This window comes from Nelumbo nucifera, chromosome 6, assembly GCF_055504915.1.
Source record: "Nelumbo nucifera cultivar China Antique chromosome 6, China Antique-T2T, whole genome shotgun sequence".
NCBI lineage: Eukaryota > Viridiplantae > Streptophyta > Magnoliopsida > Proteales > Nelumbonaceae > Nelumbo > Nelumbo nucifera.
Window position 1 is genome coordinate 34,833,719 of NC_142654.1, and position 72,089 is coordinate 34,905,807.

Below are 72,089 nucleotides of genomic sequence, written 5' to 3' on the forward strand. Positions count from 1 at the left end.
TTCAAAATAAAATAAAAAATAGTAAATGAGTTTTAAGCAATTTAATGGAGTTATTAAGAGGAGAGAGAATTAGTGGAATGAGTTATTAGAGGAAAGAGAGTTAATGCTATGATTAATGAAGAGAGATAATCAAAAGAAGTTAATGAGAAAAAGAAGAGAATTAATAATAAAAGAGGAAAACTTAAAGATGATGTGGAATTATGTAGAATTTAAAAAAAATCAAAAATCAAGAAAAGGAGAAAAAAGATAGATGCCACATCGGACAATTCCATTTTTCAAAGTCTCTTGAGGTGAACTAGGAAAAAAAAGGCCTCACCTCAATATCCACAGGCCTCACCAACAAACGCTTACACCTTGAGTTATTTGAGCCAAAGGCCTCAAAATGTGTAAGCCTTGGACTTCATCCATTTGGCATGTTAACCTTGAATTCAAGGTTTACCATCTATTAGTAGGAAAAGTAAAGCAAAATGAAAACAGGGAAGGCATTACGTGATCTGAAAGTATCGACAATGAGGATTATAATGATGGATTGAAGCAATGAGGTTTGGAAAATGTTAGGAATGAAAGGATCTTGGTCTCAAGTGATTGATGATGGGTGGTCCATAGAATATGGCTACTTTGAAGTGTGTAACCGTAGGCCTTGTTTGCTTTTCGGCAAGTTACTTACCTAGGTAAATGCATTTACCTGGGTAAGTTTTTCATGGGAAACATTTACTCGAGTAAGTGCATTTATCCCTGTTCTTTTATTTCTCATATAAATAAGGCAATGACCAATTTAGCCATAAAAACTCATTATTAAAATAGGCATTTTTGTCCCATTCAAGTATTGGCAACTTTTCCATTAGGTGAGAAAGTTATTTACCCACCTAGGAGATGGGTATCACTTATCCCATTAAGTGATACCCAAGAAAATAAACTTTCCCTAGTCCCACATAAATCTGAAAAAAAAACATGTGATTCTTGGTCAATAGGAACCAAAATCCCATTGACCAACTTTCCTCCCTCTCAAAATCTAAAAAAATAATGCCCCCATAGAGCAAAATTTGTACATGGCTACATTTGCTTAGGCAGTTCCAAGTAGGAGGGCTTGGCAGAAATTGAAGAAAACATGGGATAGGAAAATGTGTGTGTGTGTATGAAGAGAGAAGGGGGAGATTGGTTAATTGGGTTCATTGATAGAGGGAAGGAAGATGGCGGTGGACAAAATGGCCAAAGAGGAATGGAGAGAAGTGAGTTGGAGGTACATGCAAAGTGTGGTGGGAGTGGTAGGTGTAGATGGAGAAGGTGACAAGGTGTTTGGTGATCGAGTGCGAAGAGAGGAGACAAAGGGGGGTTGAAATGAAGATAGTGAGGGGGTAGTGACTTGATTAACGCGGTGTTTGGACAATGAATGTGAGAGTTGTTCAAAGGGAACACAAACATTAAAGAGAAAATGGAAAAACACGACTTTGGTTGGAAGTGGAGTAGATGTCAAGGACTGGTTTGGGTGGTTAATGGCAGTTGATTTTGTTTGAGCTGACGTGGATGACCAACAAATAAAGATCGTGGTAAATTGGATGAACTAAATGAGATCTAACAACTTGTGCACATAGAAGATTAGAGGCCCAAAGGTGGTTCCCTGGGAATTCGATGCTCAAGTTACTAAACTGTTGAGGTGGTTAACTAGGCCAAGCAAGTGAGGATAACCTAGTTGTAGCAGAGAAGGTGGATTTAGTAAGCAAGTGAGGATAACCTAGTTGTAGCTGAGAAGGCGGATTTAGTGAGCAAGTGAGAATGAAGACTAGAGAGCTTAAGTGTGTAAAAAAAGCTTTTAGATTGGGCAGCATGCCCTTAAATACCTGTTGGGGAATGTTGTTGTGCTCCTTGTGAGTGGAACACATGTTAGCCAACTAACGGTCGAGATGTTAAGGGAGTGAGCAACACACCATAGGACAAGGAGTTTAGGGGCCATTTTTATTGACCTTTACAGAGGCCAAGTTGTGCCAGTGTTCACCACGTGTCATTACTCACCTGAGACGTGCGGTGTTCGCCAATGTTGGCCTATGGGTTGAATGGGGGCATGCCACATTGACATGGCTTTTCTTGTCTGAGGTGGGTTACACGTTGATCCTTCGAACAATCAGATATACACTTCAGATCAGGGACTAATGTATTAGTATCGGGTATCATATCAGACAATTTGGATACGGATACGGACACGCTTTGGAAACGCATGGAAATGCTAAGAAAATATATACAAATTCCACAAATACATCAATTACACTAAATTTAAGGTTAGAATACCCACAAATGACGTATATATATATATATATATATATATATATATATATATATATATATATATATATATATATGAAGGAATATATTATAACTAATATAATGTGATGCGTAGATATTATACAATTTTATTGATAATCCATCAATCAAGAGTCTAAGAAATAAAATATATACAATTATTATGTTTTAATTATTATTTTACTATTTTTACTTTTCAACATTAACCAAAAAAGGCAACTAAATATTAAATTTTGAAATGTTTTATAAACAATATATTTATTATTGTAAACAATAAATATTTCATTATAAATTATAAACTAAAACATCAATTGATAATTTATAAAAATATATAATCTTAACTTAAATGTATCAAATATATTAAAATTTCTAAGATACATATCATATACAAATTTATAATTTTTATTTCTATAATTCTTTTGCAATAAGAAATCATTATTATAAATTTATATTAGTGGGTTTGATATATTAAATTTAATATTATATTCTTGAATATTTTGTAAAAAAATATTTTTGTAAATAGCAAATATGTTGTCTTTTGTGTAAATTAAAATATCAATAAATAATTTATAAAGATATATTACAATTTTAAGATACATATCATATACAAATTTATGAATTTTAAGTACTAAAATAATTATTCTTTTATAAATATTTTTACTTGTATAAATTTATTGAGATTAAAAATCATTTTTTTATAAATGTAATTTTGATATATTATTCATTTCATTAATGTTTATAAAATACTCATACTATTCTTTTTAATTTTAACTTAAAATTATTAAACATAAACATATGGCATTTGACTAGATTGCATGTTAATAATAAAGTTAATAAAAATTCATTTATTTCATTTATTACCATGAACTAAGAGGCGGCTTAGTGGTTCAACAAGTTAGACAAAAGGTGGATTAGGCGTTGAGATTGAGTTTGAGTCACGCTATTGATATTTTTTAATTGGGGATACATGCGTATCAGTGCGTATTGTCGCATCATCCCATATCGGCCAATATAGTGTAATACGCACCAACTGAACATGTATTCATGTCCACATGTCCTTAGCTATCTAAGATGTGCGGTATTCATCAACATTGGCTTGTATGCCAAATGGGGGCATGCTAGGTCAATGTGGCCTTGCTCGTCCAAAGTAGTGTATAGGTCCTCAACTGGCCAATTGTACTCTTCAAATTAATCCACATGACAATCAACTTGGTTATGATTTTTTCCCTCATCAGCAATGGTAGTAAGAGATAGTCATACTTGACCCTACATGTGTGAAAGTTTCACCTCAAAACATTCAAATTCAAAATATAATTAACTCAAATTTCTCCATATAGTTTGATGGTGCAGAATGGGGTGCCCTTCCATTCACATTTTTACATGTGAACCATGCTCAAAGACTAGTCATAGATGTGGAGCTAGTGTGGTTGCCCCTCCAATCATGTCATTTATAATTTTTTTCAAATGTAAAAGATGTGAGAAAATACAGTTTGACTTCTCCTATTCAATAGAGAGGAGAAACAATAGAGGGAAAACCAATGAAGAGAAACCTTAGCCCTTTTTTCTTAGCCAAGGGTGGCAACCATTACAACGAGACTCTTTCTTCTTCAATTGCAAAGAAACCAAGTAGAGCACAATAACTTTCTTTCTTTAATTGCAAAAAACCTTATCCCTTTCTTATTTAGCCAATGGTGGAATCTACTTAGAGGAAGTCTCTCAATAGCGTCCTAGTCTCTTAGTGCAATAGGAGATTGAGACATTTGGAAGAGATTTTATTGGGCAAGTTTCTAAAGACCTTGCTTTTCTCTCACCCTTTTAGTCGTACCTTAGACAAACCATAAGACAAACATAAACAATGGAGGTAAAAGTTCAAATGATTGAGGACCAAACTTAATTATATTTATACTTGTAGGAGATACAAGAGTCATAGTAGAATACAAGTATTGAAGATATTAGTGATAAGAGATAAGTTATGCAAGTAAATTAGTACGACTAGCTCCTAGGCCACTTGCACCTTGCTGTCCACCCGGTAAAGAAATGGAATTAGTTGTATCTCTTTGACTAAAAAACTGCCCATATCTCTCCAATAGGCCAAAATGCAAATGTTGCACTTAACTCTAAAAAAGTTGTTGTACGTGATGCAAATAAGTCACCAGTTATTACCATATTAGCATTTCCCTTTTTGTTTCTAAGTTGACTTGGTATAAGATGCAGATGAAGCTTCTAACAAGTATCTCTAGTATATTTAGGCTTCTCATAGTAATCACAAATCAAATCCTTCTTGTTATTTCAATAGCTTCAACAATTTGAACCAGTAGAGAGTGAAAGAAAAGAAGAGAAGAAGAATAAGAAAAAAGAAAAAGAAAAAAGAACCAAACAAACTTAGTAGCCTCAACCCTACCAGTCGACCATAATATGGATTAGGGGTTCTAATTAGTCCACAATGATTAAACTGCCCCCACTTAAGTACAGGATAGGATGTTTACAGAAGTAATATTAGAATTACCACACAAGCATATAACTTAAACACAATGAAAAGACTAATATACCCTTATTCGGCTAACTCTAACACTCCCCCTCAAGTTAGAGAATATATGTCATATAATCCCAACTTGTTACATATATAGTTCACTCTCCCTGAGCTTAAATCTTTCGTAAACAAATTTGCCCATTGATCACCTAAGCCCACAAGTTCTGTGCTTATCTCTCCAGTAAGGACTTTCTCCTTCACAAAGTGGCAGTCAATATTTATGTGCTTTATTCTTTCATGAAAAACAAGGTTAGATGAGATGTGAGTTGCAGCTTGATTATCATAGTACAATCTCAGGTCTGTCCATTGATAATCCAATTTCTTGTAGGAGGTTTTTGATGCAGTACAGGAGAAGGCCAACAAGTTCTATGCAAGTTGCGGCCATTCCAAGACACATAAGAAGCAGAGGTGATGCCACCGACCTAGCTTAGTAAATATTTACCGAGATAGCATCGCCAATAGGATATCTATCTTAGTTCGTTTTTACCAAGTTAGCGCCACCACAAATTTTCTATCTTAGTTTGTTTTTACCAAGTTAGCATTATTTTGAATTTATATTCAATTAAGACTTTCCTTTTGAAGGATTTTAGTAGGATTCTATTTTGGAGTGTTTTCTTATATTATGATTTTCTTTTAATAGGATTCTATTATGGAGTGTTTTCAGATTAGGAGTAGGAGCCATAAGGGTGTATGCCTATATAAAGAGTAGCTAGGGGAAGGCTAAGATAGTTTTTGATATTTAATTTTCTCTTAATTATTCAATGAAAAATTCTTCTTCCAGGTAGTTCGATTTTTGTTCTTTTCTCGACGTGTTTCGTTTCTATGCTGTGCCAGTTTCTCAGCCATACTAATTCACATGTAGTGTGTGTCATGGCTCTATACTCGGCTTCAGCACTACTCCTTGCCACAACGATCCACTTCTTATTCTTTCATGTCACCAGATTTCCTCTAAGGAATGTGCAATAACCTGTAATACATCTTCTATCTGACACTGAGCCTGCCCAATCTACATCTGTATACCCAAATACCTCAAGTCTTCCTCCTGGTTTGTACAATAACCCATTGCCTAGAGATCCCTTCAGGTACCTTACAATTCTAAGAAACTGCATCCCAGTGAGGTATCCGGGGATTCTGCATAAATTAGCTCACCACACTGACAACAAAAGAGATGGCTGGTCTTGTGATAATCAGATAGTTCAACTTCCCCACTAACCATCTATATCTTCCAAGATCATCAAATATTTCACTTGTATCACTGTTTAATTTTGGTTCTATGAGAGTTTCAACCGATTTCGCACCTAACAGTCCTATTTCATCCAACATATCAAGGACATATTTTCTTTGGCACAGGTTTACACCTTGTTTTGATCTGACAACTTCTATACCCAAGAAATACTTCAACTTCTCAAGGTCTTTTGTTTGAAAATGGTCATGCAGAAAGACCTTTAGTTTATCAATCCTCAATTTGTCACTACCAGTTATGATAGTATCATCCACATAGACTACTAATAAAATCTTTTTGGCTTCAAAATCATAGCTGAATATTGAGTGATCAACCTGACATTATTTCATTCCAAAAATCTTCACCACTTCACTAAACTTCCCAAACCAAACACAAGGAGATTGTTTCAACCCATAAATTGCCTTTTTCAGTCTACACTCCTTACCATCCTCCCCCCGAGCAACAAACCCAGGTGGTTGCTCCATATATACCCCCTCCATAATGTCACCATGGAGGAGGGAATTTTTAATGTCAAGTTGAAACAAGGGTCAATCATAAATAACTGTTAGGGAAATTAAGACACGGATTGAGCCTATCTTTGCCATTGGAGAGAAGGTTTCCATATAGTCCACCCCATACAACTGGTAATAACCTTTAGCAACAAATTGGGCCTTCAAACGCTCCACACTACCATCCAGAAAGTATTTAACAGTATACACCCATTTACAACCCACAACATGCTTACCTGGAGGAAAAGTAGTGAGCTCCCACGTGTGACTTTGCTAAAGAGCAGAGAGTTCCTCTTCTATTGTTGCCACCACCTAGTGAAGTAAGGGCCTCCTGGACATCCTTAGGAATAGATGTGGGTGACAATAGAGAAACAAATTGGTGATGTGAAGCGGAAAGGTGAGAAATCGAAACAAAACTGGAAATGGTATGTAAGGTACAACTACGTTTACATTTCAGTAAAGCAATGAAAAGATTAAGCTATGAAGGTTCTAGGACAGGAGCAACAACAGGATCCTCAAACAAGGTGAGAAGTCGGAGGAGGTGCTGGTGTTTGTCGATGAGTATAGCCATGCCGAATCGATGGTCATTAGGGGTAAGAATTCGATTTGTTTGGTTAAAAATCAAACCGAACAAACAGAACTTTTAAAAACCAATTACTATTTTTGCAAACCAAACTTATTATTTAAAACCAAACAAACTAAACCAAAATTTTGTTTCGGTTGTTTCGGTTGGTTCAGTTGTAATCAAATACATTGACTATGTGTGCTAACTTAGTGATTTCCGACAAAAATACTCTTATCTATTCTAGGATCGGGATGCCATCATGCCAATATAGGGATCATTGTAGCTATTATTTAAAACAATTGGTCACAAATATAAATTCTAGCCTACAGAACATATACAAACATAATGACTGATAAAAAAAAACATGTACAAACATAAGTATCTGATATCCTTCAAACTACCTAAGCTTAAGTTCCTAGTTCCCAGTTCCCAAAAATGTAACAATTATGAATAGGCAATGCTTCAGCTACCCAATAAGACCTTGTCCGGCGTCCCATTCAATGGAACATGTATTTGTTAAATCATGGACCCTCAAATCAAATCTCACAATCTCAGCCCATTTCGGCTTCGATCTGCACTTAGCTCTTCTATTCCCTTCAACTTGCAAGTTGCAACAGCCAACGGATAACTTCTTAAAAAGAGGAATTAGATATCTATGACTCCATTGTCCATAATATACACCAAGGATCTGTACACTGATAATGCACAAAAATATCATGCAAAGTACAACCTACCATATATTTGTCTACATGAATGTAGTCTTTAATTGGTGTTTTAACTATAAAAAGTCTTGACCCATTTCATCAAAGGATTCCTATATAAACCCATTTTTCCTCCATCACACTATCTCATATTTGTTACTTACCCGTATATAACTTATAAACTTGGAGAAGGCAAGTGATGTGGTTGTAACTATGCCATTGAAATAAGGCCACTTGCTTTTTATGCCATCGGAATACAGCATCTTCCTTTAAAATCCTAAAATTTCAACATACTTGTATCTAAACACATCAAACATCATAGCACCAGGAACCTTGATAAATTCTCCTACACTACAATGGGTCTTGGACTGAAATAGAATGCAGTATTTTATAGAATCAGGCTCAATTTTACAATCCCAACTAGTAATACTTCTAAGGCCCAAAAATCAATCTAGTTTCAATTCAATCAATGGCTTCAAAATAACTAAATGCATGCCAAAGAACAAGAAACAAGATGGGAGAGACTAGAATTTTATCAAAGCTAATGAGTGATAGACAGAGAGAGACCTTAGCTGCCCAAGTAAGGCAATCACTACTGTCATTGACAAAAATGTTAAGTACAAGTTTTTGCACCTTAATCTCTCTCGTCGGATTGGACCGCTTCTTTTCTGACGCCTGAAATTACAAAACACAGAATGATTCCTACAACATAAAACAGGACAGATGGGAGGAATAAGAATTGAGAGGGAAATAGAGGACTTGCTTACCATCTTGATCACTCTGGCCCTTTCCCCTCTCACTAATTTTGCCCGGGGGTACAGTTGAAAATGTAACAACTGCTGCCAATCTAGAGTCTCTTCTCTCAAAGCCTTTTTAAGAAATAAAAATCCATAATGAAGTTGAGACAGAAACTGAAAATCCATAACCAAAGCAAACATGACTAGTCATGGAAATAACTAGTCAAACCCGTGGAACTGCAAGGTCATTGGATAAATCATAAAATACCACATGTACATGAATAGCCAAACTGAGCCTAAATGAAACTGAAAACATTTGCCCCTTGTGCAATAACAATACGACAACATATCTTTTTTTCAATGCCATTATGCAAAAGCCATATGGCTAACAACCCAAATTGGGATTAACCCAGATGAACTTGAAAACATGCACTTAAGTCAGTTTGTCTCAAAATGGATGAGAAATGTGAAGTCAAGTTCTTTGTTTAACTCTTTTTAGTTCATCAAAATATACCTGAATTTATTGTAAACCACTAGCAATTGGAAAATGGCTAGTTGGCTACACTATAACAAAAAATAAATAAATAATAAAAATAAGAGTAGGACTATAGGAAGAATCCTGCAATAATAGGTCTTGAATCTTGAATCAAATTTCAATCACTGTTGGTTCTGATGTAACTGCAGCCTTTGGTAAATCTGAAAATTGAGGAAGAAAATTAGAAAACCCCATTTACAAATTACAAAAGTTAAGAAATTATTAAGAGAAAAATTATAAATGATATAAAACTTAAATCGAAAAGTTTATTACCATTCTCAAGTTCATTAAACTCCTCTAAATCTTCTTCAACATTAATGGCATATTGTGATGATCGGATCCAATCTTGAGCACATACAAGTGCTTTTGCTATTTTAGGAGTCAAAGAACTCCTAAATGCATCAAGCACTCGTCCTCCGGTGCTAAAAGCATACTCTGAAGCAACTGTAGAGATAAGAACTGACAACACATCCCGAGCCATTTGTGAAAGGATGGGAAATCTGGGACAATTAACCTTCCACCATCCTAAGATATCAAAGTCATCATTTCCCTCTTCAGTGTCTTCATTTAAGTATCTATCCAACTTTGATTTGCTATCTGCCCCTCCATTTTTTAACTTATACTTTTTAAACCGAGACATTGCCAACATCTTCCTTGTGATGGTTGCTCACCCTCTACTTTGCTTGAAGTTGAAATTTGGGGTTTATCACTAATATGCCCACTTTGAGGTGCAATCATATTCTTGTATTCACTGTACAAATCATACACAACATCGTTAATTTTTTTTCACAAGCTCTTCACCCTTGGTACCTTAATACATATCAGTAAGGGCAAACTCCACATATTCTAATCTCTGACGAGGGTCTAAAATAGCAGCAACATAAATCAGTTTATTCATCTTGTCAATGTTTTCCTAGTACTTTTCATACTTTACTTTCATCCTCTCTGACATCTCCTTTAATTCTTTGTCTTCACTACCTCCCCATTCTTGTAAAAGGCAATCAACTAAATAAATTTCTTGAAAAAAGTTGTTAGATGTGACATATAAGGAGCCTGAAATTCGAAACGTGAGATCATAAAAATGTTGTAGAAATAGTAGTAGCCTCCTAACACAGGCCCAATCAAAATCAGTAGAAACACCATCCCCCATCTCAAGTTAAGTTTTAAAATAAGGATCATGATCCTCAAACCTTTCAAAGGCTCTTTCAAACTTTTGAGTCGCCTCCAACCTTAAATAGGTTGATTTCCACCTAGTACTCACATCTAAACACAACAAACTCTTACTTTGGATTTTTTTCAATCTCAAAAAACTCCTTAAACTTTTGCAACCTTGCTGGAGACTGTCTTACAAACCTCACTACTCCCTGAACACGATTAACAGATTCACTCATTTCTTTCAAACCATCATTCACAACCAAAATTATAATGTGTGCAATACATCTCATGTGAAGCAATTTTCCATAAAAAATACTAGTTCCCCAATTAGCAATTTTCTTCCTTAAAAATGCAACCACAACATCATTTGAACTAGCATTATCAATTATGATAGAAAAAAACTTTATCAACTCCCCATTCAAATAAACATTTTTCTACTGCCTTACCAATAGAAATTGGACAAAAATTAAGAATTTTTTTATTCAATTTCTAGTCATTATCAATAAAGTGGGCTAATAAACACATGTAATTAATCCTTTGCAAGGAAGACCATGTGTCAGTTGTAAGACAAACCCTTCGACATGAATTTTTAACAAAATTTTCAATTTCAACTTTTCATCCAAGTACAGTTGATAACAATCCCGAGCAACAGCCCATCTACATGGAATACGAAACATTGGATGAGAAAGTGTCATAAATTTCTTAAAACCCTCACCATCCACAAACTTGAATGGGAGTTCATCAATAATGACCATATGGGTTAACCCCTTCCTAATAGCCTCTTGGTCAAATCTCTAACAACTAAGGCCAAGGGGGTTCATATTCTCACCATCTCCCTCATTTGAGTTCAAGTGCAAATTCAATTTTGCTTGTTTCTTGTCTAGGTTATATGGGTTCTTCTTGCATATACTCATATGGTTTCTTAGTAAACCAGTCCAATTTTTTTTTAGGGTCACAACAAAACTCCCTATCACAGTAGTTACATTTAGCCTTTGGTTCATCATTATCTAAAACAACTTAGAAAAGTGTTCCCATACTTTTGACCTTGGTTGTATGGCTTTTCTCTTTCCTTTAGCGATTGCACTTGTAGTATTTGTCAAACCAGTTTGACTTGAGGGTTTGGGATATGAACTCGCATCCTCTATACTAGTCGGTGTATCTCTTGTTTGATGTGACATCTACAAAGAAAATATAAATTATAAATAAAAAAACAAATGAAACTAATCACATAATATCACACTTAAAAGTCAAAAAAGGGAATGAGTTAGCTAACATTGTAGGATGAAACTGCTGAAGCCATGGTTAAAAGTAAAAACAACCCAAGCCAAGACCAAGTAAGTTAAGTCCAAACTCCAAACCCCCTATTAAAATAAAAAATAATAATGTATAAGAGACATGATGTTTACTAGCATGATAATAAACATGGCAGATCCAGGAATTCAACTCATAATTTTTGAATTATCAAGATGAAAAGTTTAAGAAAGAATCTACATAACAAAGTTTTGTAGTTTTCAATGACAACTAGACCTTATGTATATATATGTTGAATCCTAGCTTCGTAAGGAGTGGATTCCAAGTTATTTTTGAAGTTAGTCCATTTCTTGGTTACTACAAATGTATGGATTAAGTAGGAGTCCCAACCAGAGAACTTGGGTAGTTTCTAATTTCTATTGCTGCTATCAATTTTCTTTGTTACTCACTATTCTTGCCTTCTTGAACTGCTGTAGTAACATGGATGATGAACCATAATCATACTTGTTGTTATCATAGGTTTGATTTTATCCTATGTTAGATTTTTATAGTTACTATAGGACTAGGATGCATTTGTGTAGGACTAACTTTCAAACTAAAACCAAAGATTGAAGCTGAGGATCTATAAAAAAAATGGTAGAAAGAGAGAGGGAGAGAGGGGAGTGGCTGGAAGCATATTACCACATCTCTGCAATACTTGGGAAAGGTAGAGACTGAATTCAGCTACTTGTAATGCAGTTAATGCATATTACCAACTAGCATTATCAATGCAAACCAAATGATGGAGAGCATTATCAACTAGCATTGAAACAGAGGATCTGTAAAAGCATATTACCACATCATTACCACTTCTATTCTAAATTCTAAGTATATATTGCAATCACTAATTTCAGTAATTTGATCTATTATATATACCTATCACCAACAGTAATCTACTCTACAGGTCACCATTGCAATTGGGGAAGCCGAGTAGGTAACAAAGTGGAAAAAGAAAAAAAAAAAGAACTACTAATCTACCACTACCAGATCAAAGAGCAAACAAAGAGAAAGAACTATATAAAAATAACAACGGGGGTTGGTTACTGACCATTGAAAGGGGAAAAAGAAAAATAACAACAAAAAATATTGTACCTGAGTTGCAGAGTCGTCGTCGTCGCCCGTCGGAGTATTACTTGTCGGCATTGCCGCTGTTGCTGGTGAGTGGTGTGGTGGTGCCAAAGCCAAACTGCTAATCTGCCAATGCCAGACCGAAGAGAGGATGAAGATACAAAGAGCAGAAGAGTAAGATAGTTCAGTCAGAGTCAGTAAGTATTCAGAAGTGAAGAGGAAAACATAGAGATTACATATTAGAGAAGAGAAGAGGATTAGAGGAACACAAAGAGATTAGAGAAGACTTAAAACGAAGAGAAGTCAAGAACAAAAAGAAGTTACAAGGAGGAAGACAAAGACTCGAGGGTTTTGGGTTTTGGCCTAATCCCTAATATAATTAGCTAATTACTTATTTACCCTTAATAGTTCGGTTACTTTGGTTAACCAAACCTTTAAATAGCATAACCGAAACCAAAAACCAATCCTAATAAAACCGTATTTAAAAATTGAACTGAACTGAACCGTTTACCCGAACTAACCGAACCAATCAAGCCAAAACCAAAATTTCGGTTTGGTTATTCGGTTTCAACCAAACTATGCTCACCCCTACTGGTCGTTCTGTAGGAATCTGCACTTGAGGAGGTGAAGGTTCAGCCCCAACTAGAACAACCAAAACGATATCATGGACTGGAAGAGGGAGAGGAAGCAAAGGTGGTGATAATGATACTTTAGGTCCCAAGAAGAATGGGATGAACTAAAAAAAATGGCATTAGAAAAGACATAGAACTTTCGAATAATGGGATTGTAACACTTAAACCCTTTTTAGATCCGAGAGTAGCCAAGAAAGATACACTTAATAGAGCGTGCATCCAATTTGTGTAAATTTGGACTCAGATTGTGAACAAAGGACACATAGCCAACGACTTGGGGTATTAATGGAAAGGGAGACAAGGTGGGGAACAAAATAGAAAAGGGAGACCGAGCATGAAGGACGAATGAGGGCATATGATGAAAAATAGATCGAGCAATTTCAAGGAGATGACAGTTCTTTCGTACAACCACCCCATTTTGTTGAGGGGTGGATGCACATGAAGTTTAATGAATGATGTCATGTTGTCTAAATACTGTTGAAAGGAAGTAAGTATTCACAACCATTATCTGAATGAAGGACGTTGATTGGAACACCAAATTGTGTACGTATTTCAGCATGGAATTTTTGAAAAATGGAAAATAATTCACTCATTTATTTTATTAAATAAATCCATGTCATTCTTGAACAATTATCAATAAAAGTGACAAAATATTTGTAACAATTGTAATACTTTATTTTAATCGGACCCAAACATCTGAATGAAGTAAAACAAAAGGACTCAACATACGACTATCAACTCTAGAACTAAAGGAAACCTAATGGTGTTTCCCATACTGACATGACTTACACTATAAAGACAACAAATGATTCAAATATGGAACTAGTATCTCGAGTGCCTTGAGATATGGATGTCCTAGCTGAAAATGCCATTGTAAAGGAGTGAGGGAAGTTTGAAGTGCAACTGACGATCCACCACCATCAAGATAATACAATCCACTAGCCTCATGCCCTCCACTAATCTTCTTCCCCGTCTTGAGATTCTAAAAAACACAAAATGAAGAAAAAAATGTAATAGAGCAATTAAGGGTCTTAGTTAATTTACTAACTGACATAAGATTGAATGGAAATTTAGGTACATATAGAATAGATGATAAAGAAAGAGAAATAATGTCAGCATTACTAACACCACAGATGGGAGAAGAGGAACTATTGGCAAGGGTAAGAGTTTGAGATGTGGAAGTTTCAGAGAGGGAAGAGAACACACCTAGAATCCCGGTCATGTGATCAGAGGCTCTAGTGTCAATAATCCAGGAGAGGGTTTGGATGCCAGACAAACTATACCTGAGTGTGCAAGGGTAGATATAGTATGTTGTGAAGTAGCCTGGAGGAACTTCTAATACTCATCTCGCGGTATACTCATTATCTCCTTCTCGGAAATAGATGTAGATGTGGAAGGTGTTAGATCTATCTGCTGGTTATCACTAACATTAACCCCACCAGCTACTGCATGATTAACCCATGTAGTTGGGTGGGCCATGGAGATCATAACAAAAATTCACTGAATGTCCTTCCCAGCCACAGTGGGTACACTTCCTATAGAGGTACATTTTTCTTTACCACGACCTCCCCCTGAGTTACGACCACCACCACGGCCTCCCCCTGAGTTACGACCTCCTCGAGATGCATGTCCTCCCCCTATAGAACCACATCCACCTCCTTTGGCTACCACAAATATTGATCTGTTAGATGGTGTGGTACTCTCTGTAGATCCCAAACAAATCCTACAAAATTGTGCAAATACTTCCTTAAGTGTAGGAAGAGTAGAGCCTCCCAATATTTGGGCTCCAACTAGTTCGTACTCTGATCTCAACCCCACTAAGAACCTAGTGACATCTAGTTGATCCCTCTGTTCTTGCAAAACCTTAACATCTAGAGTTAGGGGATGATAGACATTGAGCTCATTTATGAGTTTTTTCATACTGGGATAGTACTCTTCTAGGGTTTTATTCCTTTGTTGCAGATCAATACTCCTGAGAGAACTGATATACCCTCGTAGTATTATCCTATCTAGAATAAAGCTTCTTGGCATGTTCCCATACGTCCTTAGTTGTATCTAAGAACATAAAAGTTGGCACTTATTTTGGGTTCCATACTGTTCCACAACCATATCATGATTTAGGCATCTTTGTGTTCCCAATCATCAAACCCTGAAGATTTAGCTGATGGTTTATCTTCCTTCACGTGTTTCATTTTCCTCTTTGCCTTGAGAAAAACTTCCATTGACTTGGCCCATGGCACATAATTCTCACCATTAAGTTTAATTGAAGTCATTTGCACACCCAGATAATCGGAGGAAATCATCACACCAGATTTTTAATCACTACGACCATCTCCAGTTGCTGCCATTATGTCCTCCCAATGCTACTTCTAGTGCTGAATCCCCAGTCACCAATCAAGTACTGCTATCAAGAGCTTGATGTTTCCAACACTACAACAGTCTCCAAACACACATAATAGGTTCACAACCAGTCACAATCAACCACCATTATGTAAACTACCATTCAGATTAAGAGCTTAATGTTTTAGACATACTCGGCTACCATTTCAGATTAAAAAAAAATGTAAACTTGCATTCAGACAACAATGACAAGTCAAAATATTGATGTAGACTATTCGACCACTCCTTTCAATACAAAAAACACAGACTTTTGTTCTTGTTCACACCATTACTAATTACTCAAAAACATAAATCATAATGACAATAACTCAACAACTCAACTAACCACAAATAAACACTCTCCTGAAACTGCTCAATAGAGGGTGAACATCACAAACACCACCACACGACCAAAGTTGTCACATGGTGATAGCATATTGAACTGATATCCTAGGACTGCAACACCTTCCTAACACTTGAAATAGGGATTGCGGTAGTCCTAAAAAAAATAGAACTTGTTGTAGTAACTAAACTGAGTACCTCAAATTTCGCAACCCAGAAGAATGAGAAATCATAGAATATTAACCTTGGTCCCGCAACCTTCTTCTCCTTCGTTTAGTGCTCTAATACCATGTTATTTCAGTAGCTTCAATAGTTTGAATCAATAGAGAGTGAAGAAGAAGAAGAAGAAGAAGAAGAAGAAGAACCAGTCGAACTTGGTAGCCTCTACCCTACCAGTCGACCATAATATGGATTAGGGGTTCTAATTAGTGCATAATGACTAAACTACCTACACTTAAGTATGGGATAGGATGTCTACAGAAGTAATATTAGAACTGCCACATAAGCATATAACTTAAACAGAATGAAAAGACTAATCTACCCGTATTCAGCCAATTCTAACACTTCATGTCCTCCCTCCTACTATAACTACCACCCTTATCCCCACCAGACTTAGATTTCACTATATTCACTATAACAGGTTACTCAATGCTTAGGTTCTTCAACATAACATTTCTCCTAGTCTCTTCTCCAAACACAAAAGCATATGCCTGGGAGAAGTTACACTGTAACGAGAAAGAACATGTTATTGTGCAATATCATATTTTGGATTGAGTCTTTGTAGAAACTTAAACACTCTATTCTTCTCTACTATCCTCTGGTAAGTAGTTGCATGTTTACTACTCTCCCAAGCCATAGTCTCCAAATAATCTATCTCCTACCACAAGGTTTTGAACGTTAAAAAATAAACTATAATATATTATGGGGTAACATAGAATTGCACAGCCAAGTCATCACCATGTAATTCTCTTGCACCCATTGGAAAGAGTTGGTCTCAAGTTTCTTCTCTTCACTAGTTATATACCCCAATTTTCCTTAAGCACCAATTGTTGCATGTTTACTACTCTCCCAAGCCACAGTCTCCAAATAATCTATCTCCTACCACAAGGTTTTGAACGTTAAAAAATAAACTATAATATATTATGGGGTAACATAGAATTGCACAGCCAAGTCATCACCATGTAATTCTCTTGCACCCATTGGAAAGAGTTGGTCTCAAGTTTCTTCTCTTCATTGGTTATATACCCCAATTTTCCACAAGCACCAATTGTTGCATGTTTACTACTCTCCCAAACCACAGTCTCCAAATAGTTTATCTCCTACCACAAGGTTTTGAACGTTAAAAATTAAACTATAATATATTATTGGGTAACATAGAATTGCACAGCCAAGTCACCACCATGTAATTCTCTTGCACCCATCGGAAAGAGTTGGTCTCAAGTTTCTTCTCTTCACTAGTTATATACCCCAATTTTCCACAAGCACCAATTGCTATTTTGGTTGATTGTGTCCACTCTAAATAATTTGTACCATCCAATAGACTTATGTTCACCTCCACTACCCTCTATAATTATTACAACAGTTTAGAAATTCAATTGTGGACAAGAAAAAAAATATTGGTCCTCTTTAAGGCCTTAAAAGAAAACTTCTATTACCCAAAAACCTTTACCTAGAGGGATTCTTGGCTTCCCAAGAGCTCATAGAAACAAGAGAAAACACTGTCGCTCCCTCTAGAGACCTCAAAAAACACCATAAATTGAACCACCCTTTCAAAAAACACCAAGAAATCTAATAAAATCCAAAGCCCCCTTCCTAGGTCAAAATAATGAGTCCTGCAATCAAGACTCTTCCTCCTCCAATTCTTCCTAATTTGACACTAAGGGTTTTAAATCAACCAAAAAAAATTCAAGAATTCAACCCTTTTGAAGTCTTCGACAAACTCTCTAACTCACCATGCAATCAATTGATCTATGGTTGCATAGTGGAAGACAACATTCCCTTAAACTAAAACTCTCCATTACTTATAGCAAAAATGATTGAGCCACCAAATCATATGCCTTTTCCAAATCCAACTTGCATATTAACCCTTTTCTCCCACCTCTTCTCATATCCTCTACACTCAATGGCAATTAAAATCTAATTAGTTATTTGCTTATCCTTGAGAAAAGCACCTTGGTTTTGGGAGATAATAAAAGGAAGATCTCTCTAATTCTTTTCAAGAGCACCTTGGCAATAATATTGTATATACTTTTAACCAAACTAATAGGTATGAACTCCTTTGGGTGATTTACATCATAGTTTTTTGGAATTAAAACAATAAAGTATGATTTGCACCACACTTTTTTGAACAGATAGGGATTTTTTTTGTATGAATGGTTTATCTTTGTCAGATCCAAATCCCTATTTTAAATTTTAATCCACCAAAGAAGAAAAAGGAAAGAACAACCTAGCCTCCTCATTGATCAAATTCAATTGCTTCCACCTAAATTTTCATTGTCTAAGCCTCTAAGCATCAAATAGTATCACTATGGGTGAATTGAAAAGGATGTTGAGATCATAATTGGATGGGTACAAAATCTCATGAATAATAGAAACTTTACCTTGTATTACAATATGAACTTGTACACTATTGAACAAAATAGAAGAAGTCAAAATCATGTGAAATGCATAGCGCTACTAAAAGTTGTATTACAAGAATCTAAATGAGGATTGTGTGAATGGATTTCATGCTTTCTCTACTTTGCCTTACTTCTCTTCTTACTTTTAGGGTTTTTCTTTTTGTTTTGCAACTATGGTGACATTGCTCTTGTTACTTTACCAGATAGGGGTGGGTTCTTAGTCTTTTTGTTTATAACAGATAGGGGTGATTTAGGTGATAATAGCATGCATCATCTTGAACATCTTTTTGTTTAGGTGATAAATTCTCTTGAAAAACCATTTTAATTGGTCTAGCTAAGCCCCTATCTTTTCATTTACATGGACGATAGGGGTGGCTTCTAAAGATAGAAGGTGATACTATTTGAAGGGTAAATGGATCATTTTACTTAAATCTATTTAATATAATGGGCTGAAGTTATCTTTAAGCCCATATCTGAAACTTGGATTTGTCTAAGTCAATATAGTATGTTTAAATCTTTACATTAATTCTAAAGGGTTCAAATATGATACCAGAAATGCTTACAACCATATCATAAAAGAAGTGACTGATGTTGTTTTATCAAAATTCATAGGATGCTTTGATTGATCAAAGCTCTTCCATTACCATACCTTTTAAATATCACAGTTTTTCGCTAATATGAAAGGTGAAAAGATGGATATCTTAAGCATGTTAACCAATCAGATGGAATTTATTAGGGGTGGGCAATTAACGGGTAAGTTCTACCTAGAACCTAATAGAACTGATCTCAAACTGACCTTGATCTACCCAATATGTTATAGGGTAAGGTCTGGTTACAAATTCTTGAAACCGACCCATACCCAGGATGGTTCCAAGGACTAGGGTCTAGGGGTTTACCCTACCTGAACCAGCCTTGATTGGCCTTGATGGAACTGAACTTGCCTTAAAATAAACCCCAAAATACTTTTGAAGATGTAAAGATTTGTATCCAAGTGCTCATGTTTATAAAGGCCATGGTCTCACTTGACCATTGAGTTACTTAAGTGATTTGATCATTTATTTTCATTTTAATATTTGAATGTATATAATAAGTAATGTAAAAGTTAATATTTACAAATTTTAAATTAGGGAAATTTTCGTATTAGTACCATGTACTTAGGGCCTAGTGTCACTTTGATCCTTGAACTTCAAAATGTGCTAATTCAGTACATAAACTTCCAAAATGTGTCAATTTAGTACCTATAATTAAACAATCATCAATTATGTATATCACATGACATCATGTGTGATTCAAGCCTTTGAAAATGTCAAAATTACCCTTGGAAACAAAACATGTTCATCGTCTTCTTCCTCAAGATGATGAAACAAATATAAGTTTTGGGCATCTAGAACATTTAAATGAAAAAAGGGGAGAAGAAAAATAAAATGATGTGGGTTCCAAACAAGCGTCCTGACTCGGTGTAGATTTCTACTCCTACTCTCATGAGATCAAGGTGGAATCCTAGAGTAGCTCTTAATCCAGGTTTCGAAAAACCATTGAAAACTCCACTTGATCTCTTTGTGTAAACCCTAGCAGTGGAAATGCACTTGGTCTCTCCATATAAATCCTCATGAGATCAAAGGTCTAGGAATAATATGGGTTTGAAACCAAATGGTATATGGTTTGGAAAAACACAATACCAATGCATCGGTTAAATTGTAAATGCGTTAGCTTTTTAAGGTTCTTTCTCCAAATTAAATCTGTTTGTTGAGCTTTTCTATGGATTTGTTCCCAAAGTGTGATGTTTTTTCATTAATACAAGCAGAAGTTGCCACGGATGAGGTTTACTCACAGGTCTCCCTGCTTCTTGAAAACTGAGGTAGATTTTCTTTTGTTACTTTCTCCCTTGCTTGTAAATGTTATTTCTATTTACATTGTTCAATTTCTGTATCATTTTGCTCAAATTGTGATCTTCTGTATTGAATCCAAATGGGCTCTTGCCTTCTTCGATTTTGTCCGAAGTAGTAGATCAATCTATTGTTACCCATGTTAGACCGATCGATCTTGATTTCAGAACTCATGACATGTCTGAACTATATCTTTCTAGTTATGTCATCTTTCTATCTTATTGACAATTTTATCTTTAATACATTCATTCAGTTGGACATGGATATGGTTAGAACAAAAGAATAGACTCTTGAATTTGAAAAGAGTCTCATCACTCGATCATTACTGCTGGATTTCTCTGAAAAATTAGAAATATCTAATTCCTCGGAATGCTCATATATACTAACATACCAAGAAGGGAGTGATGACTATCTAGAGAAATCAATCGATGAAGATGACTCTTCAGTTTGGTCTCTTCAGGCTAACACAAGTAGTATTGAAGAAGACGACGAAGGTGAAGACATCAATGAAGAAGATGACGTTGAAGAAGAAAAAAAAAAAGATTACAATGGAGAGATAGGATCATTTGTGGATGGACTCTACGAAGGGTTGAGCAAGATGAATGTGAAGGAGAAGAAAAGGCTAGAGTTTACATGGAAGCTTATTCAATTTGTTTACAACAGCGATGACAAGATAGAAAGAGGAGGAGGTTACAAAAATGAGTTTTTTGCAGCTCTTTTTCTTTCTCGTTTGGTAGTATTCTGAATAATTTTCTCTTGGAAGAGCTTTGATCTTTGTTTTCCTTATAGTTTCTATTTTTCCTTTGCTTTTTTTGGGTTTTTTTTTTCTAATAGTATTCTAAATAATTTTTCCTTTGCATTCTTTGGTTAAGTGTATAATTTCATTAGAGTTATGACATAAAAATTAGACTGAAATGAAAAAATTGATAGTTGATTCTGATTTGAGCAAATGGACAAATGGTTGATAAAGAAAATTTGATGGCACCTGAAGGGCATTTATCTCTTCTTACATGCCACTTAACGGCTGATTAACGGTAGGTACTAAATTGACACATTTTGAAAGTTTAGGCACTGGATTGGCACATTTTAAAGTTCAGGGACCAAAGTGACACTAAGGGCTTGTTCGTTTGCTCTGAAATCCTACATTTGAAAGTGCAATAATTACGTTAAGAGGTATATTGGTATTGGTGAACTTTTCTTTCCTCTAAACTCTGAATGCAGAGAATGATGTTCTGAATTCTGAATTCTGAATTCTGAAAATTATCAAATATCCATTTTGACAACATATATGAGAATTTTTGTTTGTGTTTTTGGGGGTATCATTGGAAAACAAAAAGTTGTATAATTACACTTTAAGAGATAAGAGGAAACAAACAACCATTTTTCTCTTAAAGTTAAAAAATTCCTCTTAAGAGATAATAGTTAAGAGGAAACAAATAGTTCCTAAGCCCGAAGTATAGGGTACTATTCTGGAATTTTCCCTTTAAATTATAATGATAAGTTTTAAACCATATATTAATTTATTATATTAAATTGCTCAATTTAATCAATAAAGATAAAATAAGTTTTAAACTATTTATTATATATATTGAAAATCAATTTTTTAAAAAACATGTTTCATTTTCTTTTTTGATTGGAGAGATTAAAGAAAGAGCAAGTTATACGAATAGACCTTGGAACCGACTCTAGAACCACCAAGACTAAAACCAACCTTGAAAATGACCTTCACATGATAGGTTCTGGTTCAAAAAAACTCGGAACTAACCCCTATAGGGTACGTTCCAAGTTCTTCCATGAAATCGAACCAACCCAATCCATGCTCACCCCTACAACTTATGAAAATTGAAGAGCAAATTTTGATTTTTTTTTTTTATAGATAGTGATTTTTTATTGGTGAAAATTCTTCTGTTACCATGTCTTTCAAACATCATATAGATTTCCCCAAGATCTAATTAATCCCCAAGGCTCGGTTTGGAAGCAGTACAAATGCAAATATGTACAGCGTAAATACATACAAAATATAAGGTTTTGCACTCTACATATTTGCATTTGTACTCCCAAACTAAGCTCAAAGCAATCTAACTATCTAATATAAAGATCACTGAGACATTTAGGGGTGCAAATGGATCGGATCATGATCCGGTCCTATTTGGTCGAATTCGAATCACTCCTTATCCGATCCGATATATGTTATATATTTATTTACGTAAATATATATAATACATATATATGTTATTTATTTATTTATAAATATATTATTTATATTGTTTTTTAATAAATTTGTTATATTATTCATTTTTTTTATAAAAAGCATGTATATACATGATGAAAATAATTAAAAAATACTTATTTTTTTTATTTTTTCTTTATTTAAATTTGTATATTTTAATTTTCTTTTAATAATATATTAATTTTTAAAGAAAAAGTCAGATCGGATCAAATCCGATGATCTGACTTACTGATAGGATTCTAATTCAAATTGAGGCCTATCAACAGTGTTAGATCGAATTCAGATATACTTTGATTCGAATTTGATTCGATCTGTTTACATCGAACTCATGTCCTGGATCCTGGGACATTGGGGCTCATGTTCTGGATAACTCACTCATTCAGTCCGAATCCGGTATGTTTAGGCTTGAAGTCCACTTAGTGACACATCTAAAGTCTTGATATCAGATAAGGTCTGCTCCTTAGAAACTGCACCTCATAGGACATATCAGCCGTGAGATTTATCAAATGTGATAATATCTCCTACTTGTAAAATTTTAATGGGTTTCTATAAGATGAGGGCAACTCTTTGCCCTTCATATCAATAAAAATAATATTTTTATATAATAACTAAAATAAGGTAGCTTTTTTGAAAAAATATCAAGAAAGGGCACTGTTGTTTATCTTTCTCTTCCTTAGGAAAAACCATGTTAGGTAAAATCATAAGTGATACAGTGGATGTCTTCTTGCTTCTTTAGTCAAAGTGACGTCAACAACCTAAGATCCCAGCCAACCTCAAACCAGAACTCTCTCTCTCTCTCTCTCTCTTCGAAACTTATTTCTGTAACTATAATGGCTCCAGCTGCTCCAATGGAGATTGCAACAAAGCAAAAGAAATTCATTTACTGGTCAAGTGATCATGCTTCTACTACCCAATTCACCCAAATTCGTCTTCGCCTTCCTTGGTGCGTCTTACCACGATGCCACGAACACAATAGCGAATCCCTTCTACACCTTGCAGGAGATCGCCAAACAAGCCAAAGACTTGAATGCGGCGTCAATTTGCTTTTTGGGACGTGAAGATCATTTTATTTATTATTTGGCCAGAATCTTATGATTCATTCACATTAATACAGAGGCAGAGGAGGAAGACAAGCATGACCTTTTTTGATATTTTTCCAAAAAACTACCCTATTTTAATTATTATATAAAAATATTATTTTTATTGATATTAAGGGCAAAAGTTGCCCTTATCCGCTAGGAACCCATTTTTAATTCATGCGGAAGTGTTATAGATGCACGGTTGATACGTGAAGTGAGGTCGGTGTGAGGCGCGCCTCGTAAGGAGCAGACCCGAACTCCAATCAAATGGGTAACCGGAATGAATAAAACAGGAAAAAGTAAACAAATCCTTGTGTTCTCTGTTATCTCATTTGAGGCCTTCTCTACTCTCTACAAAATTATTAGTTGAAGAACCTCCAACTCTCCAAGAAGTGGGATCTAATTTTCTAAAATCTTGATGAGAATTGAAAACTAGTCTTCGAATCTAAGCAATCGAAACAGCATCTGACGGACAGGTTCAGCAGCTCCGGACTGAACTCTGGAGTGTTACGCTTACGCCTCTTTAATGAGTTTTTTTTTTTTTCTAGCAAAAATGGCGGTTTTTCAAATCTTTTGTTCGAGCTTTACAGAGAAAGCTCATTGTACAGGCGTGAAACTCACTTTTCAACCAATTCTTGTTCCATTCGATGGGTCTTGCGAGTTGTAGTAACTAATAACCCCATGATTTGATGCAGTGGGACAAATCAAGTGAGTTTTGAAATGGTGATCAGACTCGACAGAATTTGTATCTGATCAGTGATCACAAAACCAACCGGATCAAGAAAGGAAATGAATAGACTTGATGTAGAAGAAAAACCCAAACGGACGATCAAAATTCACAGAGCAGCTAATTCAGAAACGGTTTATTGATTCAATGTTAGTCAAAGAATTCGTAACATCTCCAAGATCAACTGTAATGAATGGAACACTGAAAGCGAAAACAGAAAGAAACACACAATCACGAAACTCTTGACCAAGTTCTTCTACAACCACCATCCTCGAACATCAAAAGCAAAGAATGTAGGAAAAAACCCAGATCGCAAGAGCTCAACAACATTCAAGAATCCCTCCTGAGACTTGATGACGATGCACCCACAAAAAACCCAGATCGCAAGAGCTCAACAACATTCAAGAATCCCTCCCGAGACTTGACGACGATGCACCCACAATAGAAACTGCTTATGAACCTCGTTTGCTTCTTCCTCTTCTTCTCTTTCTTCTCCTTCCTCTTCCTCTTCTTGGTCCTTGTCAAAATCATCGTTCTCATTTTCAGAAAAAACATCGTCGTTCTCAACACTCTCATTGTTTTCTTGGTCTTGCTCATCAACAGTACCACCACAATCGCCTTTGGCCTCTTGCTTTTCTTCTCCTTCATCTGCAACTCCATTAATGCCGAGTCGGTAGAGTTCTTTACCGAGAAATTCTTCTGGCGTCTGAGTAAAGAAGGAAAACCCATAACTCCAATTTTCTTCCTTTAGTTTGTCTTCTTGTTCTTCTTCTCCTTCTTCATCTCCAACTCCAACTCCACTGATGAGTGCGTAGAGTTCTTTCCCCACAAATTCTTCAGGTGTCTGATTGAAGAAACAATCCTCATAACTCGCACCTTCACCAAAGAAAAAGAAAGCCATGGCTGCCGACCCAAAATCTCTCTTTCTCTTCTTTATTCTCTGTAACAATGACTGGTGAAACGAGATTGATACCTCAAGAACGCTCGATATATGTTTTCGAACTTCCCAACTGAATATCCATAGTTTCTTGAAATGCAAAGAATACAATGGATGTGGCACGAGCTGTGTAAGAGGATGAACCACAGATGTATGATATCAGTCTTTATTTTCTAATAAGGTTCTTTCGGCCCATTTATAGTCACAGACTCACATCGATAGATCAATTTTGAGCCGTTTGCATCTGAGTTAGGCCCATAACAGGCCCACATACGTACCATGCGAACAGCGGGTGGGACCTTCTAACCTTATAACTAGTAGAGTAGTAGTCATATCAAAAACGAATTCGGATCAGTCGAACGCTTTAGCGGGATGTGGAACTAAAGATGGGGGCCCCGTGTATTTGGAGTAGAACCTTATCATTGATTCCACAGCCCGCTGAATACTCAAAGCGTTCACCTAAACCTTCTTCATAAAAAACTCAGGGCTCCCTTCATCTCAACTCTCACTTTCTCAACTAGTTTTAAGGGCCTCTTTGATTTGCAGGAATAGGGGTCTGGAATCGAAATTAGAATGGCCCATTCTATCCCAACTGTTTGATTGGGTGAAATCTGAATCTTATTTCTATTCTTTATAGAATGTAATTCCCTCATTTGTGAGAACTAGTAAGAGTATACGTACTGGCAATTCTAGATGATAACAATGATAGTAATAATATATTAAATTTTTTTCTATAAAATTTATGTATTTTTTATTTTTTTGTTTTTATATTTTATATTATTTATTATTAATTAAATATAAATTGTAAAATCCAAATCTGATTACATAAATACCTCACCCAAATATGTGATAACCGGATCGAGTTGTAAATTTTCAAGTATCATTGACAGACCTACCTGATTGGCTAGACTTTTCTTTTTATAGTGTTTTCTCTTTTTGGTGTATCTTTTTTTTTTGTTCATTTATCAGATAATTATAAGATTTAAATAGAGGGAACTGAACGAGGTGAAAAGTAGTAATTCAATTTACAATTTAAATCTTACAATTAAATAGGGACTAAATTCAAAATCAGTATTTTAGTTAAAAGAAAGTTCCACAATCTTATTCATAATTTTAATAGTAGTATAAATATAGAATTATAGATGTGCCCAATTTTTCTACAATTTCTTTTTGTATTCTTATGTAAAAATAATTCTAATATATCACACCTATCTTTGTTTAATATGATAAACATATGATATTATACATTCAATGTTTTTTTTGCAAAATTTATGTATTTTTTTCATTTATGTATTTTTATATTTTATTGTTTTTTATTATTTGTTTATGGCATTAAAGGTTAACACATTTAACCCAAAAGTTGAAATATTTATTATTAATTTTTATATTTAATTTTTGGTTAGTTCTAAATTATGTGCTTCATTTTCATTATCAATAAAATATTTCTTTTTTATTATACTTATTTTTTAATTTAATTAATAAAAATATCATAAATGTGTATAATTTTTATATTTTTTGCAATTTTCTATATTTACTTCTATTTTAAAAATTTTATTACCTAACTATGACTTTGTAGGTAGATTGATCAATTTGGTTGGGATGGTTGAATTGCTTAGCCACCACTTGGATAAAAAAATAGTTTTGTTTTTTAGTAAGTTTTAAAATATATGGTATTATATTATTAAAAATATTAGCATAGATCTAATTAGTAGAATTTATTAGTAAAAAATTAAAACTATTTGATTTAATAAAAGAAAGTGGGATTTAATACTTTAAATATAAGACTTAATGAGAGGGGGTTAAATGAGGTGGAAAATAATAATTGAAGTTACATTTTCAACCCCTACAATTAGAGATGAATTAAATGCACAAATATAGGCATTTTAGTGCCATTAAAGTTGGCATTAAAATGACTTTTATACCCTTTCTTAAATAAAGAAATAGAGGGTAATTTTAGTCCAGAAAAAGTTTCACATTGCATCCACACTTTTATATATAGTATAGATTTGTGTATCAGTTAAATCCTTTGTATTAGAACTTTGATGTCAGGTCAATTATCTCTTCTCACTTTGATTCGTCAATGGTCCGTTCTACCGCATTGTGCAATGGGAATGTGTAATCCTCTACCACTAATTCTACTTCTACCACATTTCATCCATACTTTTATTAACTTTTATTATTTATTTGTGGCATTAAAGGTTAACATGTTTGACCCAAAATTTTAACTATTGATTTTTGCCAAACAGTAAAATAATTTCATTTTGGTCAGTTCTAAATTATGTATTTCATTTTCATTTTTAATAAAAATAATTCTTGTTTATTAAACTTATTTTTTTTAAATTTGATTAATAAAACTATCATAAATGTGTCTACTTTTTCTCTACATTTTTTTGTAAGTTTCTATATTTATTTCTATTTTAAAAATTTTATTCCCTAACTATGACTTAATAGGTTGATCAATTTGATTTGGAGGGTAAAATTGCTTAGCCAACACTTGTATTAAAAATAGTTTTGTTTCTGAGTTAGTTTTGAAATATATGGGTTTATATTGTTAAAATTATTCACATAGATCTAGTTTAATAAGAGAAAATGGGAATTAATAATTTAAGTATAAGACTTAGGTGGCGTTCGGTATTGTGTTCACCTTGTGGATGGACCATTTTGGTCCACACCATGAGATGAACTCCCTATTGGTTGGTCATAGATGAGACCAGTCCACACTATATCGTTGACCATTCCTTTCCGCAGTCCAAAATCTCGGCCACACATATATCTCGTGGATATATGTTATATTAAAATCGGACGGTCAAACCGTTTTGGCCCGAGAACTAGTTAGGACATCCATTCTGTTTTGGCCCTAAACCGCCATTTTACAAAAAAAAAATGAAATGGTCAAAGAACTGCTAATCCAAACAGTTTAATCGTTAAAATGTTTGACCCAGTTAACGGTTCTCAAGTTACTTTCAAACTAATTCCAATTTTTTATTTATTTTAAAAATATAAATTAGAAAATAAAAAAAATGATAAAAAGAAACTTTCATATCTCCAAATCTTGTTCGATTATTTCAAATGGCCAAAATTAAATAGGGTATTTAGTTATTCCATTTTGATTTTGAGTTTTCTCATTGATATGATTCTTCTTAAGTTGAAACAACAAAAAATCATTTCTATGATTTTGATGCAAGAGATGAGAGATCAAACACTGATCTTATATTAAAATCTAAGATACACTAATGATTCAAATGATCTAGGATTTGAGAGAGATGTAAGAAGAGGGCAAGCGTTGTTGTAGCGATGGTTGAACTGTTGACTCGGAAACCAAAATCCAAAGCGGTTCCATTTTTGTGTCAATTTTTAAAACATTGATTTTAGTCAAAAGAAAGTTCAACAATCTTATTTATATTTTTAATAATAGTGTAAATATAGAATTATAGATGTCTTAATTTTTTTCTATATTTGTTTTATATTTTTGTATATAAATAATTCCAATATGTCACACTTACTTTTTGTTTAATATGATAATTAATTAATATTATACATGTGCCTGAATGTTTTTTGCAACACTTATGTATTTTCCTTTTCATTTTTTCATTTTTATAATTTATTAATTTTTATTATTTATTTATGACACTAAATGTTAATACATTTGACCCAAAAGTTGAACTATTGATCTTTGCCAAATAGTAAAATAATTTTATTTTGGTCAGTTCTAAAGTATGTATTTCATTTTCATTATCAATAAAAATAATTCTTTTATTACACTTGCTTTTAATTTGATTAATAAAAATATCATAAATGTGTCTAATTTTTTTCTATATTTTTGTAATTTTTTATATTTATTTCTATTTTAAAAATTTATTACCTAACTATGACTTCGTAGGTTTATCAATTTGACTCAAATAGTTGAATTGCTTAGCCATCACTTAGATAAATAATTTTTTGGGGAATTTCCCATCTCAGTAGAAGCTTTCCAAAGAAATAGCTTAGTAGCCACATTAGCAGCGCTTGGGATGATTTTAGGCGCGGCGTATTCCCTTTGGCTATATAATCATGCGGTTTCTGAAAATTTAAACCTTGATTTAGCCAGTTTTAAAATATATGATTTGATATTGTTACAAATATTGGGATAGATCTAATTAGTATCATTTATTGGTGAAAAATAATTTAAATATAGGATTGAATAAGAGAAAATGAGAGTTAATACCTTTTAAGTACAAGACTTAATTAGAGGGGATTAAATAAGGTGGAAAATAATAATTGAAATTATATTTTCAATCCTTACAATTAGAGATAGATTAAATGCACAAATATGACTATTATAATAGCCATTAAAGTTATAATAAATTGACTTTCATACCCTTTCTTAAAAAATAAAATAAAAGGTAATTTTAGTCCAAAAAAATTACACACTACATTCACACTTTTATATATAGTATAGATATAGATAGTCATTCCCTCCCTTCTTGGAGATAAAATCTCATTCCATTCCAATTTCTATTTCCTGTGCCAAACGAACTATGAAAATAAATTATTCCAATTTCAAATATTTCATCCTTAATTAATTTTTGCACATTAATTAAGCCGAATCAAGCAAAAATAGCTAATAATTTTGCTATTTTTTCAACGGTCAACGATGAATAATTTTTGTTCGAAATTCTAATTCCCTGAGTGTAACTCGTAATTCAGTAATTGGATTGGCATGAAGCCTAGTTTGATTGATGGGTTAGATTCGGACAATTCCATTTTAAAAAGGAATGAAAATATAAAATCTCCAAAGTTGAAATTAAAGTTAATGAAAGTTTTACGTCAGAAGGGAGTCTAGTGGAATTAAACAAAATCGGTGGGTGCCACAAGTGAAATTGGGACTCGACATCTCTCATCGCTACTCCCGCCTGCCATGGTCTTCCACCAATTCATGCTCCGTCTCTGACCACTAAATCACCCCTTTTCTTGGACATTCAACGTTTAAGTGCATGACATGTGTTAGCTAAATACCTTGTCTCAGACCGGTTCGATCATTTCTATTTAAAATAATTGACTAATTGTCCGTCTCTGTAAGTCTAATACCTTACCCGATCTTCAGCGTTGGAATTGTTGCAGTAAGACAAAGAAGTTGAAATGCAGGCCGTGAAGGAGAAGCTCAGCGACATGAACGCTTTGCGCAAGGCCAAAGCCGAAGCCAAGGCAGAAGAGAAGGTATATCCCATTTCTGATTCTCTTCTTCTTTGCTTTTAATTGTTACTGTAGAGAGAATAATTAATATATAGTTATAGACTAAATACCCCATGCTTCTTATGCATTTTGCTTGTTTGGTGGTGGGTGCCTGCGAAATTGCAGGCGGAGAAGGAACTGGCAAGGAACCGAGTGGAGATGGCACACGAGTTGAGGAAGGCAAAGGAGGCAGAAGCTGAGATGCAGCTTCATGCATCCAAGGCCGGACAGAAGGCCGAGGCGGAGACCACAAAGCGCTTGTCCGGCTCCCGGTCCAAGTCCCAGCCGTAGTTCATACATGCAAGAACCCATTATTGGCCGGTGGCCGACGTTGTTGCTGTGCTGATGTCCATTGATCTGGATGGCCCCGCTAACACTGACGCGGTCACTGCCACAAATAAATTCCTGTAGATTACTGTGCTTTCTGATCATGCGTGGTTGTTATTCTCTCCGGCCGGCATGGTTGTTATTCTCTCCGGCATCGGAGTGGTCCAACATTGGAAGTGTACATGTAGTTAGTTGCAGCTGTTGTTATATATGGAAGTAAATTAATTCCTTAATCCTTATAGCTAGCCAGGTGGCTACGACTCTATGAATCTGTGTTGTGTAGTGAATGTGCATCATATTTCTTTCAATGATTTAAATCATTTAACTATATGCGTACTGGATTGGAATTTGGAATTAATATTGATGAGATATTATTAAAACCCGTCTAGACAAAGAGAGACTTGGAGAAAAGACCACGTACTCATTAACGTCAAGGAAAAATAACAGAAACCCAACACAACTTAGCATCCATCCAAGAAAGAGACAGGGGATACGGTACCGACAAATTATTAAGACCGCCTTGAGTTTTCATTTTTCAACACAGAAGATGAATGAATTAGCCGCGACCACGTTTTGGCGTGGCGCTAGGCGGAGGTAGTAAGATTTGCATGCCAGACGCGTGGCAAATGTCGTGGCAATGCTTCAAGACTCACAGAAGCAGAGAAGAGATCGAGACCCCAAACTTCCCATATAAAAGAGATCTAGAACGGGAGAAAATTAATTAAGAGTACTGCTGCAGATCGACGAAGGAGATCAGATCCTCTTTTGGTGGTTGACAAGATCTAGTAAAGGAGATAATATGCAGGCAGCCAAGGAGAAGCTCAGTAACATGGCCAGTGCTGCAAAAGAGCGCGCCTGTATCTACAAAGCAAAGGCTGAAGAGAAGGTGATATATATGATTTGGTGTGTGTGTGTGTGTGGATTATCTGTGTTTTGTTAAGCACTGCACTTGATTAGCTTTTTTTTGTTTTCTCAGGTAGAGAAGGCCGCAGCGAGGACTAAAGAAGAGAAGGAGATAGCCCGAGAGCGGAGGAAGGCTAAAGAGGCACAAGCCAAGATGGAGTTGCACCAAGAAAAGGCTAAGCACAAGGAGGAGAGATTGAATGCAGAGCCACACACACATCATCATGTAGAAAACGTTCCAGTTCCAGCAGCATCTGTTTACGATAATCAGCATGTACACCGTCCAATATTAGGCACTGCGGCACCCTCCACGGGGATCAATAAGACCACTGCTCTGACTTATCCCTTGGCAAAGGACCCTCCGGCTGCTAATGGGAATTACATATAGATGTCCTGTGATCCTATATACCATGTTAATCAAACTATATATATACTTTGTCTTTTTGCTTGTTTAGCACATTAGAGAGAGAGAGAGATGGTGGGGAATATTTGGAAGCTGGTCGGGGTGGTGTTTGGCATTGATTAATTCTTCTTTCAAAGAGAACAGACAGAGGCACTTTATGAGTGTTAGTGTCTCTACTCTATCAGTGCTCCACGTCACATGACTCGAGTACATATAGCTAGACTACTCGAGTACATATGGTTAGTGTCTCTACTGTATATTTTATTCTACTGTAGAATTGAAATTCAGAAGCAGTTCAGATAATTGTAGATGTCAATACATACATACAGTAAATCGAATGCAATTGAAAAGATCCATCCCTACATTTTTCCGTATTTGAACTATGGGGATATAACTTAAGCACAGTCCTTTTTCCGGGGAACTCATTACGTACTCATGGACCCTTACTTGTATCCTCCAACAAAATTTTTTATATCTACCCTCCAATAAAATTAAATTCTCGATACTGTAATACAATTTTGGTTCTCAACTTTTAAATGATACAATAATTCAGTAACCGAAACAATCCCATAGGCTAATAATACTGATCGGAAATTTTCTCTAAAATTAAAATGGCATCACGTCTTTCAAACTTTTCATAACTAACGGGAAATAGATTTTAAGGCCCGGTTCTTTTTTCAAGATTCATGTTTTTTTTTTTAGGTAAATAAAGAAATGGCTATTTTAGTCAGAAAAATTTATTATTAACTATATATATATATGTGTGTGCATGTAATAATATATATAATTGGATTGGACTCGAATTGGGTTCGAACATTGAAAATCCAAACCCTCGTTGGTTCACCCAAATTGCAACTCTAATTTATAAATAAATTTGGGAAAAAAAAAAAAACATGAATATCTTAGTGCAAACCTTAAATAAATTTGTTATAGGTTTTCATATAAATTTGAAAAAAGTTAAAGCCTCTCAAGGACAAGAGAGCGGTGGCTCCAGCAACATCTACCCTCCCTCGACGATAGACCAACAGTGAAAGAGGGTAATTAGATAAGACAGTTCATGGAAGAATATAGGATAATCCGTGCAAAGGTGACGTGAGTATGTGGGGTTTTAACTCGCTACAGTTCATGCAAGGATATAGGATAATCCGTGCAAAGGTGACGTGAGTATGTGGGGTTTTAACTCGCCCCCTCAAGCGATGCCGTGGTAGTCATGGAGAGCTTGTCATGGAGGAAGGAGAAGCTGCGAACGTGCAGAGGTTTGGTAAAGACATCTGATTCAACTCAACATGCTTGTTGCAAGAGTGTTGGACGGGATTGGAAGCAAGGTAGTTGGCACCGATATTGTCACACCACAAGACTAGAGAGGAAGTGGGAGAGAAGTTCGTGAAAGATTTGTACTCTGCTGGATCTGGAGATAGTGGATAGATGCAATAGCCGCCATGAGACCATCGGTCATCAAGCGAACCAGCCCAATCCGAATCACTATAGCCATGAAGCTGAATCAAGGGAGAGCAACGAATATGAAGTCCAAGAGTGTAGATGTGCTTGAACGTAGGATACGCTTGACAACAGCCCAATGGTTAACCGTGGGCTTGGACATAAATTGAACCACCTTGTTCACAGAGAGAAAGTCAGGTCTGGTCGAGTCACGGTCAAGTACTGTAGAGCACCAATAGTGCTTCGGTACAACGTTGGATCATCAAAGATGTCAGAATCATCAAGGAAGAGTTTAGTAGAAGCCACCATCGGAGTGATGCACGGTTTAGCATCTATCATGTGAGTGCGGTGAAAGAGATCCAAGGCATACATGGATTCAACAAGAGTAGGGCTGGAGCGAGTGATGATGATATCATCAACATAAATGAGCACCAAAGTAACGTCACGAGCAGTGTGATGAGAACAGTGAAGCATCAGCCTTCGACTCAATGAAGTCATGAGTAACTAAAAAATTGTGTAGCCGAGTAAACCAGGCTCGTGGAGCATGCCGTAAGCCGTAGAGAGAGTTGTAATCGACAAACATGATCGGGGTAGGATGGATGCTGAAAACCGGGTGGCTAATTCATGTAGACTTCCTCGGTTAAGTAGCCATGAAGAAAAGCGTTGTTGACGTCCAACTGACGGATGGACCAGGACTTGGATGTAGCAATGGAGAGAACCAACCTAATTGTGCAAGGCTTAACAATCGGGCTTAAAGTATCTGAAAAGTCAATCCCCTCTTGCTAGTGATACCCTTTGGCAACGAGACTTGCTTTGTATCGTTCAACGGTACCTTCAGTGCAGCGCTTAATTTTGAACACCCAATGGCATCCCACAATATTTTTGTCTTGTGGCGGAGGAACAAGAGACCAGGTTTGGTTCTGAACCAGCGCAGAGAACTCGATATTCATGGCATCATGCCACTTCAGATCATGCACGGCTTGAGTAAAGGAGGTGGGCTCAATGTCAGTGGTGACCGAAGTGAGAGCATACCTGGGATTCGGTATGAAGACCCCAGATTTGGAGCAGGTTTGCATTCCATGAGTAGGAACAGAAGTAGAGGAAGAGGAGGCCATCGGATCCGGATCTGGAAGTGCAAGAGGAGTGATGGTGCTATTGGACTGCATCATGAAAGACTCAAGGGAGTCCACAGGAGAGTGGGCTAAGGGAGAAAGAGAATGGACCGGTGAGGAGACTGTAGCGGGATGGGAGAGGAGTGGTGCTGCAGTAGTAGGTAGCTGATGGCACGGGCCAGAACTGGTGGCAGACCCAATAGAGAGGGCATGTCTTGAGAGCATGAAGTCGTGCTATGTGGAAAGGAGCCATTGCTGTAAGAAAAGGATGTCTCATCGAAGATAACATCATCAGAAATGTAGAGACGACCAATAGATTTGTGCAAGCAAAGATAACCCTTGTGACGAGAGCTATATCCGAGTAAAGTGCAGCGAAGAGTATGGAAATCAAACTTGTTACGGTTGTAGGGACGCAGGTTGGGGTAGCAATCACAACCAAAAACTCGAAAGCGACAATAATCCGGGGGACGTCCAAAGAGCAGCTCGTATGGAGACTTGTGAACAAGAAGCGGGGTCAGAAGGCGGTTGATTAACAAAACTGATGTGGCAAAGGCTTCACTCTAGAACTGTTGAGGAAGTTTGGCATTGTTGAGGAGTGTCAGACCGGTATCAACAATATAGCAGTGTTTACGCTCGGCAACACCATTTTGAGCGTGAGTGTGTGGACAACTACAGCGATGGACGATACCGTGTTCCTGTAAATAAGCACGGAAGTTGCGGTATTTGCCCCGTGTGTAAGGTTTTGATGGGCCTATTCAATTGTTTTTCAATCATGGTCCGAAAACGAATAAAAGTATACAATGCTTCAGATTTCTTATGCAAAGGAAAAATCCAAGTAAATCTAGTAAAAGCATCAATAAATTCAATGTAGTAACGGTGGCCATTATTGGAGGGCACAGGAGAAGGCCCCCATAAATCAGAATAGACAACATCTAAAGGAGCAGACACACTAATTGATGAAGGTCGATGAGACTTTCCACGAACACAAGAAGAGCAAAAATCTGAGACAGACTTGGAGTCAACTGGTAGGTGGTGCTGCTGAACAATCTGTTGAACTACACGGTGTTGAGGATGTCCAAGACGTCATTGGCACCTGTTAACAATAGTACATACCCCCAGCATGGCCACAAGTCCTTTGTTCGAGCTACGGGAGGAAACAGAGAGCTGATAGAGGCCGTCTTTAATCAGCCCTTAAAGGATTGTGTCCCCCAAATTTTGTCCTTCACAACAAAACCATAATCATCAAATTCAAAAAGGACATTATTGTCTTGGCAAAACTAACGAACAGATATCAGATTTTTGGTGATGTCAGGTACATGAAGAATATTTTTTAAGTGCAATATACAGGAAGAGGTATGAAGAGAATTATGTCCAATATGTTTGATGTCCAAACATGTCCCGTTACCTACGGCTATCTTGTCATTGCCATTGTAATTAGACCGAAGAGAGAGATTGCCAAGATCGACGGTAAGATGATTCGTGGCACCAGTGTTGGGGTACCAATCGCCATCAGATGATTCCAGGGTATTGGAGGCAACGGGGACCTTAGACGGTGGATTACCTCTGGATGCCTGAAAACTGAGATCAAAGCGGTGGAAGCAAGAGAGAGCAGAATGGCCAACCTTGTCGTATACCTGGCAAGTGACCTTTGGTTGAGATGGAGTGGTGTTATTGTAACGTCCCTTACCTCTGCCACCGCGACCACCCCGGTGAGAGTTGGGTGGGCGAGCTCCTGGTTTATGAACAACTGAGTTGGAAGAGAGTTGAGTGTCAGTGAGAGTAGAGTGTTGGCGGTTGAGGCAAAGCTCAAACTGATGGAGGAGACTATGAAGTTCTTCGAGAGAGAGAGGGTCATGTTTGGTGGTGATGGCAGTGATGAGTGGATCATAGTCTGGTCCCAGACCTCCTGTGGTGTAGAGGATGATGTCATTGGACGAGAGACCTTGGCCGGTGGCTTCAAGGGCATCTGTGTAGCCTTTGACCTGTTGGAGATAGTCGGCCATCGACTTGGAGCCTTTTGTGGAGATGATGAAGGTCATTTTTAAGTTGCATGATCATGGCTCGTGAGGGAGAGGCATATATACGAGTCAAGGTCATCTATGCATCATGAGAGGTTCTACAGCCAACTACCCGAGCAAGAGCTCCTTCAGTGAGTCGCAAGCAACCAGCTAAGCAAGAGCTTGTCTTGGATCTGCCATGAGGTGAACGTTGGGTTCACGGTTTTGACACCGGCGATGTCTGTCGTATCATCGAGGAACTGAGGGGGACATTGGGAAAAGCCATCGAGATAGCCGAACAGGCCCAATCCTTCTAGCATAGGTTGGTACTGGGCCTTCCACAACAGGTAGTTGTGCTTATCTAGTTTGACGGAAATTAAATTGGCAAGATTGCCGAAGAGGGAAGGGAAGGGAGAACAGAAGGAGGAAGAGAGTGAAGATGGGTTGGCGGCCATGGCTCTGATACCAAGTGAAAGAGGATAATTAGATAAGAATGGTTCAATGTATTACTGATTGATCAAGGGTTTAAATACAAGGTTGTTGGTTTACAGGATAAGTACATTAGTTAGGATAACTCTATCTCAAGTAGAGTTTGAGATAAACTATGACTCTAGAGGATAACAATTATCAAGCGTTACAGTCCATGCAACGATATAGGATAATCCATGCAAAGGTGACGTGAGTACATGGGGTTCTAACTTGAACTTAGTATATGCATGTTTGGTATTGATGCTGCAGGTGCTGTTGATGTGTGGGTTGGAAGTACCGTTTCCTGAGAAAATAGTGTTTTTTTTTGTTTGGAGTAAAATGTTTCCTGGAGCATGTTTCAAAAAACGTTTTTAGCATTGGTATCTATTATCCAATGCCACATCATGTTCCTGTCACTGCCACCTCATATCCCTGTTGCCAGCAACGAGCTGCAGTTTCAGAAAATGCCAAATTAGGCATTGCTTTAAGCCACGCCTTCCCGATTTCCAAAGTATGGCTTAGAATACCATTTTTATGAAAAAAAGATTCCAAACAAATAAATGTTTTTTGGAGCACCATTTTTTCTGACATAACACTGATGTATCACGGTTTTCTGGATGCTCCTTAGAAAGAGGTCTGCCTGATGTTGGATATCACGTAGTGGGGGAGCCCTTCTGATAGCTTAGCACGGAATAGGTAAGTGTAGTCTACGATAGTCGATAGGGGACTGAAGTTCCGATGGGATGGATGCTTCCTTGCCAATGGGGTTTGCAATGACAACTCTCATGCCTCTTATTAGGTCATTGCAACCATCAAACTTAAAGGGAGGTTTCAATAACGGTCAAACACTTGAAAGGTGTTTCAACAGTTTACCCTTGATCTTACATGGAGGTAAATTCTACAACGATAATAAGGTCTGGACAAAATGTAAGACGCGTTTAACTGTGATGATCTTATGCGTCCGTTGCACTATATAGCAAAAGACTTGATTGAATAACCGTGACGATAAGCACATTTTTCTAAACATGGACCAATGAAAAAGTAAGCAAACTTTAATATGATTAATTGGGATCTGAAGTGAACGTAAAGCTAATATTTGTGAATGCACTTGAACTCCTAATAAAGGCCATTATTCTTTTGGCATTGATAAGAAGCTATTTGGTATTTTCCTATAAACTGTTTCATTCTTTGTCACTTCTATGGTTTTCAAAACTGGACCGGACCGAACGGTTGGATGGGAAAAACCGGGAATCAGTTATTTTACCGGTTCTGTTTTCACTAAAATCAGATTTTTGCCAAAAAAATGTTAATTGGTCAATAACCCACTGATCTAGGTAGTTGAACCGTTCAAACCATTAATTCAATGATTCTGACCTTTTTTTTGTTAGAACAGGCTGATCATTCGATTAGAATGGTTGAACCGTTCAACCCAGGAACCAAACCTCTAACCAACTTATTATCCGGGTCGGTTTTAAAAACCTTGGATAGCCCTATATCTAGGATTTGGGCCTCCTAGTTTTGAAGAATAATATGGAGGGGAAGTGACAATTTGATAACGCTGAATCGGGCTCTAAAGTCTAAAAAACCTAATTTTCAGACTTCGGTCTTGTTTGAGATGCTACTTCAAAACAAGATCTAAATCAAAAACTCAAATCAATTTTGTTAAGTTGGTGGCCCATCACGGAACATGGTCAGACATGTTTCAAATGTGGGTCATTTACTAGTTTGTCATCCAAACTTTAAACAAGTTATATGAGGTACCCCTCACATAAATAGGTGATATTTCTACCATCATTTTGGAGTAGATTCATCATTTTTTTATTCTTCATTTATCCTATACATTTTATTATACCATTTGCCTCATTCAACTTCCCTATTTTGGTTTTTGCATACAACTGGAGCCTTAGATTCACCACCCCATTTGGGAGCAGGTATGTTTTACTACTCTTCCTTATTTTTTCCTATTCCATTCATCCTTTGGACTTTCCTTTTCATTGTTTCTCCATTTTTTCCAATTTTTTAATCCTTAAAAGACATTTTGAAGTAATTTTTTGCTATTTTAATTTTTTAATACTATTTTAATAATTTTTTAGTAATTATTTATTGTTTTTTAATTGTCTTTAATAATAATTAACCATCCTGTTAATATTTTTATGAAAGTTGTCTTGGGCTATCAAATCCAATCATATTTTTCAACGTTATCAAACTCCACCTAAGATTACAAATAATAATAATAATAATAATAATAATAATAATAATAATAATAATATTTTATTATTATTATTATTATTATTAATGAGCATATGAAACAACTTCAAACATTTTATTAATAGAAAGCATATTTATATTATGTGTGGTATATCTTAGTTTTGGAAACCATAGTTTAGTAAAACCATAAGGTATATTTAAGTAATAACCCAATAATATATATATTGTTTAGGACCATTTTATATACCCATTTTTTTTCATAATCCCATTTTTTATGAAAAAATGGATAAATGCACTTATTTGTCGGTTTATACATCGGTTGGTTTCGGTTTGTAAGTTTTCAAATTTTGAATATTTGAATCTACTCAATTTATTTTTACCATTTCCTTAGGCCTTGTTCATTTACAACTTTACAAGCTATCTGGATAAATGCACTTATTACATAGGTAAATTCACTTAACCATATTCTCTCAAGTTAGTATTTCAAGATTCCCATACATATTTACCGATAAACGAACGAGACCTGAATTGAAACTATGGGTTTTGGGCTCTTTTCATTTGAATCCATTTAATTCATTCATCAATAAATGATATTTATGTGCCAGTTTCATTTACCACTCATGTTGTATTCTCTCTAATTTCTGTATAAAGAAATAATGAAGAGACAAATTTCAAGAATTGGCATCCAACTGAATCAGAAAGCTAATTGTGTTATTGTCAGTGTCTCAAGATGTTATGAGTTTTAATGTGTTTTCTTTTGAATGATTTTCTGCTCCTAATTTTGAAGTTTGAGAGAGTCATCAAACTCTCTTGTTCTTGAATGGATTATCTACATTTGTTGCATAAACTTCATTATATACATCACATAATGTCACATATGAATAGATTGTTATGAAATACTAACAGAGACTAATGATAGGGGAGACTAAAAAATCTAATTTCCTCCCTTCACCGCCCATAGCAACCGATCCAGAAACCTCTACCTTTCCTCCCTTCACCGTCCACTCCCTACGTTGTCTATGAGCTAATCGAACCAAGCATCTGGTGTTGCAGCGGTGAATGTTTATAAATGTTTATGGTTGGATGTTCAGAATGGGTAGCCTTAAAGTTTATTCCGTTATTTTTAGGGGGCATTCTTTTTCTAGATTTTGAGAGTGAAGAAAGTTGGTCAATAGGATTTTGATTCTCATTAACCAAAAATCTCATTTTCTTTGTTCATATTCATGTGGGACAAGGAAAATTTTATTTTCCTGGGTATCACTTACCTAAGTGGGTAAATAACTTTTTTACCTTGGAAAAAAGTTACCAATAATTAAATAGGACAAAAATGTCCCTTGTAATAATAGATTTTTATGGATAAAATGATCATTGTCTTGTTTGCATGGGAAATAAAAGAACATAGATTAATGCATTTACCCAAATAAATGTTTCCTAGGAAAAACCTACCTGGGTAAGTGCATTTACCCGGTTACCAAAAAGATGGTTGAATGGTCAAGGAATATAAGTAGTTTTGCAAACACGAGGGTATATTTAAGTAACTTCTTAAAAGTTAAAACCACAGGTATATACAAATAACTATCCCTAAATAAATAGACAAAAAGATATATTAAGTAGTAGGATTGTCGAGATAAAGCCATTAGTGGGTTCCTCGTGTCTGTGACATGAAAATGAAATGCTTGCAGCATAAAATAAAACGCATGAAAAACATTCACAAAATTGAACCCTTGATTAAGTAAATTAAACACGGACTGGGTCCACAATTTCTTTCAAAATGATTAAAATTACAAAATTATTCGTAAAGAATAATTAGAGACATTTGTTATCCACACAAATTTGATGACAATCCACTCCCCCACAAAAGGCTGAATTACTTCTCCAGACTCCATACTTCAGTTTCTCTAAACCCACTGCAATCTTCCCTGGAACTCCACAGCCTGGTGGATTCTTCCATCAGTTACAGCTTGATTTCTCACCTTAGCCGGACGGGTGTTATGCTTCACTCCAAACCTTGGCAATGTTCTGTGATCATCCACAACAGACGAAAACTCTGGTGAGACTTCATCCAAGAACTCATCTGCCACGTCCCCATCTTCATCTATCCTTAGGCACCTTGCGTACCACCTCAAGCCCTGCCAATGAAACCAAAAATAAGTATCAATCAACAAAGAAAGGAATAAGATAAGAATAACTATGAACAAGGTTACGAAACAGAAATTATTCACTTGTCAATATTTTTAGCCCAGCCTCCATCCATCTGTGAACTCCCATTTTGAATCTAAATATACCATTAAGTTCATTAAGTTCATTTAATACTCAATTCAATTTTCTTGTAGGTTCTGTACGAAAGGTCTCTAATTTTCCACAAGTAAATTTTCATACAGAGATTGTCCTCCATCTTGCAACACTATATTTCTCAATATCCAGGTTGGTTTTCCAAGTAAAACACCAGAAAAATTAACATTGTGTGTTCATTTTCCTATGGAATGTCATTTTCCAAGGATAGAATTTGTTTCCCTTCATTTCAGGCCCGAACAAATGTAGCCTAAAACTTAAAATTAATGTTTGAGGTATCATACCCCACAATTGATAATTCAATTTCTCCAACATTCTACATATATTCATAAAACCATAAGAAAGCATCTTAAATATTGATATTATCTTTCAGTGGTACAATAACAATAGGATTGCATAATTCCTTCTTGTATGAACAGAATATTACTATTTATTGTATTGTAATTTTTTTGCAAAGGATAAGGTAATAGGTATCATATATTAGAGAAGAAAAGGAAGAAAGTATACAAGAGGTATACAATAAGAAGCCAGCCTGGCTTCCAAAACACCACTCCCAACCTGAGCACACACTCGCTCAAAGACCACAGACAACAAAACAAAACAACCACAAGAGAGTAACTAATCCAAAACCTCTAACAAGCCTAGACCCAAAGGCCAAAAAAACACAACCCCAAACAACCATGTCCAGGCTGGAGGACAGCTGCTCTAGCTGGCCGAGTTGTTTCTGCCTCTGCCTCTTCTTCCCCTCCCCCTGGTGCTGCGTACCCCCTCGGGACGGAGGAGTGAAGGCCGGTAAGTCATAACAATCCATCAGAAACTTGGATTTTCTGCTCCCGGACGGACGCAACGAAGAAGCAGAAGAGGAATCCGACCATGAGCTTTCTGTCTCCACATCTGTACCCATTTCTGAATATAAATTGGATTGTAAATTTTAATACTCATCTTTTACAAATTGTTTAATATGGGGGTATTGGCTAGATCAATATATAGTTTTCAAGGTGCCAAGGTGAGGCTAGGCGACAGGGGGGTGCCTTGTCACCTAGTGGCCTAGGTGATGGATTTTTTTATGTAGAAAACATAGATCCTAGGGTGTTCCCTAGGTACTATAACCATATTTCTTTAAGAATTATTCATAATTTTCATAAGAAAAGTACAGAGTTCATGTTAAAGTATAGAAAATCAACATATTCATGAGAAGAAAAAGAAGAAGGAAAAGAAAATTTAAAAAATATAGGGGCTGAACCCTTATTTTTGTTATAGGAAAAGAAGAAAAGAAAATGTGTTGATTAGAAAATGTGTAGTGGTAGTAGTAGTAGTAGTAGTAGTAGAAGAAGAAGAAAATGTGTTGATTAGACAAAATTTTAAGTTCTTCCTTACTTATTGGTTCAGATTTTAAAGTCTTTGGGGGTTCAATACAGCATTTAGCAATGTTTATATTGATTAAACCCTAACAAAAAAGAAAATATTAAAAAGAAATTAGTATATAAACACACAAAATGAATATTTTAGTTTAATAGTGTCTATTTTATAATTATAATGTCAAAAAATAAAAAGTATTTTATAGTACATAGTACAAAACTGTTTGGCGATTAGGTGAGGCGAGCCTCAAAGGGTGCCTTGTTGCCTAGGCGTCGCCTTGACAACTATGGATAAGAATTATTGGCAGCAGTCTATGGAGTAGAGAAAGCTAAAGAAATGGGGATTACTAAGCTGATTATTGAAGGTGATTCAAAAGTAGTTGGGGCTAGTTGAAAAAAGGGGAAGGAATCATATGTAAGTTAAGGAATGAATTCAGGAGATTCAAGCAGATTTTAAAGATATGATGATCCAAATAAGATGGATTAGTAGGTCTGCAAACAGTTTGGCTAATGGTCTGGCAAAGCAAGGAACTCAAGGACACTCTATGTTCTGGGCAATTCTGTAAATAGTGAATAGTTTCTGGGTGGGCTTTGTTTTTGTGCGCACAAATCTTTGTTGCACCTCCTTTTTAATCTAATGAATCAATTTTGTGTTGCTGATAAAAAAAATAGGGGTGAAACAGGATTCAATTGGCCAACCTCATATCATTGAGATAAGGCTTAGATGATGATGACGATGACAACTAAGAAATGCCACTTGTACAGAGAAACAAATCATGTCTGCATGGAAGCCTTCTACTAATAACCATAAATATATTGAAGTTTTGTCCAATTCAATAACCATAAACAGACTACATTGCTTTTTTTTGTTACAAGATATATACCATAAGAATTAAATGGAAAAAAAAGAAATTTTGAAACAGATAAGCTGCCCTTCTGTGTAAAGAAGCCTAATGAGATAAAAAGCATATGGCTGACTAAAAGATAAAGATGTTGATACAGCAGCTGGATCTTGGCTGGAAGTATTGAAAAATATCATAGCATACCAATCAATACATAATGGTTTTTGAGGTCACCAATATGCTGAATAGATGGAATTAGGTTATAGTTTTACTTAATATTAGGTTTCACATCATATCATATCAACTTACAATTTATCAAACTTCAAACCCAAAAAAAATTAAAAAAACAAGTGTTTCAATTGAATGAAACTCTCAATACGTGATTTTTGCATATCAAGAATATCGATACTTTGAACCAAGGATAAGATCCAATCCCTTTTGGAAAACCCAAGAAGTAATACAAGAGACTTTCAGCCCAGAAGACCCAGGAGAAATTCTATAGAGAAAAACCTCAAGTGAGGAATTTGGGAGATAGGTGGTGATGGGGCATACAAGTTACCTATGGTTCCTAATCCTAATAGACCATGCAGCTCAATATTGTTACTCAATTATTAAATCATTAAATGTTAACCAGATAAGTCAACTAATATGTTTTGATGCAACCATAACTCCATAAGATAGATAAACTATCAGCTCAAACATTTAGTGTAATGTTATTTATAACATGTCTTAAAGATTCTTTACTTGGAAAGTATTTCTGTTTTATTTTTCAGTACTCAAGCTAGTCAGGTTTCTAGAACTGGTAATTTAAAGTGGGGCATGATCCATCCTATTAAAGTGATGTTCAAAAGTCAATTCAATAGCCAAGTCCAATTAAATTTAGGCATTCAGAGCTGGATGGCCTAGCTTAATATTTGTAATCAAATTTTTAAACTTTAAAGACAACCAAGGTTTTAAATATCGATACAATAAATCCAATACAGGGTGTATCAGTATCAGTGCAAAGAGATACAGGATATGTTACGAATAGAAGTGTACCCTATAAATTGCATTGTGTCAGCCGATACACACTGATACAGACCAATACATAACACATTTCTATTAAAAAATGTCTATATAGCATGATTTGAACCCAGGTCACCTAGTGCCTAACACCAAAATCTTAAATGCAGCTTCAAACCACTAAGTTATCTTGTGTTTTGTAATATTATTATATTAAATGAAATAAAATAACTTTCATTAACTTTTGTGTCCATATGCAATCCAAATAAACAATAAATATTTATGTTCAACAAACTCCAACTAAAAATTAAAAGGAATAATATACTTATCAAAAAAATTAAAAGGAATAATATTTAAAATTAGTATTTTATAAACAAATGGAATAAATAATCTACCAATTCGATATCAAAAGATGATTTTTTAATCTCTTGAAACTATAAAAATAAAATATTAATAATAGAGTAATGATTTTAGTAGTTAAAATTTATAAATTTGCAAATGATACATATCTTAAAAATTTTAACAGATTTGAAATATTTTAAGATTATATATTTTTAAAGTTATTAATTTACATTTGAGAATTTAATATTTGGTCGGCTTGTTGTTAATGTTAAAAAATAAAAATAGTGAAGTAGAAAATAATTGATATAATAATTAAAATATAATAGGTGCAAATGTTGTGTCTCGGACTCTTGAGTGATGCATTATATGATATCTATACATCCCGTTATATTAGTTGCAATGTATTTTTTCATATACACCATTAGAAAGTACATTTCCTATGTATTTATACATTATTTATGGCTATTTTACCTTAAATTTAGTGTTATTATTGTATTTATGGAATTTGTAGTGTTTCCCTAGTGTATTCAAGCATTTCCATATTTTTTATTCGCATCCATCTGTTTCCAAAGTGTATCTGTATTTATATCCATATCCAATTATCTGATACAATACCCGATACTGATACTTTGATCCTTTGAAGACAACCAAAATACAATAGTCAAGACTTTTTCTATGATTTTGGTTATTTGCGAAGTAATTCAGCAGGAAATGATGAACATTAACCATCGCAACCTTGAAAGAAAATGATATTGTTCTAGTTTCAACTTGAACTTGTCTGATACTCAAAGTACTTCAGATGAGGTCTTCTCCCAATTTTGCACCCACACAATCATCAGTGTTTTAAGCAAGAAGTACAACTAAAATGCAAAGAATCCTAGACTAGAGGCTGAGGCACAGGGCAAGGGACCAGCTTGAATGAAGTTAAGCATACAGGAATTTGTATACCTTCTCTACATCTTTTGAAGGGAATCTCTCCCTGCTAATATAATCACAGATTTCAATATATATAAGAATATGAATATCTAAATTCTAAAACAAATAAAATTTTCAAAAAGCGTATTAGCTTAATTGGTTAGGTCATATCCAGTCCACCCCCATTGCCTTGAACATTCAAATCCTACATGAGCAATATTATGGAGAGAGAGAGAGAGAGAGAGAGATGGAAGAGTGTTTTCTTGAGAAAGAGTCTATTTATCCGGGCAAGGAGGATTCAAGACGGTGGAAGGTGTGCAGAAATGGACAATTAACTGTAAAATCTCTCTATGCATTGATTCACAATCAGGGGACATATCTTAGGTCATGTTTGGGATAATCCTATTCCCCCTATAGTTGAAGCTTTCACATGGTTGATGCCTTTGGATTCTCTGTTAGCTATGGATCATTTGAAGAATATGGGATTCCAATTCCTGAGAAGGTTTTATCTTTGTTTATGCAGCAAAAAGACAAGTTCCAATCTGTTCTATCACTGCTTCTCCAAATTCATTTGGGGATTTTTCTTTTGGTTATTCAGGATACAAGACTGGCAAGTCAAATACCTTTCCTGAAGTTGTATACCTTTTGCTATGGTTTGGGGTATATAGAAGGAGCATAATAGGAGAAGTTATGAAGGAGTACAGAAAGATTGTGTTAAGCTATGTGCTGTAATTGGAAATATGGTTTTGACTGTTTTTTTAAAGAGATAAAGTAAGATTGTATTAATCAAGGGAAAAGGAATACAAGTGTGACTGTTCACCGTACAACAAGATTCTGTACATGTGAACTTTCTATCACCCCCCAAAAAATAAGTGAAAAAGAAAGCTAAAACATCCTGCCCGAAGAGTGGATTGACAGTTTGACACTTAGCCAACCTCTAAGATTCCCCACTATTAAGGTGGTTTGGCAGGTCTTTCTAGGCAGATCTTTCAACAGCCCAATAGATGACAAGATGCACTGAGCTTTTGGCACCTTATCTTTAAAGACCAAGACTGTTTGGTAAGCGTCATGATCTACCAGACTGTTAAAAAACACTGGGAAGGCTATTTTCAGCACGGAAAGCCTTCATTTGAAGCTTCCCGATTTTTGGCCTTCTCAGTCTTTTTGCGCACTCGTCTTCGAGTCTTTTGGTCTACACAATACCAAATGGGAAAAGACCATTTTTTGGTCATTTGAACTTCCCCTAGACCAAAAGACATGCCACACACCGCCTAAGTTTATCAGCTGCTCATCTTGAAAACATTTATGCTAAAATGTCCTTGTATTCTTTCCACCCCAAATGACCCACAAAACAGCCAGAAGTAAAGCCGACCAAAGTATCTTCCCAACTTTCTAGCTTTCTAATAGAGATTTGAGTGATCTAGGCATAAAGCTCTGATAGGATATTACCTTGAAAAAATGATACCAAATTCTAAGAGTGAAATCACAATGCAGAAAGAAGTGTGATTGTGGGAAGTCTCTACCTCCTTATTGCATAATACATTTAATAATACACAAACTGTCTGGTAAGCTCATGCCTCTTCTAATTAGCATATCCTTAGTGAGGGCAGCAACCCAAGAAAAAACTTTAGGGTCCATTTGGTATATAGTTGGAATCAGAATTGGAATAAGCTAGAATAGGTTCTCACTCCCAAGGGAGGGGGGGAATGGCCATTCCCTCAAATGGGGGAATGCCATTCCACCAGTTATGGGAATCGGATTCCAATTCTGATTCCAGACCCCTATTCCCATGAACCAAACAGACCCTTACTTTGGAAGAAGCAATCCCCCCCCCAACAGTGCTTTACTTGGAATAGAGCTGTTCTCTTCTAACCTCAGGCCATTGTAAAAGGATTTTACAGAAAAGGCTCCAGACTTGGACCAAATCCAAACTCTTTGGTCAGGGAGCTGTGGGTTGAAACTCAAGTTTTGCAATCTAGAAAGCAGATCAGCAATTTACACCACCTCCCAATCATTGAAATTTATCCTAAATACTGGGGACCAGGTAACCATGTTCCCATCTCTGATAAAATAATCAACCACTAAAGCATCTTTATCCAAAGCTAGTGAGAACAGCTCGGATAAACTTCCAAAAGGGGCAAATTGGAGCACCAAATATCTTTCCAAAATTTCAGTATGTTACCTTTCCTCACCTTGTACTTAATCCCTTCCAGGAAATGAGGGAAAACTTTATGGATTCCTTTCCACACTCCACAACCACAAAGACAGGTAGATTCAGCTGCATCCCACCCATTACTCTGGATGCCATATTTTTGAAAAATTATCTTCCTCCAAAGCTCATTCGGTTCATTAAAGAACCTCCAGAACCACCTACCCAGAAGGGCCAAGTTGAAGAGCTTGAATTTTGTCATACACAGCCCAGCACAAATGAGAGGCTTGCAGATTTGATCCCAGCTCACCAGGTGGTATTTTTGGGAATCCTTCCAACCAATCCACAAAAAATCTCTCATTGCTTTTTCAATCAACATTGCTACCTCAGTAGAGATAGGAAAGAGAGACATATAATAGACTGGAATGCTGCCCAAGCCCAACATACTTTTTGTCAGAGTTAACTTACCAACTTTAGACACATATCTCACTTTCCAACCTGAATGCCGGGTTCTTGTACATCCAGAGTTCAGAGATTTGTAAAGGGGTGCCTTTGGGTCTTCCTTTTGAACCACTAGAGATTCAGTAAGTCAATTATGTATTCTGTTTTTAAGCTTTGTTCTTTTTATCTTCATCTTATTGGGTGCCTTCTCATCACCCTTCTCTGATATTGTACTATCTTAATAAATTTATCTTTTATTTTACTATAAAAGAAATCACAAGTACCACCCAAAATATAGTAAGTTACCTACTCAACTAAAATACATTTGTAACAATTAACCAAGAAATCGGCTGCTGACTTCTCTTTGAGAGTACTGTCTCCTGATATGGAGTAGGTCAACTGTTGAAACTCCATTCATGGTTGAATAAGTAAAATAGTAGTATATCCATCTACAGATTAATGATGATAAGTAGTGGGAAGAAAATATTTAAAACTTTTCTTTCATATCTTCCCACATTCCAATGGATCTCTAACAATATTCCATCTAGTAACGCAAGATTCTAATCCCTTGAACTTGGTTTTGGACAACTGCACTATGCAATCTTCAAATATTTCTACCAATCAAAATAGCCATAGAGACAGACCAGTGCACAAGGCTCACATGAATGTGGGATCTAGGGAGGGAGAGATGCACACAGCCTTACCCCTGCACATACAAAGAGGCTGTTTCCAAGATTTGAACCCTGGTCACCCAAGTCGCAAGGAGCAACCCAATTATTGTGTCATGGTCCACCCTCAGCACTCAAAATAGCCATCAATGTGAAAATATAAAGTTTAAGCTTTCCATATGTCAAGGAAAAGAAACAACCATTGGCTTCAGGCCACGTGCCCACATTATCAAAGGCTCGAATACGGGATGCAATACCAAAACATTATCCTGATAAGTGCACAATCAAGGGGTTGGTCGAAGAAGAAAAGGGCATTGTCAGTGATTGACATTTTGGAGATTGTGGGCATCAAATTCATTCACCTTTTTATAATCATCATTATGCCCTACTTAGACCAAAGGCAAGGTTTGGAGGCAGGGGAGGTAACTTGTCTGCGTCACAAGGGCTCCACAATCCACATCAACACAAAGCCACGAGCTCTTGCATAAGATAAACTTTCCATTAATGAAACCCCATTAATGAGGCATGGGAAGAGTCATGGCAAGGGGAAAAGGGCCTTCATCACTCAACACCCGGACCATTAATGTGATGCCACAGTTAAGAGATAAGGTTTGAGGCATCTAATTAAGGAATGCCATGATGATAGCTAAACCAACTAATGTTCGATAAGTGGACCTCTCTCCATTAAGAAAGATTATAAATACCTCTCAACTACCAACATTAAAGAGGAGAGAAAGGGGGGATAGGTGAGAGGTTCCCTTAACCTTCTTAATGACATTCGCCCCCGAGCCTCTCCCTAGTCCACGACCTAACCCTTGCATTCAATAGCCTTCTCAATACTCAAAAGGGCATCAGAACCGTCTTCTTACAAAAAATTTGCCCATACAATCACAAATATTGTGGGAAGTTCACACTAGCCTCTTGATCACAATACATGGGTGTGTTTGGATCAAAGGACCCAACACCACAAAAAGCAGTCACTCCCACAAAAACGTTGCAATCTATATTTCAAATCCTTCATTTGGATGATATAAAACCTTATTGACCAAACTGTGAAGAGAACAGAGAACTGATTTAGGAGAGTCAAGAATGGTTGATCCCCACCCCAAAGAGCCTCTTTTATATTAAAGGATATGTATAATTACAAAAAATGCCCATACAGGGGAATGTAATGTAATGTACAATAGGGAATATACTAATAAGATATATCAAATCACAATCTCCACACTCTCCCTCAAACTAATGCGTAGACATAAGCATCAATTTGCCCACAAGAAAAAGGTGTCAGAATCATAGTCATGCCCTTTGTGAAGATATCAACAATCTGCATGTTTGAGGCTACATGAGGAAGTGATATAGATCCAACAATGAAAAGATATTAGATAAAGTAATAGTCCACTTCAATATGATTAGTCCTCTCATAGAAGACAAAGTTAGATGCAATCTTGATAGCAGTTGTATTGCCTGTATAGAAAAGAGGAGTAGGAAGTTGAGTACCAAGTTCCATAAAGAGACTATAACCAAACAACCTCATTGCAAACAAAAGACATTGCCTTATACTCAGCTTCAATGGAAGACTTTTAGATTGCTTGTTGTTTCTTACATTTTCAAGAGACGAGGGAATTACCCATAAAGAATCACCACCTAATAGTGGAGCGGTAGGTGTCAAGGCAACCAACCAATCTGCATCAACATACTCTCAAGTAAATGGGAGAATAGGAAAAGAACAGTCCCCGAGAAGTCATGCCTCTAACATAACGAATGATGCGGTGAACAACAATTATATGAGGTTAACGAGGAACAGAAACGAACAAACTAACAACTTGAACATGTGAAATATCAGGCTAAGTCATAGTAAGATAGATGAGAGACCCCACAAGCTGGCGATACAAGGTAGCATCAAGAAGTAATGGACCTTTAGATTTAGAGGAGTATCAACATGTTTCTCATCAGTAACGTCGGCTAGATTAATGAGATCAAAGGCATCTTCTATTAACAAATAAAATACCCCTAATCACTAAGATGAACTTCTAGGCCCAAGAAATAGGTGAGAGAGCCCAAGTCCTTCATGTGGAAGGAATTATGATAAGGACTTCAACCCAAGAATATATTCATCATCATTCCCATTCAACGACATATCATCAACATACAAGAAAAGAATAGTAATACCATGAAACCGTCTTCAAACAAAGAGAAAGTGATCAAAGGAACTCTAGTTATATCTAGTAACAACAACATCTTAAAAATGTTCAAACCATGCTCAGGGAGCTTATTTCAATCCATATAGGGATTTTTTCAAGCGACCGACCAGAGAAAAATCACTACAGTATCTAGGAAGAGAATTCTTGTAGATTGTGTCCTTCAACTCACCATAAAGAAAGGAATTCTTCACATCTAACTAACAAATGGTCCAAGATCAAACAACAAGCAAGGCTAAGAGAACATAAACTATGGTGATTTTAGCAATTGGGGCAAATGTTTCTTCATAATCAATGCCATACTCCTAACTATATCCCTAGGCGATTAATCGAGCCATGTATCAATCAAGAAATCCATCAGATTTAAGCTTGATAGTGTAAACCCAATGGATCCCAACAATGAAGGCATCTAGAGTAGACACAAGGTCCCAAGTGTCATTCTCATGAAGGGTCTTGATCTCAGCACTCATGGCTTCTTTACAATGATAACTTTTGATGGCTTGCTGGTATGGAGGAATATTTGTGGAAGACAAGACAACAGAGAAAAAGCTATGGCTTGAAGGAAAACCATAGCAGTCAGGAAACCAAGAAATATGGGTAAAACGACAAAGGGGATTGGAAGAACTAGCATTTTAAGCAAAGGTATCTAAGGGAGAAACATCACAAAAGAAGCAGAAGGATGATGTTTTGAACCGGGTGGAAAAGGGGTTGCAAGTGAAGGGTCTGGAACACGTAGCTGGTTACAAGTGAAGACGAAAAGATCTTTCACAACAAATGAAGGAGGAACATCCTTTGAATCAAAATCTACAAAATAGAGATAAAAGATGTAGAAAACCTAGCAACTCTAGCAACGAAAGATATGTGCTCAAGAAACACAGCATTTCATGAAATCCGAATACGATAAATAGTAGGATCATAACACAAGAATCCTTTGTGGTCAAGATTGTACCCCACAAAAGCACACATAACAAAGTAAGGAGTTACTTTGAAATGTTCATGGGAAGGGAGATGCACAAAACACATGCAACCAAAAGCATGAAAATTAGATAAGTCAATAAGATGACCAAAGAGCTTCTAAAAAGGAGAAGTATTAGCGAGGGCAGAAGAAGGAAGATAGTTGATTAAATGCATAGCTATACTAGAAACCTCTACACAAAAGGAAGGTGGAGCATGAGATTCCTGTAGTAGTATTCTTACAACACTAAGGACAGGTCCATTCCTGCATTCAGCTACACCATTCTGTTGATGAATATCTAGATAGATATGTTGAGACTGATTCCCATAACTCCTCAAATAAGCCTCAAAATCTCCATTTGTGTATTCTCCCCCTGAGTCTTAGCAGAGAACCATAGGATGAAATAGCTTGAATGTTGCAAAAGGACTTCTGATTTGTGTTGCAAAAAGTAAATCCACGTATACTTGGTGCAGTTGTCAATAAACAATATAAAATACTTGTATCCTAACTGTGAAGTAATAAAAGCATACCAAACATCACTCCGTATAATCTCAAAATGTGAAGTAGCATGCTCAGATTTGTAAAAGAAAGGTAAAACATGACTCTTGCTCAAGCAACAGGCAGTACATGAAGCATCAAAATATGAACAAAAGGAATTTTATTCATAACTAAACCAGAATCAAACAAAAACTTCAACTTTTCAGAATAAGGACAACCCAACTGTTTATGCCATAAATCCCAAACATTATTTCTCTAACTCAAAAAACAACTAGCTATAGAGAATCTAAGATATGCTAAGGATGTTGTTGTTTAAGACTTCTCGAAATACAAATAGACGTCCCAACCTATGCCCCTTCCCTTTCACCTTCCCAGTGTACCGGAACTAGATCAAACAACCATCATGGATTTTACTAAGTTGACTTTGTTGATTGGGATAGGCTCCTATCACATGGTTGGTGGCACTAGAATCAATAATCCAAACATGTGAGGGAGAAGAACAATAACCAGAGAACTCACTAGACAAGACAATAGCAAAAAAAAAAAAGCATAAGAGATAACAAATGATTACTAGTTGCCAAATTCTTTCCTCATCCATAGGCACAAAAGAGTCACCTTTAACAACGGAATCACCCTTAGTAGACATAGTATCAATTATTTGCTCCTCTATTACCCAAAAGCATAAGGCTGAATTTTCTCTAAGCACCCTTGGTTGGTCGAATAGGGCAATCAAGAATGATGTAACCATGTTGTTTGCAATAGGTACAAATGTTCTTCTTTTTACAGTGAGATGCAATATGGCCAAAACGCTTACACTCATAGCATTGGGTCTCAAAGAAGTCCATGGAGGATAATTCTTACTACCATGAGTAATAAAAGCTATTTCAACCCCGGATTCCATCATTTTTCCATCAAATCTAGCTATAATAAGGAATCTAATCTCTTCCCTAAGCAACTCTCCCAACACAAAATCCAAGTCTGGAAGAGTACCCCTACTCAGAATATTGGACCTGATTATCTCGTATTCAGGTCTAAGTATCATCAGGAACCGGTTCACTTTTTTCTTCTCAGTGTTTCTAAAGGTACTACACACATTCTATAGAGTTAGAAGGATCAATATGAACCAGCTCATATTCAGCCCACAAATCAAGGAAGCCAACATAATACTCTTGAATTTTTCTATCCCCTTGACAGTAGGCAAAAATGTCTAATTCGACTTGATATTGCCAGGACATATTCGATTGTTGGTGAACTTTCTTAAAATAGGTATACATTTTATAGGCAATCTTCATCCTTCTCATAGGTACAACAATATGGGATTTTATAGAGCTAAGAATCCAAGAGACATTTTCTCCATTAGGCCAGTTTCCATTGTTGGAAGGCATTAGCATTAGTCTCGATCGGCTTAGTAACAGTCCCATTAAGATACCCTTCCAAGCCTTTCCCTTCAACATAAAAATCAAATGGAACTTCTACATCCCATAGTTTGACCCACTAAGATTCACAGGAATAAATCTACTCTATCAAATGCTACTTCAGCAGAGGAACAACAATCCAGACTAGTATATCAGAGAAAAACAGATTCAGCAAGAAAAATAAAGAAGGAACTACCAGTCCACTTCAGTCCATGGGGTTATAGAAGTATTCCAGCACTAGAAGTCAAGATACTCCAAAAACTACCACAAACAACTTTACCAATCAAGAACTTAATGTTGACAGTCCAAAAAAGGCAAGTTTTAGGATTGTCAAGTCTAAGAAGGGACCAAAAACCCTCTAGAATCAAACTGAAATCTGAAGCAAGTAAATGAGAAGCAAGAGAACCCTAAGGCAACACCAGATCTAGGTTACAAGTTGATTGGATCAGCTGATTGAGAGTAAGAGATGATTTACCAACCTGTCAGGTGTCACTTCCAAGAAAAATACGATAACTTGTGCTGATCAAAACAGCCCTCAAAAGAATTCCAAACCAGAACCTAAACGTAGATAATGAAAGCCTTGAGAATACCCTTCAAACTTTGAGTATTGATGTTACAAGCTAGTACAGAGGACCTGCTCTGATAACATGTAAACCTTCTTGACTGAACTGTGCAGAGAACTTAGAGCTGATTTATGGGTGTCAAGAATGCTGACCCCCATCCCAAGGAGCCTCTAGGACATGTACAATTACAATAATGCCCATACAGGGCTGAAAGAGAAAAAAGAATAAAGAATACAAGTAACATAGTGTACAATAAGGACTATACTAATAAGATACAACAAGTCACAGAATCTCCGCATTATGGTCATGCCAAAATATCATATAAAATATATTGTCTTATATTCCAAGGATGTAGTTCAACTACATCAGTTCTTTAAGACACGTCACTTTTTTTTATCAATAACAATGAATTTTATTAATGACTGAGAAATTCAGAATTACAAAGGAATGAGCTAAAAAATCCTAACTCCCTACTACCCAAAGTACACCCAAACCATGAAACAATTACAAAACAGCCCAAAAGATAGAGTTTCTATTCACCCCCTGCCTAGCTAGCCCATCTGCCAAAGCATTTGCACTTCTTTTTACCCATGTACACTGTATTTCCATGTCCTTAGTGAGCCACTTGAACTTCCTCTTTTCATTGCTGTATTTCCAGAGCATAGAGTTGTCCTCTTTTAACCAATTTCACAATCCCCTTCCATGATCAATTTTTTAATATGCATTTCCATGTCCTTAAGACACGTCACTTTCAACTAAATTTCTTTGGCTAAAGCAGCATCTTTACCTTTATGTGAACTCACTCTAAAGAGGCCTTCCTAATCCATAGCTATAAGCTTATAGTGATTGCTGAAAATGTATTACTTGAGCAGCACCTGGGCAGTTTGGACAAAATGCATGTGCATAGATTTCTAGATGATCATTAACAACTACAATTTTTTAAGTTTTAACTTATGATTACAACCTTTAAGTGTGTAATTTTTAAAGTGTTGAGTGCATTACACTATTTTTTATTAGTAACAGAAACAATTCATTAACTAAAGAAAATTGAGAGATACAAAGGCAGGGGGGAGATAAAATCTCTTAACTCCCTCAATAAGCTAAAATTACATATAAGCCAGAACAAATGATTTCTTCCCAGCCCTTGTTTGGCCAATGCATCTGCAAAGGAGTTAGCACACCTCTTGACCCATTGTAAACTCACTACTATATCCCCAGTCAACCGTTTAAATATTCTTTTTTTTTCATTTAAGTAACTCCACATGCTACTGTCCTCCTTTTTCAACCGGTCTATTACCAATTTAGAGTCTCCCTCAATAATCAAACTACTTATGTTGAGTTCCTTAGCCCTTTTGACACCTTCCAAGACAATTATAACTTCAGCTCAGAGAGAATCTCCTTCCCTAATTGGGCCTGAAAACATAGCAATAATCCTACTGCCCTCCTAATTCCTAAAGACCCCTCCAATGCTTGAAGGGCCAAAGTTTGCCTTCACTACTACCATCAAAATTCAACTTTATGAAGCTAGGATCTGGAAGAGGCCACAATGGATGAGGAACATTCTTGCTAGGAGCTGAACAAGCCACTTCCTTCCAATTGTCTAGCAAAGCTGTTGTAGAAATGTCTTCAAATAACTTCAAAGATTTTTACACATTGTATTACCCTTGTCGTGATTACTTCAATTATTGCCCCTCTATTCCTTCCCTTATCAACAAATGTCTTTGGATTTCTTTCCTCCCATATTGTCCAACAAACTGCAGCCTTGGTACATCTCCACAAAACCTTCCCCCTCTTCTTTGTCCAACTACCAACAAAAGAATCAAAGAGACTTTGCACATCTGGTTGAGAAGTCCATCTGCAACCAAAAAAACAAGAAACCATTCCCAAATAGAAGAAATAAATGGACAAAAGATTAATAAGTGAAAGCAAAGACTCACCATCAGCTTTACAAAGAATACACCAGTTAAGAGATAAGCAGCAAAAAGGCTTCTGCCTTTGAAGGAAATCACCAATGTTAATCCTTCCCAAGAAAGTTTCCCAACAGAAAGCCCCAATCCTAAGTGGAACCAGTTTACCCCAAACTTTCTTAACTGGAAAGGTTTGCCAAAACTATCAAAATGCAATGTTAAAGCTTTAAAGAAGGAAGCAAAGGTAAAAATGCTAGATGGAGAAGGGATCAAGATACGTAATTGCTTAAAAAGATGTTTAAGGTGTATTGTTCAACCAAACCTATTATCTATATCAACCACAACAACAAATGCTTAACTCCTATATTTTGATGTCCATACACAATGAACCCATAGCCTTGGTTTGGGTGTGTCTATGTGGTCATCTTGGAAGATTCCCATTCTCTTGCTGGCAAGGCAGGTCAATCCCATGCAAAAACTATGACTTGTTCTAGAGTATAGAACAGATTGAAGCAATATGTAGAATTTAAAAAAGATCTCCAACTTGTGTCACCTTTAGCTAAAATCTCTCTAAACCGACCTTGACATGCACTGAAACAGAGGTGGTGTAGGTACTAAGGTCGGATCCACAAATAGACAATTAAACCATGACTACCACTGTACTGTAGTAATGCCAGTGAGATTGGATAGTCTCCCCCCCCCAATAAAATGATCCAGGCTGCAGACCACAAGCAATGTTTCACTTTTCTTTAATCTCCTCTTTCCAGAAAGCATTCTCAATCTCTAAAAAAAAATGTATAGGAAGAAAGACCTTAGCCAACCTAGGAAGCTAACCGACTAGTGGGTTCATTTTAAACTTAAATAGCAATTATGTCACCCCTCTGAAACAGCAGCATAGCGTCCAGGGGCCATTTGGTATGTATATGTCCCTCATTGCCCCACCCCCCACAAGATGTGAAGCTTCTGATAGCCCATAGATATAGAAAGTCTAATCCCCAACAACAAAGTTAATGGAGCTAGTTTTAACCAAATCACTGATGTGAACCAGGCCAAAGTATGCTAGGATCACCATGCCAATTATTTCTGAAGCATCTCAATCCCTGATGGTCACGGATCTAAACTCTGTAAAGTAATGAAATAATCATTGCGACCTTATACTCATTAGAATTTGACTAGTTGGCCTCTCATCAAGTCCTTCACTGCTCTTTTTTCTTGTGACATTTGGAGGCATTTCATCAAGCTCTTTAGGTGGCAATGTGTAACCCCCACACAGCATCCCATACCTTATCAAAGTTTAGCCAACCAGGGGGGTTAGCAAGAAAGCAAACATTTTATGAAACCTTGTACCCTCTGCCATTTATTGATGCATCTAGAAGAAGTAAAATTAAGAGAATCCTTGAAGGAAAAAGTCATCTTCAAGTTGCTATTGTGGGCAAAATAGAACAGCTTATCTACTTTCTGGCTGTCCACCTATGATGTCTAGATATTTGCACATGCTTAGCATACTAGTGTTGGGCATGATACATACCCAATACAACAGATACTGCATCAACGTTTAAGAGTATCCTATATATATAGTGTTTAAGAGTGTCCTTTATCAGTGTATCACTGTATCCGATCCACCACTCCCAAGACCACAGATAATTGGGACCAACATTGGGTAATGGCCTTTTTATAGTAATATTTTTAAAATAAGTTTAACAAATCATACCATAAATATCTATATCTATATATATAATCATGAAATAAACATGTTAAATGGGATACCCGTACTTATATCCATGTCTGGTATCATAGGAAATGTACTCCCATTTCCCATATCTACGTTTATCATAGTTTTTCAAACCAGACAAGCTTTGAAGATTGAACTTAAAAATTTCTGTAGTGACAAGAATAGCAATCATTTTTGCACCCCTCCAAAATGAATAGTTGCGCATGATGCATATGTGGCATTGTGCACATTTTACATAGGGTCCTGATCCTTTCCCATGCTTTGTTTTTTACATTAACAATGCGATTGCACTGTACCTATCCCAAAAAGCACCATAACCTTGAAATGGTTACTACTCTCTCCAGATGCAAATAACCACATAGATCTAATTTGATCAAAGGACGGTCAAAAGGAAACATGTAATGAACTCCAAGGTAACACTTGCTCTAATAATCGAGAGAGAGAGAGAGAGAGAGAGATGATCGATGTAGTAAGTATCTAAAAGACTTCCGAACACGGCATTGACCTAGACAAAAAAGGAATGGCGAAACAAGACATGTTATTGCCCATATAGACATATAGTTAAAACTAGGATTTGAACGATGATAACAATGACAATAACATTACTGAGCTTTATGATTCTTACAGACTCTTGCTTGTCATCCACTGAATTTTACGTTTTATGGTTCTTATGGGTTCCTACAAGAACTTTAAGGAATACTCCGATACCAAATTTAGTAAAAAAAAAAAAAAGTACTTAGAGAAGATGAAATCCACCATTATCTGGCCCATTTAGTGATACACCGACCAACAATAAAAGCAAATGATTTTGCTACCATTAGATTAGATAAGGGAATTCTAGTGTGATAATAGACCGATCAGCCCAAATATACCAAATCATAATCTAGCGGCATCAACAACTGGCACCGGGCTCACTCACACCAGTAGAAACACAACCGAACAGAAAAACGATACAAAATACTAACTTGGTTGAAGAAACCAGGAAAGGGATACAAATCCAGAGAAAGAGGTGAATGGGTGTAGTCACCTGAACTCCGCCGTCGGCAAGACTACAAGGAGTAAGAACAGGGCCCAAGTGAGGCCTCTCGACGGCCACAGGGACTTGTACACTAAACCCTTTTGTGGGTCGACGAGGCTCTTGCCTATCTCCGCGATTACGATGATCATCTGGGTCATCGTCTTCATCCTTCACTTCATGAGCTTCTTCCCTCGCAAACCCTAGAATGGCCGCGATCCTTCTTAGAAATCCCATCTGTTGGTACGAGGATGTGCAGACTGGGAGAGAAAGTCTAGGTCAGCGTGCGACTAATTGGTCGGGCGTTGTCGGAGAGAGAGGAGAAGCGGAAGCCCGGAGGGGACAGAGTTGCTCGGGTCAGAACTCAGAAGGATTTCTCTCTCATGTGCTCCTTTGCAAATAGTTTGCGTACGAATGAGAGCCGTCTGTTAGGATTTCTTGATTGCTTTTGCTTAATACTTTAGGAAATTTGAGAGACTTTTGGTTTGGTAACACAAATCACAAATCACAAATCACAGGTTCTTGAAGGGGTATCTGTTTTTTATCCAAACTAAACAATCATCACTCAAAAATACCAAGAGGAATAGGCATGATGCAAGATCGCTAACCGATCAACCGGTATCATACAAGTGATGCCCTTTTTGTTTTTTGATAGATACAAGTGATGCCCTTGGATTTACGAAAACACCTTGTCTCCTTTCCTTAGACTTTTTCTTTCTTTTTTTTAAATAATATAATTAGCGGGGCCCATGCACGGGATGGGCCAGTCCTTCGTGTCCCCGTAGTGAATACACACTCTTTCCCATCTCCCTCCCATCGCCAGTGGCGGGGTGCTTGCTCGGGATGGGGAATCCCCAAAGTTGTATTTGGTTTGAAGGAAAAAGTAGGGAAAGGAAAGAAAAAGGTAGGGAAATCTTTATAAATCATGTATAGGTTTTTCTAATTTTCCTTTTTTCCCTATTTTTTCCTTCAAATTAAATATAGACTAAATTTTTCCTATCCCAAGTGGCAATTACCTAAATATAATATAATTTATGGATATTTTATAAATAGGATTATGAGAATTAATTTAGATGTATTTTAAGAATTGGATTATGATAATTTGGGGGATATTTTATAAATGGAATTGTGAGATCCTAAAAGTATAAGAATATGAATAAAACTTAGAAATATTTAAAAATCAATATTTAGTTTACTGATATTTTACTAATTTACCATCAAGTTAGGGAATTATATGCAAATCCCATCCTTGATTAGGAGCAAAAATATTTTTCCCATCCCCACCTTGTCTCATCTCCATCCCAATTTAAAATTTGAGAAAACTTGCCCCGTTTAGGATGGGGCAGGGTAGGGACCTAGTTTTATAGGAAAAATTGTCATCCCTACAATTCTAATAATTTTCTATAACTAATTAACTAATAGTAAATTAAATAATAATATTTTATGATAATTTCCAAAAATTATTGAAATTATTGTTGATTATCAAAAATGTATAGTAAATTAGTTAATTACAATAACAATAAATTAATGTGAATTAATGTAAATTATTTACTTTTTAAGCCTAAACTATTAACTGTTAATCAAAGTGATGTAATTACAGTAAAATAATGTAATTATGATAAATTACATTAATTTAATTAAAAGTAAATCATTTGTTGTTAATTAATGTAAACCAAGTATTGTTGAAGTCAACCAAGTGGTCTAGATTGGTGTGGATAGATTTAATAATTTTCCTAAATTGTTTTATTAAAATAATAGTAATGGATCATTACTTAAATAAATATGAAACATTTTCTGATAGATTAATTTCCTAATTTAATTTTCTTAAAATTTTTAATGATTATTTAGTTGAATAATAATAATAATGGACTATTATTTAAATAGTTTTGGAGAATATTTTTTTTGTAGATTAATTTTCTAATTTTTAATTATTGATTTTTTAAAACATAATGGATTATTAGAGAATTTCCCTTAATTATTTGATAATTGTTAACTATATTAATTATTGATTTTATAGAAATTAGTAAATTATGCCAATTAGTAATATCTTTTATGAACAAATAATTGCTGTAGAAATTTAATGAAAATTTATTAAATTACAATGGTTAATGTAAATTACGCTAAACATTAAAAATTTGAACATTTATTAATTAACCAATTGTTAGTTTTCACTAATGGTTGGTCAGTTTTGAGTGACCAACTCCCTAACCTGACCAAATTAGTTTGGCACGACAAACAATCTCCAATCGCACTGAATTGCCTAGTGAATACTCCTAATTTTAGCTAAATTAATAGTCTAATCTCTAACAAATAACAATAGTTTAATCTCCAATAATTATTGAAAATTTATAGCAAAAATACACAATTGCTGAAAATATATTTATAACGAAAATATAATAAATAACTAATAAAAAGTTTTAATACCTCTAAGTTATTTAAGTTACTTTCACTACTTCAATAATATTTATTTTTTCATTTATTTATATTTTATATTCTTATTAAAGTTACTACATAACTTTGTTATTTAATTTATTTCTTAAATAATGTTTAAAATATGATTTAGTATTCAATTCTTATATTGAAAGCATTTACATTTTATTTAAAAATAGTATATAAAACATAAATAATACCTTGCCCCATCTCAAACGAGGCAAGTTTTCTTAATCTTAAATAGGGATGGAGAAGAGACAGGGTGGGGATGGGGAAAATATTTTTGGTCCAAATCAAGGATGGAGAAGGGACGGGGATTTCATATAATTCCCCAAACCCGATGATAAATTAGTAAAATATCAATAAATTTAATGTTGACTTTTAAAAATATCTATAAGTTTTTCCTCATATTCTTATAATCCTATGGTCCCATAATTCCATTTATAAAATACCCCAAATTGTGATAATCCAATTTCTAAAATACCCCAAATTTCCGTAATCTTATTTGTAAAATATCCACAAATTAGATTATTTTTAGGTGATTGCCTCGAGTGGGGAAATTTTGGGGATTCCCCATCCCCGACGAGGAATGGGTGCCTCGCCTTCAACCCGCCCCGCCACCGGGGACAGGGTGGGATAGGGGAAGTGTCTTGACTACGAGGGGCGAGGGACAATGAGGGGTGCCACATCCCGTGCATCACATGGGCCCTTGATAGTTATAATTACTTTTTGAGCTTTTGATAATTTTTTAGTTACAACATTATTTTGTTATTTAATCTATTTTAGTTATTAATATTTTGATATTTAAAGTATTTAAAAAATATATATTTGTAATATTATTTAATCATTTAAATAAATACCATTGTTTAAAGTTAATTATTTATTAAATTTAATAATCCATGAAATTATAATTTATACTATAATTACATAATTTCATTATTAATTTTGTAAAATATAAAATTATTATTAATTCAAAAGCTATGAAATCTATTATAATTATTATTCTACTCTTAAGAAAATTTTTTAAAATTTATTACATAATTTTGTTATTTTAACTATTTAAAATTTAGTTATGTTAAATATTTAATTATTTAAATATTTATATAATATGTAATTTTTTGTTATTTAAAATTTATTTCTTTAAAATTATTATGTATTTTTAAATATTTTGTTACATAATTATTTAGCTACTTTTAATATTTTTTATTTAAATAATTTTTAATTTATGTTTTTCAAAATATTATTTAGTTATTAATTCGAATAATCCATATAAGTTATATTGTTATTACAGAATTTCATTATGAATTTCGTAAAAATATAAAACCATTAATAATATGAATATTATTAAACCTATTATAATTATTTTTTGTGTTCTTAATAAATATTTTAAAGTTATTACATAATTTTATTATAATATTTAAATAATTGTTAAATGTTTTAATTGAAACTTTCCTTGGATAGATATAAATGAAATGTGGGGAAGAAGATAAATAGGAATTAGAAATAATTTATGAGATAAATAGGAATTAGGGTGGGATAGTTAGTTTCCTAATAAAAAGGAAAGGAAAAAAGGAGATAGGCCATGTTAGGTGGCAACTCCTACTACTTCTAAAGGGAATCTTGCACCCCCTCTAGAATTGCTCAATTTAGGTAATAGAGCAAGGAGATGACTCATGGCATGGCAAACTCTACTTTAAGGAGACCTAACTCTTTATTATTTCAATTCATTAAAATTTGAAAATCATGCACTAAAACTCCAAACTTGCATAAAACCTATCCACCAACAAGTCATTTTGACCAAATTATAATGGACTATGGATAAAGAATTTCTCCACTAGCCTATTTTTTTTTATATAGATTCTACACGTGTCAACTTCAAATGATAATGATAATAATGTTGATGATGATAATTTTAATATTGTTATTAAATCCATATAATAAAGATAAATAATCAAAGCATAGTGTGTTAAAGAATTTATTACTTTTTCATCACTAGTAAGTGTGCATGTGCTTTGCACGTGGCAATTCTAAATGATGATAATGATAATAATAATAATATATTCAAAATTTTCTATAAACTTTATGTATTTTTTATTTTTTATTTTTTTTATATATTTTGTTAGTTTTTTTTACTAATCAAGTTTAAATTATAAAATCCAAATTTGATTACATAAACACCTCATCCAAATATGTAATGATTAGATTGACTTGTGAGATTCCAAGTACCATTAACAAGCCTACCTACTAAGCTAGACTCTTCTTTTTGCAGTATTTTATCTTTTTTGCATATATTTTTCTTTTGTTCATTTATCAAAAAAATATAAGATTTAAATAGAGGGAATTGAATGACGTGAAAAATAGTAATTTAATTTAAAATTTAAACCTTACAATTAAATAGGGACTAAATTAAAAAATGAGTATTTTAGCAAAAAAATTCCACAATCTTATTCATATTTTTAATAGTAGTGTAAGTATAAAATTATAGATGTGTTCAATTTTTCTATAATTCTTTTGAATTTTTATCTGCAAAAGTAATTTTGATATATCACACTTATTTTTTTGTTTAATATGATAAATATATGATATTCACTTGTGCCTAAATGTTTTTTTTCAAAATTTATGTATTTTTTATTTTTATATTTTATTAATTTTTATTATTTATTTATAACATTAAAGGTTAACACATTTAACCCAAACGTTGAACTATTTGTTATTAATTTTTATATTTCAATTTTTGTCAATTCTAAATTATGTATTTCATTTTTATTATCAATAAAAATAATTATTGTTTATTACACTTATTTTTAATTTGATTACTAATGTTCGCTCAGACCCTTAGAGAACATCAAACATTAAATTAACACCACGAGGTTGCATGCGAACAGCCCACAGTCAATTTTCTTGTTGCGATGAACCTGCAATTCACCACAAGTCCTACGAAGAATTCATAGCGCGCATCGCAGAACCGCGATAAACCCGCAGTTCATCACACGCCTTCGACAAGCCCACTCATAGCCCGAGCCAAAGAAAACCATGGCCAAACCCGTGACAGGGCCCCACACCTGTTCGAACATGCGATAAACCCACGACCCATTAAAGAAGTACGCCCAGACGACACCCACACGCGTAATTCCAAATGAATGAACGTGACAAGGGACCACGTGTGGCTAACAAGATATCACCCACCAGGTGATGACGTCACAAGCGCCATGTCAATCAAGTAGGGCACACAATAGGTGGTAGCACACGTGAGTAATGAGGGCCCCTGAGTGAATCCAATATTCTCTTTCCCGATAGGTCACAAGCACATTTATCTCCTACCTTTTAGGATCTCGGGATCTCCCCCATAAAGAGAGATCCTCCTCATATTGGGATTCATTTAGCATTCAATATTCAGCACTTTGCCTTCAACCCTTTAGCCTATCTAGCATCATAGCCTGAGAAACCAATCTCTCCAATTTCCTGGTCTTTCTTTGTCTTTTAAAGAGACCATCTCCTAATCAAGCCTTACCCTACCTACAGTAGAATCTCTGGTTACATCTTTGATCATAGAGAATGGTCTTACGAAGAATCAATCTTACTGCTACCATCGAAGAGCATAACAACATCCCGGAGAACACCAATTTGGGGGTGGAGAATCATCCCGAGATGGAAACACCTATCCAGGATGACATCGAAATACTTTCGAATAAAGTATACGAGTTCGAGGCACTATTCATAAACAGATTTAGAAAGCTTGAGCAGAGCTAGGAGGAAATGAGGAACGCCCACTAGACCTCGCTCAATCATCCGGCCCAAGCTAAACAAATCCTCGTCATGTCCACCTCCCTAATGAAGTCGTAGAAGGGACACACCCCCCCCTTCTCCCCCTTCTCCTGGCTAGGAGCCATGACGAACAAATAACAAAAATGACAAAAAACACGAAACAACGAAAAAATAACAAGAGACGTAAAGGGTACTATAGAGATGACAACAATAAGGTAAAGCAAGGAACAACCACAATCTCCTTACACGATTATAAAGCTTTCCTCACGCATGCGGAACGTCAAACAGTGTCGGAAAAGACGAACAGACGCCAGAACAAGATTGGAAATGATGCTTAATGAAAAAACAACCCAGTTAATTTACATAAACACCCTCCAAAAGGCGGGGCAAAATGACGCATTAATTCAAATATAGCGCCATGTTAGCAACCGTAATCTTAAAACATATCGAGTAACAAAATGTCGTTGCACGAGTAGTCAAGCCTCACTAATTGCGGTTTAATTAGCAACAAAATCACTAATCATGACCACCACACGGGCAGTCAGCAATGGCCGCCCCAACTTCCATTGGCAACATAACACGCCAATGTCAGCCACCATTGACAGGGGGGCTACACCCCTAACAAGTCATTAATAATAATAACACCCTCCACCAAACCCTTTTCTCACTGCAAAGAGTCAGGAGGCTTGACATTTCAACAAACACCCCTCCGCACATCACTAGGCAAGTTAAACTTTACAATTCGAAAGTGAGTACCACCATTAGCAAAGTAAATCGGTTAGAAACAATTTTTTTTCTATTTCTAATGTCTTTTGCCAATTATCTTCCTGTCAACGGTTAGGGGGATGAAACACACAAACAGAGCATGGCATTAACAATTGATAGAAAGCAAATTACCAAAAGACAGGGGGGCTAAGCCGTGGAATGTAAGAAATTACCATCATGGACATAGGGCATGCAATATCTGTACAAAGCTACAAAATAAGGAAAATCCCCAGACCCAACGCACACAAGCAAACCCACTACAAAACCCAAAAATGAGAAGGCAAGTGCTTATCGACAAGCTCCCACTTACCGATATGCGGGGGGTTAATGTAGGTATATAATGTTCGCTCAGACCCTCAGAGAACATCAAACACTAAATTAACACCATGAGGTTGCATGCGAACAGCCCACAATCAATTTTCTTATTGCGATGAACCCGTGATGCACCACAGGTCCTACGATGAACTCATAACGTGCATCACAGAACCACGATAAACCCACGATCCATCACATGCCCTTGGCAAGCTCACTCGTAACTCAAGCCAAAGGAAACCATGGCCAAACCCGCAACAAGGCCCCACACCTATTTAGACATGCGATAAACCCACGACCCGTTAAAGAATCATGCGTAGACGACACCCATACGTGTAATTCCAAAGGAATGAACATGACAGGGTGCCACGTGTGGCTAACAAGATATCACCCGCCAGGTGATGATGTTACGAGCGCCATGTCAATCAAGTAGGGCACACAAGAGGCGGTAAAACACGTGAGTAATGAAGACCCCTAAGTGAAAGGAAAGTCGATCATCAAGAAGATTCTCACGAGACACGTAGCAAAATCCTAGTAGTGCACTTAATGATTGACAGCAAATCCAATATTTTCTTTCCCGATAGGTCACAAACACCTTTATCTCATACTTTTTAGGATCTCCCCCATAAATAGAGATCATCCTTGTATTGGGATTCATTCAGCATTTGGTATTCAACACTTTGTATTCGGGCACCATTTGCCTTCGACCTTATCCTATCTAGCATCCTAGCCCAAGAAATCAATCTCTCCAATTTTCTTGTCTTTCTTTGTCTTTTAAAGAGACCATCTCCCAACCAAGCCTTATCCTACCTATACATTTCATTCACACTTTTATATATAGTATAGATATAGATTGACATAGATCTAATTAATAACATTTATTAGTGGAAATAACTTAAAAATATAAGATTTAATAAGAGAAAAATGAGATTTAATACCTTAAGTATAAAACTTAATGAGAGAGGATTAAATGTGGTGAAAAGTAATAATTGAAGTTACATTTTTAACCCTTATAATTAGAGATAGATTAAATACATAAATATGGGCATTTTAATAGCTATTAGACATGTTCATGGGCCCATAATTGAACCAAGTATTCATTACCATAATTGAGCATGACCTATTATCCCCATATACTTGATACCTATAATTACCTATGATACTCGGTCCAAGCTGAGAACTAACCTACTTAGTTTTCCTGGTTAAAATTGCATATATCAACCATTAATAATGAAGGTAACTAGTTCCTGATAATACATGTCCATTACCTTCTCTAGATATACAAGTTCCTTGATATGACACTTTTTATAATATGTTGATTTTTCGAGCTAAAACTAAGTTCTAGCACTTAAACAAAGTATCATGGAACAGACAAAAGCCCATGAGGTACGTAGTAATTCTTAATTTTTTTTAATTTTATCATTATTTATATATTATATAATTTATCTATATTTACCATGTCCATGATTTCTAAAGGTTGACCTGTATGACATTTGTTGGTACTTGAATACTTGGCACCACTCCCACATACCAAGGTAACACTTGGTCCAAATGTTGCATGGATTCTCCTAAGTGGATAAATGTCCATTTTAGATATGTGTCCGGTTTTAACACTCCTTCTTGATGGACAATTAAACATAAAACTATCATTTGTCTACTTTCTTATTCAACATAAATGAATGGATAATATACATAATGAATGTCTTTATTTATAGAAACCGTAATAAGTGGCAAATATAGGATTCTAAGTCTTAAAAATATGGAAGTTTATACTTTTATATAGACCTATTCACATGTCTTTGTTTTCTTTCGTTTTTTTTTTTTTTGCTGAATTGGACTCTTGGATAGGCATTGGATTCCGATTTCCATATCCATTTCCATGCATCACTGCTTGGTACTTAGCCATGAATTTCTACTAGATAGCTCACCTTGGAAACAAAGTCTCATGGAGTAATATACAGGCTATGTAAAATCCACAATTATATAAATATGACCAGTAAGTGAAGGATTTTGGCCTCTATCATACCATGCAACCACTTAAATCCTTTGTAGTAAATGATACCTTAGGTGGAACCCACCTATACTGGTCTTGCTTACCGAAATGTGTACTTGCAGATAGAGTATTTATTTACATGTTTACTTGAGTTTGTAGCTGAATTTTCTCTTTGTATGTCAAAATGTGATTTTATTGAGCATAATGGATGATACGGGATTGTTTTCTTAGTTTCTAGTTTCGTCTTAGGGTGTTTCTTACAATAAATGACGATCTCACCATGATATCACACATCAGGAACATTAATGGCAAGCCATTTAGTTTCTCATTCGCTTATCATTTGTATTTCTTTATTTCTGACATAATGTATTATGTGTTATCTGTTGAACTAGCACTATATTGCCTTTTCAATTCCAAGTTCATATTTATTATCTGATATTCACATGAATATGTGACACAATAATAAATGTTTTTTTTAAGACCTCTTCATTTGAATTTTGAACCTGATTTAATATACCAAGGAACATTGAAAATTGTTGCGGTAGCATCTTGGATCAATTATTTCTAGATACCAAAATAGAAGTTTGTAAATATAGAAGTTAACAGATTTTCAAAATAGAACTTGTTGATTGCCTTTTTTTTCAGTGATGATTGTGGTATTAGCAACTTAATTGAGTTCAGCCTTAAATCCAACTATTTAGCATAATAAATTATTCAATTTTAGAATGCAAAATCCCACTCTTAGTTAAGAAAAATGTTTTTGAAAGGTTAACAATATTCATTGTTTATTGCTAGTAAAAAAACACCATTCATTGTTTATTGCTTATAAAAAAACACTATTCATTGTTTATTACCACATGTTTTCAATTAGGATACACCAAATGATATTGGCTATCGAGGAAAACTTATTTTATAATGTGTTTGTAAATTAATCAATTAACTACAGTTTATAATATTTCCAATTAATACACTTTCTTTTTGTTTCTCTTATTTTCTATCAAACCAAATATAGCCTTGTATTTGCGATTTGTCTAGGGTTTGGCAACAAGAGGTTTTTGGGGGTCACAATTATAACAATCTGAATAAAACCACCAGTAGCAACTTTTTAAATTTATTTGGAAAAATTATTTCTTGTATGTTGTATCTACTTTTTGTAGTGGATGGTTTCAACATGGTTCTATTTATCCATTTGTAATTATGCAAATTACCTGTACATTTATAGTAAAGTAAGGATAGAATGATTGGAAATACTCGACTATCTTAACAACCGTTGTCGAAGAGAACGATTTACAGAACAAAGAGATACCATTACTTTCAAATATGAGGTATTTGTTGTAAATGATGGTTCTTTCTTCAAGGTGATCAAGCATCTACCCTCCCCCCTCCCCCCTCCCTACTCAAAATAGTTGACATGGGAGTTTTTTTGCAATATACTATTAAAAATGCTTGTCTTTGTTTTCCTTTGTTTTATTTGAAAATTTTCTAATAAATTAAAGTTTCAACTTTTAAATCAAATAGTTTAGTGAGCCCAAATTATGGTGTGAGTTAAGACCTCTATTTTTTAAGTAAAGAGAAAGAAATTAGCATGGTTTTATGAGATAAGTATTTGTATCCAATCCATATTTTCTTAATTTGTTAATCATATGGTGTTTATTTCAGGTACGACTTGGGACTTATGTCACTACCACATCTATCCAAGTGACTATCTTAAGGGGTGTTTATCAACATGAATGGTTTTTTTTTTTTTTTTACTCTTAAAAAGATGATGGAAGTCAATTGGAGTACTTTTTTATTGTTTAATTTGATCATCATGGAACAATATTTATAAGTGTATCTTTTTGAATGAAGTGGTATAGATATATTTTATACAGATTTTATCTCAATATTGTATACATGCTATAAAATGTTTAATGGAAACACTTTAAAAAAAAATCTTAAACCACTTTAGAAGCAACCAAAAGTGCCCATAAAAAGTGAAACACATACCTTTAGAGGCAGTCCAAAATGTCGCTAAAATATTTTGATTGAGATTATTCTTTTTCTTAGATTTCTTTTAGAGGCATATAAAATCACCTAAAAAATAATTAAAGGCATTTAAATGCTCCTCTAAATTGGACCTTTCAAGGCACTTCTAATTGTCTCTATATAGCACTTTTAGTGTTAGTGCAATAGAGACAGTTGTATGTGCCTCTAAAAGTCCAATTACAATCTACCTCTAATTCTCAACTAAGTGCCTATAAAACATATAGCATCAGGGCTTTTAGAGGCACTCACCTAGCCACTTCCTATTTGTTTTAGAGGCACTTTTCATGCTTTTAGTGACAATTATGACCGTTTCTATAGATGAATTTTTTAGTAGTGTATGTATTCTACCTCGACAAAATCGACGATGAACCATTAGATTTGTTGGTGAAAAAAAAAACAGATTATTATATCAATATCTATTTATGTTAGATGTATAAGCAAACAACATAAAACAAATATCAATAACAAAGACATGATCACTAACTAATAGTATATAAGCATACTAGATTATACAACATCATACACATAACAGATGGTTATGAAAATCATACTCAACCAAGTAAGGTGTAGGATCATCAACACCAAAAAAATAAACAAGAATAACAAAGGACAAACAAAATTCATTGTCTAAGTGTGTATAAAATTAACAAAAAGATAATAAGCTATTGTAAGTAAATAGTCTTTAAAGCCAAATGCCTAAGCATGATCATATAAGATGGATTCAGCCTTCTGTAAATCTGGCTTATTCTATCTGTCACCCAATCCATGAAGTCAATATATCTTGAGCTCTAGAGGAATTGCAAGGAATGTAACGCTCCATGCCTCATCTTGGAATAGATGGGTAGCCTGGATGTAACATGTAGGAGACATAGATTCGAGTGAAAATATGTTGTTAAGGATTCCAATACAAGTCTCCAATTGCTCCTATGTTCGCTCCCTTTCCATGGCCTTCTCTCTTTTTTTTTTCTCGTTCCCTTTCCCTTTCCCTTTCCCTTTCCCTTTCC

The 72,089-nt window shown here is 35.3% G+C and overlaps 2 protein-coding genes and 1 long non-coding RNA gene across 3 annotated transcripts; 2 read left to right on the forward strand and 1 right to left on the reverse strand.

The window, feature by feature from the left end:
- The first annotated feature begins 30,474 nt into the window (after positions 1-30,474).
- Positions 30,475-31,244, forward strand: LOC148790759 (uncharacterized). The gene is made up of 2 exons (XR_016077212.1): positions 30,475-30,633; positions 30,775-31,244. It is a non-coding gene; the product is annotated as an uncharacterized LOC148790759 (long non-coding RNA).
- Positions 31,245-31,683: 439 nt separating this feature from the next.
- Positions 31,684-32,643, forward strand: LOC104606491 (uncharacterized). The gene is made up of 2 exons (XM_010271721.3): positions 31,684-31,861; positions 31,952-32,643. Exons 1-2 carry the CDS (start codon positions 31,775-31,777, stop codon positions 32,264-32,266), a joined length of 402 nt encoding a protein of 133 aa, XP_010270023.1. The 5' UTR covers positions 31,684-31,774; the 3' UTR covers positions 32,267-32,643.
- Positions 32,644-41,210: 8,567 nt separating this feature from the next.
- LOC104606468 (uncharacterized) lies at positions 41,211-60,359 on the reverse strand. Its single transcript, XM_010271689.3, has 2 exons — positions 59,808-60,359; positions 41,211-41,632 (listed from the first exon to the last, which is right to left on the reverse strand). Exons 1-2 carry the CDS (start codon positions 60,030-60,032, stop codon positions 41,402-41,404), a joined length of 456 nt encoding a protein of 151 aa, XP_010269991.1. The 5' UTR covers positions 60,033-60,359; the 3' UTR covers positions 41,211-41,401.
- Positions 60,360-72,089: the final 11,730 nt, after the last annotated feature.

Coding starts and splice junctions, on each gene's coding strand:
- LOC104606491 (XM_010271721.3), top strand. CDS start 31,775: ATGCAGGCAGCCAAGGAGAAGCTCAGTAACATGGCCAGTGCTGCAAAA. Junction 31,862..31,951: donor AAGCAAAGGCTGAAGAGAAG/GTGATATATATG, acceptor TTGTTTTCTCAG/GTAGAGAAGGCCGCAGCGAG.
- LOC104606468 (XM_010271689.3), bottom strand. CDS start 60,032: ATGGGATTTCTAAGAAGGATCGCGGCCATTCTAGGGTTTGCGAGGGAA. Junction 41,633..59,807: donor TTGCCGACGGCGGAGTTCAG/GTGACTACACCC, acceptor TTTCATTGGCAG/GGCTTGAGGTGGTACGCAAG.